The sequence below is a fragment of the Pelobates fuscus genome, chromosome 7, assembly GCF_036172605.1.
Source record: "Pelobates fuscus isolate aPelFus1 chromosome 7, aPelFus1.pri, whole genome shotgun sequence".
Lineage (NCBI taxonomy): Eukaryota > Metazoa > Chordata > Amphibia > Anura > Pelobatidae > Pelobates > Pelobates fuscus.
The window spans coordinates 148,838,770-148,910,858 of record NC_086323.1 but is presented as its reverse complement, the minus strand read 5'-3'; the positions used below and the strand labels follow the sequence as shown (position 1 = coordinate 148,910,858).

Genomic DNA, 72,089 nt, shown 5'->3' with positions numbered 1-72,089 from the left:
AATCTTGCTGATCCCACTCCGGCTCCTCCTCCTTCAGGCACCTTTACTGACTCTTCCCCACCCTCTCCCTCGCCCGCCCCGACCACAGCCCAGTTTCCCACCCCCTCTGCTAATCCCTCCCCAACCTCACTGCCCACTCCAGGTTCCGCCCCAACTCCCACCCAAATGGCCTGGCCATACCCCTTCCCATACCCCTATCCTCACTGGCCATACCCCTTTCCCCAAGTCACTCCCCAGGTTCCGGTCATGCCCAGTCCGGTTCAGTCTGCCCCGGATGTGCCCACATCCAACATGGCCGCCACGTCTTCCCTTAACCCCAATGCAACTTCCTTCCCTGCCTCCAATATGGCGGCCCCCAGCCATTCAGCACCCCTGATGCCGGTGCTTCCCGGTGATTACCGGTCCCAAGGTTATGACCCAATGGCAACTCCCGCCTCCGGAGCTCCCTCCTATCCCCCGGCCCTGTCTCCTCAGGTGCTCCCCTCACGCAGAAGGTCCCAGATAATAGAGCTAGATGAGGAAGAGGATGACAGACTGTCCCAGGGTTCAATGGAGGCTGCGAGAGCCCACCGTTCTATTGAAGATCCCTTCGGCCATCAGGGTCGGGGAGAACAGGCCCCTCCTAAATATGTCGCTTTTAACCCCACACAAGCTAGTGCTTTAATGAAATCTCTCCCTGACCCAGAGAAACAGCCTATGCCTTTTTACCGAGGGATAGTTCAGATACAAAAGACTTATTCCGCCGCCTGGCGTGACCTACTGAGCATTTGTGCTATTAAAGCAGGGGATGCATATTGGCCCAGCATGGCCCGCCACCTCAGTACAGATCTGCTTACAAGTGATGTTGATTATCCCTCCGGAGTAACCTTTTGCAATCAATTGAGAGATTGGGCTAAGGATAAACTTGCAGATCAAGCTGCTGGCCTTACTGATGTTGTGCAAGACAAAGGAGAATCAGTGGAAAGGTTTCATGCAAGATTATATCAAATGTTTACAGATTTGGGGTTTGATCTCACTGACAAAATTCATTCACAAATGCTATCAGGTGCGTTTGTCCAAGGTGTTAAAGATTCCATACGCAAGGGAATCATTGCTGCACGCCCTGAATACAAGGTTGTTCCCCTAGATACGTTACTCCTAGTTGCTAGAGGTTTGGAATCTGCCCAAACCCCCAGAAGACCCAATTCAGCTCCTCTCATGGTGGCCCGTGCCACCCCCATCACCCCTGGCACCAAGGGTGTCAAGTTAGAGGACGTAACATGTTTTAATTGTGGGGCTAAGGGACACTACAGAAGTGACTGTCCAGAGCCCAAAAGGGAGCCGGGGGAGCCCAAAAAGTTTCCTACAGGGGAGCCCAAAAAGTTTCCCAAGCCTGCCCCGGCCCCTAAGACCATGAAAACGGTTCCAATTGTTGAGGAACCAGATGATGATTAGGAAATTGGCAAACCTGTGTCATTAACCCCTGTCATGGCAGTGTTTACAGGGGATAAGGGGGGGGGGGCACTTGCCACAGTGACTTTACCCATTGAAGGCCAACCTACCACATTTCTTATTGACACAGGCGCAGCCCGAAGTGTTCTCAGAGAACAAGACCTGCCAGACCCATCTTTCTTGTCAAGTATTGATGTCTCCTGTGTTGGAGTGGATGGCCAACCGAGACACAGTCCTCTAACAACCCCTCTGCGGGTTGGCACAAGCTTACTTGCTCGTTTTGTAGTTTCCTCCACATGCCCAATTAACCTGTTAGGCGCTGATGTCCTTTCACGCCTGCAGGCGTCTATAACCTTCACTCCAGATGGACAGGTAGAAATGTCTACACCTCTATCTGTTTCTGACACTTCAGCCCTGTGCTCCATACCTTTGATGCTGCAATTAGATATATCCAATGAGCAAGCAGCAGAACCTAGGTCCAATTTCCCAGATGAGTTAAAAACTCAGGTGCCTGCTAAGCTATGGTCCTCAGGCCCAGAGGATATAGGTCATCTAAATGTCCCACCTGTGGTGGTTAAGCTTATCCCAGGAGCTAAGTTACCAAGGAAACCACAATATCCTCTAAAACCAGCACAGGCTGCAGCCATTTCTATTCACATCAAAGCGCTCCTGGAAAAGGGTGCTTTAGTGGAGTGTAAATCAGAATGTAATACTCCATTATTTCCTGTGAAGAAGAAGACTCTAAAAGGTGAGCCAGTAAAGTACAGGATGGTTCAGGATCTCCGTGCAGTCAATGAAGCCACTGTCCTGGACACCCCTCTTGTACCAAACCCCCATACCCTGCTCTCTGGCGTCCCACCTTCTGCAAAGTATTTCACAGTCATTGATCTAGCTAATGCCTTTTTCAGTGTTCCACTAGATCCATCCTGTCAATACCTGTTCGCTTTCACCCATGAAATGCAACAATATACATGGACTGTCATGCCCCAAGGGGCACAAAATTCTCCAAGTCAATTTGCCAAAGCCATGTGTACTATTCTTGACCCATGGCAAGCTGAACACCCAGAAGTTGTTTTACTCCAGTATGTGGATGATTTGTTGCTCTGTGGAGATGATATACCCACTACTGAAAAATGTTCAATTAGTCTGCTTTGCTATTTGGCAGAACAAGGATGTAAAGCTTCGCTTCTCAAGCTGCAATTCTGTCAACCCTCTGTAATTTTCCTTGGACATTGCCTATCTCAAGGTACCAGACATCTCACTCGGGACCGAGTCAGAACAATTCTGGACATTCAACCCCCAAGGACTTCAAAATCTCTTCATGCCTTCTTGGGCCTCATTTCCTACTGCAGAGCATGGATCCCAGAGGCCTCTCTGCTTATGCAACCTCTCTACGATGCACTCAAGTCAGATCCATTCGGCCTGACCAACGAAGCTCTAGACAATTTCAAATCTCTTAAGCGTGCCATTGCTTCTGCTCCTGCCTTGGGCCTACCTGATTACTCCAAACCTTTCAAATTATTTGTCTCTGAAAGACAAGGCCACGCAACAGGAGTTCTCACCCAAACTAATGACTTAAGAGGCCGCCAGAGGCCTATTGGATATTTCTCATGTCAACTGGACATTGTGGCCAGAGGGACCCCTTCCTGTCTCAGGGCTGTTTTTGCTGCAAGAGAGCTCATAGAAAGAACCTCAGACCTGGTCCTTGGCCACCCCCTGGTTGTTTTGGCCCCTCATGACATTTCTGCCATCATCAACCAAGTCCAGCTCAAGCACGTGTCTCCAGCCAGACACCTACGCCTCCAGTGCCATCTTCTTCTACCTGACAACATTTCCATCCAAAGATGTCAAGTTCTTAACCCATCCACTCTTCTTCCACTCCCTGAGGGGGGTATCTATTATGGATTTATCACAGATGAAACCTACATTTACCTGCTTTGTGGATGTATCAAGAAAGTCATGCATCCACATTTGACATTTTATGAAGGTGAAAAGCCTCTCTGTGAAGGCCCAGATCACGCCTTCTGTACCATGTGGTACAAACCAGACATTACTCCCGAGCCTTGCTATGAAGATGAGCTCTACCATTGGACTGATGTTAAGCTCACTGCTCAAGATTTCTATTGTGACTCTGAAGGCAATAGCATGGTCTTGGTCCAACTACCTCAACAACTTAACTACCTTTACCGCCATTGGGATACTGCTATCCCACATATTCCTGTTACCAAATTGAAGACAAAGTCATGGAATGATCTTGGGCCCATGGCAAAGTTATGGGCCACCATGGATGAAGAACAGCTACAGGAAAATGGTATTGTCAAATACCCAACAACTGACCTTCTGGAAGCATGGCCACGCCACTTCCTAGAAAAAGAATTTAAAGACCTAGTTATAACAAATGACTATGACCCAGAAACTCCTCATGACTGTTTCGAACAGATGAAAATGGAAACAGTACACTTACCAACTGTGCATGAGAATCCATTACCGGATCCGGATTTTACTCTGTTTGTGGACGGTTCAAGGTATGCTGATGAAGAAGGAAAATACCATACAGGATATGCCGTAACCACAACAGGGGAAGTTCTCAAGTCATCACCTCTACCGCCAGCAATGTCTGCGCAAGAAGCTGAATTGCAAGCCCTGACTTCAGCATGTAAGATTTCCAAGGGAAAGCGTGCCAACATCTATACAGATTCAAGATATGCTCTGGGTGTGGCACATGACTTCGGCCTCATTTGGAAGACAAGAGGATTTCTTACCACTGCCGGTACACCAGTCAAACACAGCTCTGCAATCAAGGAACTAATGGATGCCCTCCTACTCCCTGAAGAAGTGGCCGTTTTGAAAGTAAAGGCACATGGGAAATTGGATTCAGATGAAGCAAAGGGCAACCATTTGGCCGATCAGGCTGCTAAGCAAGCAGCCAGAGATTTGCAGGAAGTGGATGAAGAAGTGTCCGGTCAAGAAGAAGAAATTCCTATCTTTACCTTACAAACTCTTCCTACTGACCTAAGAATTCTACGAGAACAACAAGCTATAATTACCCCTGAAGAAATCCAGAAATGGAAGAAGAAAGGAGCTGTCCTAAAGGACGGAATTTACTACAACAATTCTAAATTTTGCCTTCCAAGAAGCTTATACCCAGCAGTTGTCCAATGGGCCCATGGGCCTGCACATCTGTCAAAAGACCTAATGGCCGCCCTCATTCAAAAATATTATGAAGCACCTGGAATCACAACCCTGATCAACAGCTTCTGCAGGGCCTGTGTCATTTGTGCAAAATGTAATCCAGGAAGACCAATCAAGGTGCCTGCAAAGCACCTAGCAAAACCCATGTACCCATTCCAGAGAATTCAAATTGATCATATCCAAATGCCCAAGAGTGGGTCTCATGAATATGCACTAGTAATGGTGGATATGTTCTCAGGCTGGCCAGAAGCCTACCCTGTAGCCAATATCACTGCAAAAACAACCGCAAGACGCCTACTTACAGACATTGTATGTAGATTTGGACTTCCAGAAGTCATTGAAAGTGATCAAGGCCCAGCCTTTACAGCAACAGTGACTAAAGAAATTTGGACTGCTCTGGGAGTGACCCTAGCCTTCCACACCCCTTACCACCCACAAAGTAGTGGTAAAGTAGAGCGCATGAATGGCACTCTAAAAGCCAGAATGTTAAAAATGTCACAAGAAACAAAAATGCCCTGGCCAGAAAGTCTGTCAATAGCTTTGTTCAGCGTTAGGCACACACCTAGAGGGAAACACTCGTTATCCCCATATGAAATTCTATTTGGGACAGCACCCAGGCTAGGTTGTTATTATCCACAGCAGTTACAGCTTCAATCAGATGTTTTAGTAGACTATGTAACTGAACTTGCAAGTGCCTTGAACAAAATACATGCCCAAGTTTTCTCTTCAATTCCAGATCCTGATCTGAACACAGGTACCCATAACCTGCTTCCCGGAGATTGGGTTCTGGTTAAGAAGTTCGTGCGGAAAAGCTCCCTGGAACCAAGATTTGACGGGCCATTCCAAGTTCTCCTGATCACCGCAACTTCCGTCAAATTGGCCGGCAGGCCACATTGGATCCACGCTTCCCACTGCAAGAAGTCTCCTGCCCCAGAGGAAGCAGATACCGCACAACCATGTACCTCTGGTACATTGTCTCCTTAATTAGTTTAATTAAGGCCCAGCAAGTAGCCATCACTAAAGATGCTAGTGGGTACACCTTCTGGTATAATTCATCATGTACCCGTGTGGCTACCTATACCTTTGATTATTGTGACATCGTAGAATGCCCATTCACTACAACACAAATCCAGAATATCTATAGAGATATCCCTCATGTAAAAGATCCATATGTTTGTGTAGTTGACAAACAATGGGGGCATGATTGTGGCCATTGGGGGGCGGCGGGATGGAATGCCGGACCTTCCTGGGGCTACAAGCCAAAAAGTGCCTTATCTAAAGTAGATGATCATGGTAGGTCCCTCCTTCAAAGAATGACTCTGAGAAAGCCTGGAGGAGGCACACCAATGAAATTAATTCTTAATGTTGAGCATCCAAGCCCAACAGATGCAGACCAGTATGTATTGGGAATGTACTGGAAAAAGGGTTCCTATACTAAATTAGGGCATTTCTACCTTAAAGATATGTGTAATTCCCCTGAGTGGCAAGGAGCTACTCATATGGTCACAAACCCATTAAAACCACACATCCAGTCCTTTAAGGACATGATGGCCATTCCTAACCCCACCTTTGAAGATACTATGGCCGCTGAAACAGGTTTTAATGATGTTAACCTATGGTTAGAATGGATGAAATATAATGCCAACAAACATAACCGAACCGCATGCTATGTGTGTGGTGGTGCCCGGCCTCATCTGGGCACTGTACCTTTAACCCTGCCAGTAGATGAAGAAAAATGCATTTTAAGTCTTTTTGCCTACCAATATAATTTCAACAGGTCTCAATGTCAAGCATGGACAGCGGAGTATCCTCTTATAGCCAAAAATGTAAGACCTCCTCATGGTGTTACCGTATATAAAGGTAATTACACTTGTTATGTCAAACATGATGGGATTGGTAAATTTGTGGGTAACTTTCCCGCAGGTTATTGTACTACATATAGAACTGTTCCTGTACGCTTGCTGCAGCAGCACACTAGGTCACTGGGAGATATTTACTGGTTGTGTGGGGATTTACAGTTAAGATCCAGAATGGACACAGAGTGGTGGGGGGAGTGTACATTGGCCAAGGCCATTATGCCTATACACATTATTTCTGACACACACACCAACACCCATGAGTCCAGCCACACTAAGGCCAAGCGTGAAGCCCCAGTAAAAGGAAGTTTTGACCCTCACATTTACATTGATGCCATTGGGGTGCCTAGGGGGGTACCCAATGAATTTAAAGCAAGAGATGAAGTTGCTGCAGGATTTGAATCAATTTTTACCATAGTTACTGCAAACAAGAACTTAAATTGGATAAACTACATTTATTACAACCAACAGCGTTTCGTTAATTACACCAGAGATGCCCTCCAGGGATTAGCCGAACAGTTGCAGGCAACATCCCAAATGGCCTTCCAAAATAGAATAGCCCTGGATATGATCCTAGCCGAAAAAGGAGGGGTATGTAAAATTTTGCCCGACACCATGACATGTTGTACCTACATCCCAGAAAACACAGGTCCTAATGGTAAAGTTACATTAGCCATAGCAAAATTAAATGACCTCTCAGAAGAATTAAAAAGGAATTCTGGGATAAAAGATCCCTGGGACAGATGGTTTGGTTGGATGACGGGTTGGAAAAAGGCTTTAATGCATATTGGTATGGCAATACTAATTTCTCTTTTTATCTTTGCTCTTCTCTTTTGTTGTGTCTTCCCCTGCCTGAGGAAAGCTCTCACGAAGACTATTGACCAAGCGGCACCCACTTTCACACTACTTGATGTTGATGACCAAGATTTCCAGGATCTCAACTCACCCTGTTTGCCGCTGCAATCCATCCCTTTTGATGATAAAGTGCGAGAGTTCTAGGAAGGGACCACCTTAGGGACAGCATCTGTCGGTGAATGGTAAAGGCCCCATGTGGAGAAGTGGTGGGTTAGCTGCCATGGGATACCCTTGGGTGTGAAGTGTTCGAGAGCCATACTGACAGATGAGCTAGCCTAGTAGGGTCAGAAAATAGGGACAGACTTGCACTTTGCATTAACACCTAGCTAGCGGCCACGGGGTTTCTGTGCCTTTGGGCTAACACGTCTTCTGGTATTAACAAATAAAGTTTTTATCTCTTAGAATCTAACATTTCATAGGGGGGACTGATGTAGAATTATTAAAAAATCTTATTGTATTTATATTGAATTGCTGCTCTAACTCTGTATTAACCTGATACTGTGACAAATCCTCCATTTTGTCCTCATAACCTGACTTCTTCATATGAAAACTACATTACATGACAGTATTTCTCAGCACATCTAATACAATAGACAAGGACTGTATTCTCCATAAGGATATGACTAACCCAGGAACTGTTGAATTTCCCCTAACTCGCAACATAATATAATTTAAAGGCCATGAGAACACAGTAGTAATGAAATGTTCTATTCATAAGAGACCTTGCACCTAACCACGAGATTTGACATCACCGACCGAGTAAAATGACGCTCAAGACCCCTTGTCCCCCACCCGTGTCCGAAAAAGTACCACCTCTTGGTGGGTGGACACGGAACTAACCACTTAGCTTTTGATCCAATTAATTATATTGATAGGTGGACACTAACCCAGACACTTAACAATTAATCCAATTAATGATGTTTATTCACTGATATCTTGATAATCAATGATGACGAAAATGTCTCTTAAAAGGGCCTGCGCGCCCGCTGATTCTGCACTTGCCAATAAATTTCCTCGAAGTTATTTTAACCTGAACTCCGTGTGTCAGACTGAATTACTTCAGCGTATATACGCAATTCAATTCTCTTTAATTTGGACAGGAACAGATAGACACTTAAACTTTTTGGTTTACTGAAAAAGTACCATAACAACTGTAAGTCACAAAATAGTTGAAATGCAATAATTCTCCAAATCAGGTGTTTTCCCAGCACAGCCTTATTGGCCTAAAATTTTCCAATTCCCTGTTCACAAAGTGTGACATGATATTATAGCCTAATGCCATGACTCTTACAGTACATTTTCCATGGATTGAAACATTACTCCAGAAAGTGACCTAATTAAATTGATATTCATGAAATTCCACTAGCCATAGACACAGTAACACATTCAAGGAAGGATTCATGTGCTAACTCTGTGATAACATGTACGCCTTATCCAGAGACATGCTTCTTTATTTAAAAAAAAAAAAACAACAGCTCAGCAAACGAGCAGTCTGTCTGTTATTATCACTTCTGGTATTTGAGGTAACACCAGTTAAATTTGAATCAAAAACCTAAATATGGTGTATTTCTGCTTGCGCTCTGAACCATGAAGTAAAAAAAAAAAAAAAAAAAATCACAAAAGTCATTCGATACTGGCACTTTTAAATATTTTTCATAAATTAATCCATTGGTTACCAATGTCAACTATTTTGATCTATACTGGGAACTTATAGGTATACGACTCTTGGGCAGGGGAAAATAAAATCTATACATACACACAAACACAGCAGTTAAATGCTACTGAAGAATCGGAGGAGAATTTGAAATTGAATACACTGGAGTGAATTGCATAGCTTCCAACATTGGCAAATATGGGAACAGTACTCGTAAACAAGCCCTTGGGGTTGTCACCACTGATGCAACATGCGTCACTAGTGATGCCCATAAGGTGGGCTTGTCAGTGTGGTGTCAGGCATGCCAAGTTGACTGACAGCATCTCTAGCTGGCCACCAACACAGACGATCATGCAGAAAGCAGCTGAAGCACTCTCTGCATGGTCCTCGCGCCCGCATCACAGCACAAGCGCATGTAATGATGCACTGGAGCTGTGCTGCCTCATATCCAGACTGTTGATAAAATCTGTCGATTCCACCTTACAAACATAGTCCGCATTTGCCCCTTTCTTACGCAAGATGCTGCCAAGGAGCTTGTTCATCCTCTAGTAATTTCTCACATGGATTATTGTAATTCTCTCGTAACTAGTCTCCCAAAAGCCAGACTGCCACCCTACAATCTGTGATGAATGCTGCTGCTAAGATTATTTTTCTCTCCTGTCGCTTCTTACGTACCGCGCCCCTCTGTCAATCTTTACACTGGCTTCCGGTAACCTATTGGTGTCAATTCAAAATACTAGCCCTTATCTATAAAGTTCTAAACAACTCTACATTCAGTTTCTTCACTGATTTGCAGGTATGCCCCTACTTAGCCTCACCACTCTGCTGGTGACCTTCTCCTGTCCGCTGCTCACACCCTTACTGCTAACATGCACTTGCAGGACTTCTAACGGGTGGCTCCTTTTCTTTCGAACAGCCTGCCCACACTGTCAGATTCTCCCGTAGTCTTCAATCGTTTAAAAAGTCCCTCAAGCATCCACCTTTTCATGAATGCTTATGGCCTCCCATATCTATCTCTTGCTCTCTCTATTAAAGGGCCACACTCCACTCTCATCTCAAGTTCTGCTAATTTTCCACCTTGTTGCTTGCTGTTCCCTTGATGCCCTTCCTATTGTGTTTTTGTACCCCACCTCCTCTAGACTGTAAGCGTGTCTGAGCAGGGTCCTCCTCTGCCTATTGTTCCTGTAAAATTTTGTATTTGTCCCATTTATTGTTAGATGTCCCCCTTTCATAATATTGTACAGCGCTGTGGAATAAGTTGGAGCTATATAAATAGCAGTAATAATCATAATAGTGAAAAACTCTGTGAATATGTGTATTAAACAGTCAGTGGTGTAAAATATTAACTTCTCAGAGTTTTAGTGTTTTTTAGAATTCTAAGTAACTGACATTTAAAACAAAATAATAAATGCAATGCGTATGGGTGAAGACCTTATCTGGCTGAGGATAATTAATAGAAAGGCTGACGTTTCTTATCCTTTTACTTTAGGGCTAATAAAGATGGAAAATACATTACCTGAACTCCTGCTGAGAAAACCAGACTTTCTTCTACAGTTTCTTTCCATTTAACGTCTAATGTAACCCTATTTATTGTGATTATTATTTATTTATTTTTTTTCGAACACTTTACTTAATGGGCACTTTAGCAGACACTGGTGGCTGCAAAATATGAAGCAGGGCCATCATTTAGATAGAATTAGTAAAACTTGCTCTAATTATTCCAATTTTATCACATTTGGTGCCATCACAGTGAACAAGACGTACAGAGATACGACCCTTAAAATGGAGGAAACACTTGTAGTTTTATAAACCTTTATAAACCTCTGTAGCCTTTATAAACCTTTTAAACAGTAAATCATAAGAAGCATAATAAAAAAATGCAAAAATACAACATTATAAAATAAGCCTTAATAGATAGAATCTATAACAGTGACGTGTGTATTATTCTTAAAGGGACAGACACTATAGGCACTATAACTGCCTTATCTCCTTGAAGTGGTTATAGTGTCTGCAGTCCCCTGGCACTATCCTTACATTCAATGTTAAACTCTTTTTAATGTTTTAATGCAATACGAGAGTCGCTAGCAATTCATCCCCTCTGTGCTGCTTAGACTAATGAGGAAGCAGCAATGGCTGGCAGTGATTGACTAAGAGAGTCAGCCGACCACTTTCAGCTTATTACAGCCGACCATTGCTGGTATGAATTTCTTCGGTCAAGATAAAGTGTAATCTCTGCCTTTAAACTTATTTGCAGTAGAAGCCAGACTGCAGTTAGCCAGGGACCCTCATTCAGTGTTCAACTTCTCGAAAATCTTTTAACATTGAATATAGGGAAGGCACCAGGGGATTCCAGGCACTGTAACCAATTTAATGTGATGAAATGGTTATAGTGCATACAGTGTCCCTTTTCACCAAAATAACTACAGCTTAATGTATAGTATAGATTAGAGTACAGTCCCTGTAGGCTTTTTGTTGTAAACACTGTCTTTTCAGAGAAAGGGTAGTGTTTACATTAAAGCCTAGGGACATCAGATGGCCACTGGTGGTGCTTCCTGGGGCAGTGCTGCACAGTTTGCAGCACTGACGTTCAACATCTGCATGGAGACGCTGAACTTTCCTCATAGAGATGCATTGATTCAATGTATCTCTATGAAGAGATGCTGATTGCCCTGTGTTTGGCCCCATCCTGCCCCGCCTTCTTTACAATCTCAGCCAATCCAATGCTTATTGGCTTAGATAACCAATTCTGATAATCATAGCCAAAGAGGCTCATCGGGAGCATGGCCAGCACCTGCGAACCCGAGGAGAGCCTTGTCTCTAAGGGGACAAGGTGAGGTCAAGCCACCTAAAAGGTTTTAACACTATAGGGTCAGGAATGCATGTTTGTGTACCTGACACTATAGTGTTCCTTTAACAATAAATGAGATAATTACAAAATGTTGGAGGAAAAATGCGACGCACGAGTGGGGGCTTTTAAACTAAAGGGGGGACCTATTGCCCCTCCCCCTCCCAGCCCCCACCCCTGAGCGGTGGGTAGGGGCCATAAATAAGAATTTGGGGGGGACCTACTGTCCTACCCCCCGGCCCCCACCCCTGCGTGGCGGGTGGGGGCCTTAAATAACAATAAGGGGGGGAGACCTACTGTCCTCCCCCCTGGCCCCCACCACTGAGCGGTGGGTGGGGGCCATAAATAAAAATTGGAGGGGGGAACCCAATGTCCTCCCCCCCGGCCCCCACCCCTGAGCGGTGGGTGGGGGCCATAAATAAGAATTTGGGGGGGACCTACTGTCCTCCCCCCCGGCCCCCACCCCTGCGCGGCGGGTGGGGGCCCTAAATAACAATAAGGGGGGGATCTAAAATTCCAAAATCAGAGTGTTATGAGTCAAATTACACAGCGTGGGAAAATTCAAAAGAACTTTGCCACGCTGTGTAAAATGACACAGAGCACTCTGATGGTGGATTTCAAGCCAACCAATCAGAGTGCTGTGACAGGTAAATGTAGAGACTTACCTGTCAGTCTCTTCATTTACCTGTCAGAGCACTCTAAATGGATGGCTTAAACCCACCAATCAGAGTTCTCTGAGCCTAATTGCAGGGCGGGGCAAGGCTTTATAAGCCTTCCCCCACCCTGCAGAGCTCAGTTTGCGTGGAGCCCTCCATGGGTAAAAATGGATTTATTTATTTTTTGCGCTTGGTTTTTTTTTGTTTGTTTTTTTAAAGTGCGTCGGTTATTATGGATTTTTATTTGGCCTTTTTGGGGCTGAAAAAAGAAGATTTTAGAAGAAAGAAGACATCAAATGGTAAGTCTATTTTTTTTCATTATTTTTAGGATAAGGGGGATAGGTAAGGGTAATATTTTTAGGGGGAGGGGGGTGACTAGGGGTTTGGGGGGGTATATTTTTATTTAGGGCCCCCACCCACCGCTCAGGGGTGGGGGCCAGGGGGAAGACATTAGGTCCCCCCCTATTGTTATTTAGGGCCCCCACCCGCCGCGCATGGGTGGGGGCCGGGGGGAGGACAGTAGGTCCCTCCCCCCTTATTGTTTTTTAGGTCCCCCACCCGTCGCACAGCCACTGGCTGCTCACTGTTTAGACACGCCCCTACTCGCGGTATAGCGAGTAGGGGCTGAATTTACTAATACTTTTACTAAGTAATCTTAGTATTAGTAAAGGTGGCTGAAAGACCAATTTAGGTCTTTCAGCTTTTTGGTAGATAGCTCCCTAATACCGTGTGAATTAGGGAGTTATCTACTAGGTGGCTGCCTATTTTATGTTATTTTAAGTGATTTCCCTATCCACATTTGTTTGCAGGGCACTTGTCCTACTCTTACCCCCATTTTACTTCCTTTTGCAGCCCTCTAGCTCTTTCCAGGAGTTTTTTAGAGCCATTTTTGTGCCCAAAAGTTCGGGTCCCCATTGACTTCAATGGGGTTCGGGTTCGGGGTCAAGTTCGAGCCGGAACTCGGACTTTTTTTCAAAGTTCAGCCGAATCCCCCGGACCCGAACATCCAGGTGTCCGCTCAAGTCTACAAACTAACTTTTGAACACAGTGAGTACCTGAAACCTCTTGTTGGGTGGGCTAAACGTAAGGCAGGTGCTCGCCCTGGCTCAGTTAAGAACACTGTAGTTCTCTGAATGATTGCCATATTCTTTTTGTTTGTGGAAGCTCTTTATGTAAGTCATGAGGCCACAGGCTATTCAATATATATATATATATATATATATGGAAAAAACAAGTCTTATGGCTTGACTGGTGTGCATATTTTTGTTTAGCATTGTATTAAATATATATATATAGTGGGATGGGCAGGGTTCAAAGCTAATAGTTATATAAACTGAACAAACCAAACAAGTAATCAACAGGATATTTTCATAATATCTGCTTGGACAAGTTATTGTACCAAAGAGGCTGCTGGTCAACAAATCTCTGGTATTCAAATATAGGGAATATGATAAACATATTTTGACAAAAAACTGAAGTTGATGTCTTTTTCAAAATACTAAATGGATGGCACTTTCAAATCAGAACCTTGTCAAAGGTATAACTTCCAGACATCCGACAGAAAAAAAAAAACTGCGTGATGATGAGAGAGTGGACCTATTTATACCAACTTCAGAGTTATATTTCCAGTCATTTCTGCTGTGTGTGAGTGGAGGGGGGATGACAAACCCGTTTGTAAATGTTGCCATGTTTGATGAGTAAATGTATATTGCAGGAATAGACCATGTTTTCCTAAAGGGACACTGTAAGATTGAAACTGCTAAATCTCATTAAAGCTGTCATAGTTTCTGAAGTCCCCTTCAACATCATTCCATTCAGTGATTTTTTATATTTTTAGTGCTATACGAGAGTCCCAGTAGCCCATGCCATCTATGCAGCTTGAGCTAATGATGAAGTATTAACCTGAGCAGCACTGGGCAGCTTTGATTGGCTGAGAGTGTCATTTGCTATAGCTAGAAGGAAGTGCCTTGTCTCTGTGTTAGCCATACCTTTTGTAGGGTAGGTCTGACCATTATTTAGTGCTAAACTCAAATTATTTGACAATGAATTAAGGGACAATGTCAGGGGACTCCAGGCACTGTAACCAATTGCATGGCATAACTAACGCAGTCATGGCTGCGACAGGGCCGGTTACTCCAGGGGCTATGGCCGCACTGTCGACCCCTGCAACCAGTGGGCTGGTATAACTAGATAGACCCATGGAGGGCTATGTGAAGAGAATGAGACACATGGAGGGGCTGGGCAGAGAGAAGGAGACACATGGAGGGCTATTGAAGAGAATGAGACACATGGAGGGGCTGGGCAGAGAGAAGGAGACACATGGAGGGGTTGGGGGGAGAGAAGGAGACACATGGATTGGCCGGGGGGGATAATGAGACAAATGGAGGGGCAGTGGGGGAAATGAGACACATGGAGGTGCTAGGGGGAATGAGACACATGGGTGGACCCAGGGTTATTTTTGCATCTGGCTCATTGGTTTCTAGTTACGCCTCTGAACCAATTCAATAAGATGAAATGGCCTTTAGTGCCTACAGTGTTCCTTTAATGCAGCACTGTCACTTTTGGGCTTGAGTTTCCATCACCATATCCTGCCATTTCCCATTAGTCACAATCACTAATGGGAACAAGCATCAATGTTCAGAATATGCAATAGATACCTAAAGCACCTTAAAGCACAATATTATCACAGACACAGTTTTGTACGTTCATGCCTGCGCGGGAGTCTACCGTTGATTAGGCTTCTGACAAGAGAGACTGCCAGTAGCTGTAGATGTATGGTGGAGGTAAGTACAATGCAAAGAACATACAAGAAAATATAATTGTCTGTTTGCAAATTCCGAATTAAATTTTAATTTTAAAAGATTTTATTTTGAACATATTTTGGTTAAAGACAAAAGAGATATTACATTTAAGAAACTTTTCAATCTTCCAACAAAGGTTTAATTTGATCAGATCTCCTTAACCCCTTAAGGACACATGACATGTGTGACATGTCATGATTCCCTTTTATTCCAGAAGTTTGGTCCTTAAGGGGTTAAAGGGATACTATAAGTGCCAGGAATACAAAGCTGTAAATCCTTTTTTTACTAACCTAATGCCAGCGCCATGACAAGTAGGCGCTAATGCACATGCGCTGCAAATGAAAAATTGAATCAATGCTTTCCTCTGGGAAAAAATCTGACGCTAGATGTCCTCATGCAGAGGTCTGTTGGGATCTAAGAAGCCCTCTTGTGGCGGTTTGGTAGACAGCCACTGTAGGCAGATTTAGAGCTGCAATGTAAAAATTGCAGTTTCTCTGGAACTGCAATATATCACATTGCAGTACTAAGGGCAATAGGAACACTGCCCCCAGACCACCTCAATGAGCTGAAGTAGTCTATGTGCCTATAGTGTCTCTTTAAACTTTTAGATCTTCTTAAGACATATTAAATCTTTAAAATATAGTAGAAATGTTAGAGTAATCGAATTTGAAGAAAGAAAAAAACACAATTGTGTTTGGTTTTCTTTCCTTTAATAAAAAAGGAAAAATAGCAATATTTTTTATCTAGGTTTATAATGGATATCTCACAGTAATGAATATCCCAAATCTAATACACAAGCTTGAGAATTGATACATACCTGTGTGTGTGCGCGCAAAACAAAATATGTATGTTTTATGTTTACAATATCATTGCAATGTCTGTACACTTTGCATCTTGTCACTATAGCAACTGGGTGATGTTCTTGCCGTTCGTATGATCGCTCTATACTTCACATAGAAGGTAAACGCTTGCGCTACCTATGATTGATGAAGACACTACGGTTTTGAATTGTTGACGATTCTACCTGTGGAACATCTAGTTGAATACATTTCTTCACTGAGAAGATGGCATGCAGAGTTTCTTCATTTTTATTTTCCAGTACTGGCATGTTGGGAGAGGAGATGGGCAGGCAGTGGGTATCCCCTCTCATCAGCTCCTTTCTTGGCATATCAGTACAGATGTAGAATGAATGGTGATTGATGTACATACTTGATCAACAACAATTGCCCATGCTGCTGCTTAGGATGTTTGTTTGTTTTTTGTTTTTTTTTTTTAATCAGCTATTCTTTTAACGCACTAATGCCAGTACCATTCTGCAAGAACCAACATTCCATGGAAACAATTTAGTTACATATTTTGTTTGTAACGGAGATATTTTATGTATTTTTCATGTTTTCCTTTCTCCTCAAGAAATGTTTTCTCAAATGTATTGGGGACAATACTGGTTGCTACATAAACCCATGCAATGTGTATGTCCATTATTAACAAGTGCCTTCAGGGAACTCCCCAAGACACTGCTTTACATAAAGACGCTAGTGTCTGATTTTCTCTTGATTTGTATCCTGTAAGATTGCACACATAGCTTCCCACAGCACACGGATAATACAATCCTTTTTCACAAGCACGCTATTGCTGTGTATGTATAATTATCCTTTTGTCATGTAAGAATATTATGTGTTATGGGACACTTTATGCACATTGAGAACTAAGCAACTGTGGCTGTTTTGTCAGATGTTATCAACCTCCCCTTCTTTATCTAGGCAACTGGGAATTAATGTTAAAGGAACACTCCTCACGCCTAAAACACTTTAGCTTGCTGGAAAGCTTTATGTGTGAAGTGCGTGTCCTATTTTTCTAATGCAGAATAAAGTGCAGCTCAATGAGACTCAAGAGGCAGCAATTGCTCAGCACACTTGCCTTGCAAAGACTTCTCATTGAGCTGCACTGAAAAATCTGTGATTGGACAGTCACAAAAAGTCATGGCTGAGTAAGAAGGTGAGGGCTTGCAAAGGCAGCAGGCAAGATAACTGCATGTTTTTCAAGCTGTTTTGAAATATATCATAACTGAATAAATTATTATTATTTTATTATTTATATAGCGCCATCAGATTCCGTAGCGTTGTACAATGCATAGTTATATGCATGCATGGTTTCAGTTGGGTAGTTGAGTGTCCCTTTAAGAACATTTAAGGTTATAACTAGTGTTGTTGCGAACCCGCGAACCGCCATTGACTTCAATGGGCAGGCGAATTTTAAAACCAACAGGGACTCTTTCTGGCCACAAAAGTGATGGAAAAGTTGTTTCAAGGGGACTAACACCTGGACTGTGGCATGCCGGAGGGGGATCCATGGCAAAACTCCCATGGAAAATTGCACAGTTGATGCAGAGTCTGCTTTTAATCCATAAAGGGCAGAAATCACTTAACATTGACACCTGTTCTCAAAGCCCTGCCCTGATACACACTGACACAGAGCAGAATAGAGACTGTTCCCCGTCCTCAGAGACCACGATACACACTGACACAGAGCAGAATAGAGACTGTTACCCCTACATAGGGTCACTTGGCAGATATGGCGGGGTCGTGGGAGGGGGAGGATGACTTTCACCTCTTCCCCTGTTACATTCCCGTTGTGCTGTGACATCACCCTTATACGCTGTGTAAAGCATACTATTTAATTTGATCAGCATGGCCACTTGAGTTTTTATAGTTTTCACGCTGCTTGTAGTTTATATATGGTTCACAAAAATCAAACAAACGATAAAGTAAACATGTAAGGATTCAGAATATCCTTTCAAACCCTTACACATTGTGTGTACGTATTTTTTGTCTTAAGTTTGTGGCTTTAAAGAGGTTTACGTTGTTTCTATGATGTGCATAACATGTTCTTGTAAATGTTTGTTAAATTTTTCCTGGAATTGTAATTTTTGAATCTGAATAAAGATAGTCAAATCCCTGATACACACTGACACAGAGCAGAATAGGGACTGTTCCCCCTACATAGGGTCACTTGGCAGATATGGATTGACACTTATCCTAATGATCCCTGATACACACTGACACAGAGCAGAATAGAGACTGTTCCCCCTACATAGGGTCACTTGGCAGATATGGATTGACACCTGTCCTCAAAACCCCTGATACACACTGACACAGAGCAGAATAGGGACTGTTCCCCCTACATAGGGTCACTTGGCAGGTATGGATTGACACCTGTCCTCAAAGCCCCTGATACACACTGACACAGAGCAGAATAGAGACTGTTCCCTGTCCACAGAGTCCATGATACACACTGACACAGAGCAGAATAGAGACTGTTCCCCGTCCACAGAGACCATGATACACACTGACACAGAGCAGAATAGAGACTGTTCCCCGTCCACAGAGACCATGATACACACTGACACAGAGCAGAATAGAGACTGTTCCCTGTCCACAGAGTCCATGATACACACTGACACAGAGCAGAATAGAGACTGATCCCCGTCCACAGAGACCATGATACACACTGACACAGAGCAGAATAGAGACTGTTCCCCGTCCACAGAGACCATGATACACACTGACACAGAGCAGAATAGGGACTGTTACCCCTACATAGGGTCACTTGGCAGGTATGGATTGACACCTGTCCTCAAAGCCCATGATACACACTGGGGGGAGCTACTGTCCTCCCCAACCCCTGCGCGGTGGGTGGGGGCCATAAATCACAATGGGGGACTTACTGTCCTCCCCCCCTCGGCCCCCACCCCTGCGCGGTGGGTGGGGGCCATAAATCACAATGGGGGGGCCTACTTTCCTCCCCCCCGGCCCCCATCCCTGCGCGGTGGGTGGGGGGCATAAATCACAATGGGACGGGCCTACTGATAGGAGTGGAGTATTGTTCATATCAGTTTAATACCTTCCGCGTCTCCTATCAGTGGACGTGTATATGGCAGCCATTTTAGGAACCGCACACCTGGGACCCGAGCAAGGTCACCTCGTTCAAGCTGCTCTGGTTCCTTGATGAGCCAGCTGCCCGTGAGTTAACATGTCCCGTGGAGAAGCACTCTGTCCTGTAAAGCCTCACCACAAAAAAATTAAATAAATAACAGCACTCGGAGTGGTGAGTTTAGTAAATGTTCATATCAGTTTAATACCTTCCGCGTCTCCTATCAGTGGACGTGTATATGGCAGCCATTTTAGGAACCGCACACCTGGGACCCGAGCAAGGTCACCTCTTTCAACAGGCGACATGATTTGGCCCTGTAAAACTATCCTGGATATTCTCTACAATTTCTATGGATATGGCATTGATTTATGTAACAGGGAGATGGAAGAAGATGCTTGGTCGGTCCTCTTACTTGAAATTTGGGGCACTGCGCGGGCAAGCTAATGTGCCACCAGATAGGAGTGGTGAGTTTAGTATTGTTCATATCAGTTTAATACCTTCCGCGTCTCCTATCAGTGGACGTGTAAATGGCAGAGATTTTTAATTGTTGAATCACCTCCCCTTTTTAGGCCAAGGTGGGAAGATGCTTAGACCACTGGTATATTGGTGCCATCTTGGAGGATTTTTTTTTGGTTTGGTTTTTGAAGCCACAGTGCTGCACCAGTGGGCCTAAAAATTAGGCATGTACACATGCCTGAAAAATTTGGTACAATGTAGCAGCGGCCAGAAAAATTGATGTTTGTTTCACAGGCAGAAAGTGCCCTAAAACATGGCGGCTTGAACCCTAGTTGGTGGCGGATAAGTCACGCAAGTCAAACGTCATTCAGAGCTAAAATACAGCAGCGTGTGGACCATTTTTAGCCCAAGGCAGCTCATCTCAACAGGCCTTTTTTAATCGAATGTATCGCCCAGTGTCAGTCCCTTCGGGATCCATCCCTCATTCATCTTAATAAAGGTGAGGTAATCTAGACTTTTTTGACCTAGGCGACTTCTCTTCTCAGTGACAATACCTCCTGCTGCACTGAAGGTCCTTTCTGACAGGACACTTGAAGCGGGGCAGGCCAGAAGTTCTATCGCAAATTGGGATAGATCAGGCCACAGGTCAAGCCTGCACACCCAGTAGTCAAGGGGTTCATCGCTCCTCAGAGTGTCGATATCTGCAGTTAAGGCGAGGTAGTCTGCTACCTGTCGGTCGAGTCGCTCTCTGAGGGTGGATCCCGAAGGGCTGTGGCGATGCATAGGACTTAAAAAGGTCCGCATGTCCTCCATCAACAACACGTCTTTAAAGCGTCCTGTCCTTGCCGGCGTGGTCGTGGGAGGAGGAGGAGGAGGATGACTTCCACCTCTCCCCCTGTTAGATTCCTGTTGTGCTGTGACATCACCCTTATACAGTGTTTAAAGCATATTTTTAAATTTATTTTGCAAATGCTGCATCCTTTCCGACTTGTTGTAATTCGGTAACATTTCCGCCACTTTCTGCTTATACCGGGGGTCTAGTAGCGTGGACACCCAGTACAGGTCGTTCTCCTTCAGCCTTTTTATACGAGGGTCCCTCAACAGGCAGGACAGCATGAAAGACCCCATTTGCACAAGGTTGGATGCCGAGCTACTCATTTCCCGTTCCTCCTCCTCACTGATGTCATTGAAGGTATGTTCTTCCCCCCAGCCACGTACAACACCACGGATACCAGATAGGTGACAACGAGCACCCTGGGATGCTTGTTGTGTTTGGTCTTGCTCCTCCTCCTCCTCCTCAAAGCTACAATCCTCCTCTGACTCCTCTTCCTCACAATCCTCTTCCAGCGTTGCCGCAGGTCCAGCAAGCGATGCTGATAAGGCTGTTTCTGGTGGTGATGGTGACCACAACTCTTCCTCTTCCTCTTCACGCTCTTCTACAGCCTGATCCAGCACTCTTCGCAGGGCACGCTCCAGGAAGAAAACAAATGGTATGATGTCGCTGATGGTGCCTTCGTTGCGACTGACTAGGTTTGTCACCTCCTCAAAAGGACGCATGAGCCTACAGGCATTGCGCATGAGCGTCCAGTAACGTGGCAAAAAAATTCCCAGCTCCCCAGAGGCTGTCCTAGCACCCCGGTCATACAAATATTCATTAACAGCTTTTTCTTGTTGGAGCAGGCGGTCGAACATTAGGAGTGTTGAATTCCAACGTGTAGGGCTGTCGCAAATCAAGCGCCTCACTGGCATGTTGTTTCGCCGCTGGATATCGGCAAAGTGAGCCATGGCCGTGTAGGAACGACTGAAATGGCCACACACCTTCCTGGCCTGCTTCAGGACGTCCTATAAGCCTGTGTACTTATGCACAAAGCGTTGTACGATCAGATTACACACATGTGCCATGCACGCCACATGTGTCAACTTGCCCAACTTCAATGCCGCTATCAAATTTTTTCCGTTGTCACACACCACTTTGCTGATATCCAGTTGCTGCGGAGTCAGCCACTTTTCCACCTGTGCGTTCAGGGCGGACAGGAGTGCTTGTCCGGTGTGACTCTCTGCTTTCAAGCAAGTCAAACCCAAGACGGCGTGACACTGCCGTATCCGGGATGTGGAATAGTACCTGGGGAGCTGGGGGGGTGCCGTTGATGTGGAGCAAGACGCAGCAGCACAAGAGGACTCAGCTGAGGAGGTTATGGAAGAGGATGGAGTAGGAGGAGTAGAGGAGGTGGCAGCAGGACTGCCTGCAATTCGTGGCGGTGTCACCAACTCCTCTGCAATGCCACGCATTCCTTGCTTGTCAGCCGTGTCAGCAGGTTTACCCAATGCGCAGTGTAGGTGATATACCTGCCCTGACCATGCTTTGCAGACCAGGTATCAGTGGTCAGATGGACCCTTGCCCCAACACTGTGTGCCAGACATGCCATGACTTCCTTTTGCACAATCGAGTACAAGTTGGGGATTGCCTTTTGTGAAAAGAAATTCCGGCCGGGTACCTTCCACTGCGGTGTCCCAATAGCTACAAATTTTTTGAACGCCTCAGACTCAACCAGATTGTATGGTAAAAGCTGGCGGGCTAATAGTTCGGACAAGCCAGCTGTCAGACGCTGGGCAAGAGGATGACTTGGTGACATTGGCTTCTTACGCTCAAACATGTCCTTGACAGACACATGACTGTGGGCAGATGAGCGGGAACTGCTCAAGGCGGGAGACGGAGTGGCGGATGGTTGAGAGGGGGCAAGAAGGACAGCAGTGGTTGACGTGGCTGAAGATGCTAGACCAGGAGGAGGATGGCGACTTAGAGTAGGCGTGCTGCTTGTACTCATGTGTTGATCCCATAGGCGTTTGTGATGTGAGATCATGTGCCTACGCAAAGCAGTTGTACCTAGGTGGGTGTTGGACCTCCCACGACTCAGTTTCCTTTGGCACAGGTTGCAAATGGCATCGCTGTTGTCCGAGGCAGACACACAAAAAAAATGCCACACTGCTGAGCTCTGCAATGACTGCATTCTGGTGGTGGACACAGCATGCGTTGATTGGCGTGCTGTCGGGCTGACCCCGGGTGCCAATGCATGCTGTCTGACTGTGCCACTAGCTCCTTGCGACGACCCCCCCCTGCTTCCAACTTGTCTCCTCCTCCTCTCTGTCTCCCCATCTGAACTTTCGCCCTGTTCTTCTTCTTGCCGAGCGGGCACCCACGTGACATCCATGGACGCATCGTCATCATCAACCGCTTCGCTTGTATCTGACAACTCAGAAAAGGAAGCAGCAGCGGGTACAACATCATCATCATCACACCGTACCTCCATGTGTTTAATGCTGCCTGCCTGAGACATATCCCTGTTATCTACATCCTCTAGCAATAATGGTTGCGCATCACTCATTTCTTCAAACGGGTGTGTGAATAACTCCTCTGACATACCAAGTAAAGCGGCTGTGGTGCTAGTTTTGGTGGTGGCGGCAGGCGGGTGAGTGGTATCTTGAGAGGTGCCTGAAGCTAAGCTGGAGGAGGATGGTGCGTCAAGGTTCCGAGCGGAGGCTGTACAAGATTGGGTGTCCTGTGTTAGCCAGTCAACTATGTCCTCAGAACTTTTCAAGTTCAGGGTACGTGGCTTCTGAAAACTGGGCATTATTCTAGGGCAAAAGGGAATCACAGCACCACGACCACGACGGCCCCTGCGGGGTGGCCTGCCTCTGCCTGTAATTTCTTGGGGGATTAGTGGTACTATGCGTGCAAGCTACTGTGAGACCAGATATGATTGGCAATGTGAACTGTAACAGTTCTGCAGAGCACACACTGTAGGCCTGACACACCCGCTTGAAGACAAGTAACTGCTATTCAATCTATAACAGTGAAAAAAACATTTTGGTTTTAAAAGCACGCTATAGAGACACCAGATATGATTGGCAATGTGCACTTGAACAGTTCTGCAGAGCACACACTGTAGGCCTGACACACCCGCTTGAAGACAAGTAACTGCTATTCAATCTATAACAGTGAAAAAAAAAATTTGGTTTTAAAAGCACGCTATAGAGACACCAGATATGATTGGCAATGTGCACTGGAACAGTTCTGGAGAGCACACGCTGAAGGAAGGACTGACAGAGCCGCTTGAAGGACACTGACTGGCTGCTATTAGCTTACACTAGAAACCTTTTTTCTTTGTAAAAGCACGCTATAGAGACACCAGATATGATTGGCAACTGTCAAAGCACGCTGGCACAGGTCTGCAGAGCACACGCTGAAGGAAGGACTGACAGAGCCGCTTGAAGGACACTGACTGGCTGCTATTAGCTTACACTGGAAACTTTTTTTCTTTGTAAAAGCACGCTATAGAGACACCAGATATGAGTGGCAACTGTCAAAGTACGCTGGCAGGGTTGTGCAGGGCACACGCTGAAGGAAGGCCTGACAGAGCCGCTTGAAGGACACTGACTGGCTGCTATTAGCTTACACTGGAAACCTTTTTTCTTTGTAAAAGCACACTAAAGAGACACCAGATATGATTGGCAACTGTCAAAGCACGCTGGCACAGGTCTGCAGAGCACACGCTGAAGTAGGCCTGACACCCAGACGCTTGCAGACAACTAACTGCTCTTCTATTACAGTGAAAAAAAAATATTTCTTTTAAATCTAAAGCTTAACCTATTGTAAAAACAGATATGAGTGGTGGCACTGACTGTGCAAATGGGCAAGGCATCCAACCTGACACAGAAGCTGGCAGGCAGGCAACTGCTCTTCTATTACAGTGAAAAAAAAATATTTATTTTAAATGTAAAGCTTAACCTATTGTTAAAACAGATATGAGTGGTGGCACTGACTGTGCAAATGGGCAAGGCATCCAACCTGACACAGAAGCTGGCAGGCAGGCAACTGCTCTTCTATTACAGTGAAAAAAAAATATTTATTTTAAATGTAAAGCTTAACCTATTGTTAAAACAGATATGAGTGGTGGCACTGACTGTGCAAATGGGCAAGGCATCCAACCTGACACAGAAGCTGTCAGGCAGGCAACTGCTCTTCTATTACAGTGAAAAAAAATTATTTATTTTAAATCTAAAGCTTAACCAATTGTTAAAACAGATATGAGTGGTGGCACTGACTGTGCAAATGGGCAAGGCATCCAACCTGACACAGAAGCTGGCAGGCAGGCAACTGCTCTTCTATTACAGTGAAAAAAAATTATTTCTTTTAAATGTAAAGCTTAACCTATTGTTAAAACAGATATGAGTGGTGGCACTGGGCAAGTAGGCACAGTATCCAATGTGAACCTCACACAGAAGCTGGCAGGCAGGCACCTGCAATTACATTACACGGAAAAAAAAAAAAAAGCAGCCTGATGTTATAGCCCTAAAAAGGGCTTTTTGGGGTGCTGTTCTTACAGCAGAGATCAGATGAGTCCTTCAGGATTGTAGTGGACACTGAATACCCTAGCCTAGCTATCAATTTCCCTATCTAATCAGCAGCAGCTAAACTTTCCCTCCTCTCACTAAGCATGCAGCTTCAGAATGAATCGAAAATGGATGCTGGGAGGGAGGTTGGAGGGTGTGGAAGGGAGGGAGTGCTGCTGATTGGCTGGAATGTGTCTGCTGACCGAGAGGCACAGGGTCAAAGTTTGCCCAATGATGACGAATAGGGGGCGGATCGAACTGCGCATGTGTCCGCCGGCCGCGGCGAACGCGAACACGCTAAGTTCGCCAGGAACTGTTCGCCGGCGGACAGTTCGGTACATCACTAGTTATAACTGATTAGTGACACTACTATGACAAAAATAATAATTAAAATAAATTAAATAAGTGTGTTAAAATGATTCTCTTTTGGCGATTAATAACACATTTTGAATGTAATATATTATCTGTCTTATTTTGCCATATACATAGTACTAAATAAATATGATATGGTTATGGTTAAATATATATATATCTACAAATATAATAATTTCTTTACACACATATTTATATATATATATATACACACACACACACACACATTACCTGGGAACAACTGCAAATCCTTCTATCCTGTCTATGTATATGCACAAATAACTACTGAATGATCTAATCTGTATTATCCATGTACATTTATTTTAATAATTGTGGGTCTGATCATCAGACCCACAATTATTAAAATAAATTTACATGACATGCACAGTAATGGAGACCCCTACTTTTATTATTCTGATTTTAACAGATAAGTATACATGCACGCTGAACATCAGTAGAAAGGTCTAGACAACAACAATTATAAGACGTTTATTCGTAGAAAGACATTTTAAACACAAGCCATACGAAAAGCACTTTACAAAATATATTTTCATTATCTTCTTATAAAATATAAACTAGCAGTGAAATACACACAATATATTTAAATGAATTAAAAAGGAGTAATTTTAAAATGACACACATAATAACTAATAAAAAAAAACACCTTTGAATAAAAGATTGAATGAGAATCACCTATAGTTACTGTCTTTTTCAACGCATGCTTCATATTTTATTACAATTTTAGCAAATGACATCACAATCTAGTTCAGTCTAGGCACAGCCAGGGCACACATTGCAAATGAATAGGAGAAATAAAAAACACATTGTTCCAGGTGTCCTGTATATACCTGATAATATTGATTTACAGGGAGACTAGATAGAGGCACCTAGGTGCAGGATAAAAACGTTTGCTTTTCTCTATTTCATTTTACATTTTATTTTTTAATCTGATGACTGAGTGACTGACTGGTCAAGATGGGTATAGCTGAAGGCTGACGATGTAATGTGTTGGAATTTTTTCCAAAATAAGTCAATTTAAAGGGAGTTTTTTTGTTTTCTTATTACATGGGATTGGCTGTTTTTTACTTATTCGAAATGTATTATTTATAGAAGTTATACACAGTTTCCATAAGATTCTCAAGACTTTTTCACAATGTTATTACAGAGGACAATAATTTGTGACCAGGGATACCATTAATAGTTTGAGTATTTGTGCTATAGATATTATGGGATTAGAATATAAAGGCACACAAATTAAACTTTACAAAATACAGCGGGTGAGACAAAACCAAAATCAGCATATAAATGGCCAAACAACCAAGATATATTACAGAATCAGTGGGATATTTGGAAATGGTGATTGTCATACAACCAACAGAATGCTAACACCAGGCCCCCATATTGTATAATGATGATGTATTGATATTAAGGCTGTACATATACTGCAATTTGTGTTCATAGCCCCACTACATCCACCAATTGCTGTTAAGGAGCCCAGCATACAGAAAATTCTGTACTGTTTGCTAAGGTGTGTGGTCATGTCTTTCAATAGCATGAAGCACAGGAACTGACTGTAGGGGAGGACGACAAATCAAACTTGAAGACCAGAGTTGGAGAAGACGCAAGGACAAGTAGGATTAAATAGAAACTTTAACAATGTTGTGCGTTAATCCTGTGGAATATGGGTTAAAAGTAACTTACTTCAATTAAAACTATTTTAAAGAAAAAACTGTCATTACAGAGATAATAGTAACATTGTACTTGAATTAGCCTCTAAGTAGAAGGGACTGACACAAACCAAATGTGGGTGGATGGATGGATGGAACCAAAGCCTTGCACTCAATGGCATTTAATGATATTACTTGCCCAGGTCACATACGAAAAACAGCAACATTCATGGGTCTTTATAAGAACCATCTTCATGTGCTTTATTGCATTATAACATTCAAACAGATGGATCACTAAGTCCGATGACTGTGATGTCATCATAAAAGCCTTCAGACTGAAATGTTGAGTCATCTGTTTGTATGTGACTATGTAATAAAGCACAAGAAGATTTTTTTTTCCAACAAAAACACATATCTGTTTTCTAAAGGATAAAAAGGATAATTTATTTTTATGTAATAATGCTCTTCTTTGAGGTTAAAAGGCACTTCTGGTCATTCAACCATTAAAAACAATATAACTTGTTATATAACCACAGACTTGCTATAATTGTATATTTGTGCTGATGGCATTGTTTTTTGTAATTTGGCATGCAGCTCCATATATGCCGACTAGGGGCAAGTTAAAGAAGATAATGGTGTTTCTTCTGCTTAATTCTCAATACCCACAGTGCACATTTTTGATACATTTTCCAGTTTCTATGGCTTCATCAGGTTTTATATAATCTTTGCACACCTACAGTAAACAGTGTAGTTTTGTCGTAAATTGGTTAATTTTACACTCATTTACTTAAAAAGAAAGGAAGGTATATTTGTATCATGACAGTTAGAGCACACCACACAGAAATGAAAGTAAATAATTATATGGTACTGTATGTTGTTAATTAATTAAAATCAATTTCTTGTTCGATCAAGACTTCCCTTTAACCCCTTCAGGACCGGCCTGTTTTTGCGATGTTTGTACGTTAAGGACCAGAGCAGTTTTAACACTTTTGTGGTGTTTGTGTTTAGCTGTAATTTTCCGCTCTCTCATTTACGGTTCCCATACAAGTTATATATTGTTTTTTTCAGGACAAAAGGGGCTTTCTTTACATACCATTATTTGTATTATGTCCAATATTGTATTTAAAAAAAATAATAAAATATGGTGAAAAATTAAAAAGTTTTTGGACTTTTACTTGAAAAATCTTTTACTTATCTACAAAAGCTAATGAAAAAAACTGCTAAATAGATTCAAAATTTTGTCCCGAGTTTAAAAACACCCAGTGTTTACATGCTTTATTGCTTTTTTTTTGCAAGTTATAGGCCTATAAATACAAGTAGGAAATTGCTGTTTCAATATATATATATTTTAAATGTATCAATAGTGACATTGTAACACCGTTATCTGTCATAAATCCCCGAAACACACCTAACATGTACATATTTTTTTAAAGTAGACAACCCAGGGTATTCAAAATTGGGTATGTCCAGTTTTTTTTAGTAGCCACTTAGTCACATACACTGGCCAAAGTTAGCATTTATATTTGTTTGTGTGTTAAAAATGCAAGAAACGCTAACTTTGGCCGGTGTTTGTGACTAAGTGGCTACTAAAAAAGGCTGAACATACCCCATTTGCAATACCTTGGGTTGTCTTCTTTTGCAAATGGTATGCCATCATGGGGCTAATTCTCATTCCTTGGCTACCATACGCTCTCAAAGGCAACCTAACCAATCCGACAAATTTCAATAAAAAAAAAAAGTAAAATCAAGCCTTATATTTGACCCTGTAACTTTCACAAACACTATAAAACCTCTACATGTGGGGTACTGTTATACTCAGGAGACTTCGCTGAACACAAATATTAGTGTATCAGAACAGTAAAATGTATCACAGCAATAATATCCTCAGTGAAAGTGCTGTTTGTGTGTGAAAAATGCAAAAAACTTCACTTTCACTGACAATATCTTCGCTGCGATATGTTTTACTGTTTTGAAACACTAATATTTGTGTTCAGCGAAGTCTCCCGAGTAAAACAGTACCCCCATGTACAGGTTTTAGGGTGTCATAGAAAGTTACAGGGTTAAACACAGTGCTAGCAAATTAAATTATCTGGACTTTCGGCCTGGGTTGGCAGGCAGGTCCCTCAAATTGCAATCATTAAAATTACTTAATTAGGTAAAAATATTACATAAATACACATGTAGAATTTTAATATATATACATATTTATATATTTGACGTCTACGTGTATATTTATGAAATTATTTATGTAATTATGTATATGGACATATGTATATTTCGTATTGTTTTTATTTATTTATTTATACATAGATATATATATCATTACATTCTAAGTATATTTTGATATAAATATATATATATATATATCAAAATACTGTTAGAATAAAATTGCATATATAAATATTTTTGTATAATTATTAAAAATTATTTTTATTTTTTGTTATTTATTTTTATTAACATATTATTTGTATTTTATAATAATATATATATACCATATATATAGCAATTATATATATTGTATATATTCGTGTGTAATTTAAATATAAGTGTATTTTTATATTAATATACGTATATATAAATATAAAAATACACTTAATATGACATTATATATATGATACATATACATATATTATATATAGATATAATACATGTATATATATCATATATATATATACACATATTATTATTTTTTTTTTTACACTGATTTTACACTGTTTTTTTTTCACTTTATTTTTTTGATTTTTCACTTGCAGGGAGACTGCCTGTCAGCACAGACAGTCCCCCTGCAGGCAGATACACAGACACCTATTGCGGTCATGTGATCGAGTGATCACATGGCCGTGGGGTCCTGATCTGCCGAGGGGGGACTGCCCGGGCAGACAGGCAACCCCCCTGGACCGGGTGGAGCACTGATCGCCGCCGTGGGACCGACGGCGATCAGGTAAGTAGCCCCAGACCGTTATGACGGTTCAGGACCGTCAGCGGTCCAAACGCACGTTTTACCGCTGACGGTCCTGAACCGTCAGCGGTCCTGAAAGGGTTAAGGGACAAATTAAGAACTAATTTCCTTCCCTAAATATTCTCCTTTTCTTGAGAGTAAGTGTGCAGGGAGCACTAACCACTAAACGCATATAAAGTTGAAAAACCTAATCAGAGACATTTGCTCCAAACCTATTTTTGGGCAATCACAATTCTGGGTGATTAGACTGAATTTGCAATACAGTCTATTGTCCCACTTTGGTCCAAGTTCCAAATTATGTTCAAAAATACATATTTTTATTTTTTGCCCCGCCTACTTACCAATTTTTGTACACCTATCATACACATGCATACATACAATGTTGCATTTTGAGCAGCAAAATACATTTAACTTAATGAAGTGGTTTTGGTGTACAGATCATGTCCCTGCATAATTCTATACCGTTTAAGAGATAAACCACTTTATTACTGTAGCCCTAGCCACAACTCCCCTAATTGTGACTCACACAATCTCCCTTCACACTTCCTGCAAAAAGGCTTCAAACCTATCTGAGCCGAGAGTGTTTACTTTAGAAGTTATTATCTCCTGCTCTGTTTGTCCAAAGAAACCTTCCGAGTGAGATTAGATAAAGTTACATAAAGGAAGAAGAAATTAAAACTTCACAGGAAGAAACAATCACAGAAGCACAATATTAGACCTGTTCCAGCCAAATGCAATTTGTTTATTTATTTTTAAAATATGTAGTGCTTATGTATTGCTATTTTTTTGTAACTAGTATCTATTTTCTTGTATATTTTTACAGCTTCTAGGTGTTCTCACTGTGTCCACAATGCTTCTCTCGGAGAAGCATTTGATTGGATACTGCCACGCATAAAAATGAAAGTTAGTGTACTGAGTAAAAAGGATGTCAATCAGCTTAGCTGCAGAAATTTCAGACAACTTGGGATCTTGAGGAACTTTTAAGGAAAAATCATTTTGAAAAACTAATGCAGTGATTTTTTTATTATTGCCTTGTTAAAGTGGAATAAAATACACATGCGTTTTTTTTTTTTAACCTGGATCATTTTCCCCGTAAGATACACTGTAGAGATAAAAAGTTAAATAACTGAAGTCCATAAATCTTTTATTTCAAATGTTCTTCAAGAACATTGAGAAGTTGAAAATCTGTAATCACCCAGAAAAAGTTCTGCAATCTCTAAACTGAAAATGTAAATTGATGGCTGTTTTTCCTGTTTTAAAACTTTTCAGCTCAGTTCCAACTAAATTTTTGTATTTTGTTAAAGAGACATTATAGCCAACTATTGAAGTGGTTTGGGTGCAGTGCCACCGTTTGTTTAAACCTTCACATTGCACTGTTAACTCCATCTCTAGTGGCTGTCTTCCATGCAGCCACAAGGAGGCGTTTCTGGGCCCAGAGCAGAGTTTTGCTTTGCCATCCGACGTTGGACTTCCTTATGCTTTGCATGAGGATGTCTAAAATCATCTATGTTCCCCATACGAAGGTACTGATTCAATGCTTTCTTATGGGGAAGCTTGAATGTGTGCGCTGCACTCAAAATGCCCAACATTGCAGTGATGTCACAAGAGGAGGAGACCTAGCCTGAAAAAGCGAAAAAGGAATTTTAACCGTTTAGTTATTGAATGGTGGGGGTGAACCTACAAAACAAGGGCCAGGGACACTAGAGCATTAGGAATACAGGTTTGTTCCTTTAAGGCAAATTAGTCATATTGCATAGGGGCATCTATTGCAGTCGCCTTGGATAGCAGCCATATTGAAATGCAGCTTTCACTGAGCATAGCATCTCAACCTCTAAATATACCGGATGTCTTCACAGCAGACATCACAGGGGTTTAATAACATCCTAGTTGTTTCTGTTTTTTTTTTTTTCTGGCTTCAGTCTACCAGACAGAATTTCTAAGGTAAGTTACACATGGCTGCGTGATATCAGAGCAGCACACAGCATGTGGCTGGTTAAAAAGGCAGTAGGTTACTCAAATAGCACCAATGCGGTTAAATAGATCTTATCTGCAGTGCAATTCTGAAATTAGTTAAAATGGTTGCAAGTCAGTGATACTCACCACAGCCCACTGAGAAGATGTTATGTACTCAACAATTATGGCAATATTCTACACAACAAGCGGACTGGATTTGCAAATAAATAAATGTAGAGAAACTTTTAGAGGATGAGAGGTGATACATTTAAAAAAGAAAAATCTTATTATTATGGATGTAGTCAACGCCATTTTACATCAATAAACAGAAGAATACTTTTAACTGTGAGAACCTGAGCCGTTTTACTTACTTTAGTTTTAACAGTGAACAATAAACAAACATACATTATGTAATCCATTCTCACAAATACTTTACAAATTCTCAAGTATACTTCAGTAACAAAATTAGTAATACAATCATTTCATAAAAAGGCTACATTTGTGATAAGAAAGTTGCTGGTAGAAATGTATTATGGGTAAGAAAGAAATGTATACCAATGATCGCACGTGTATTTCTTAAGAAGCTGCCGGTGAAGTTATTGGTGCTGTTCCAAGAGAGGTATTAAAAAGTGTTCAGACAATTAGTAAAATTTGTTCTTGTTTAAAAAAAAAAAAAAAACACATCCAATGATCTGTAGATATTGTGACAGCCAACCAGTTCCTTAGGGACACCAAGCTATAGCTCGTCTCGAGGTTTCCAGAACGGCCACTTCTCATGAAGGGTCACTAATTTTGCCGCTAAGTGCACCAGTCTCATAAATTCTTCCACGTCAAAGGCGTAATTGGTGAATTTAGGGTGCTCTCCCAAAGATGGATGGTGTCCCTTAATCAGAGAGAATAACAAGCTTTGTGAGGCAGAGGTAAGGTTTGCTTTTTATTGAGAGACAAGTTAATTAAGTCATTCTGGGTACAGAAACAACTTTCATTTAAAACCCCCAGGATCTATTGATCTTTAGCGCAGGACACAAACTGAATTATTGCCAAGATCATCTAATGGCCAATTAATTTCCTTTAGCTTCCTTTGCAGCCATCAATGCATGACAAATCAATTGGGAGAGGGCTGTTAATAGGATTAGATGATGAGGCAACAATATGTAAAGGTTCTTAAATGTAAACTTTCACGATTTTTCAAGCCAAATCCAGATGTGCTAAAAGCTACCTACCTATGGCGATAGAGCTGTAAAACAAATAGAAATAATAATGATAGATAAATTACTGGGTTTAAACTTTAAAAAACTATGCATGGTTAATCTGACAATTGGTTTATGTTCCCAATCTGACATAAAAAGTGTTTGCAGCCATATTTTCTTAGCACTAGGAATGTATAACACAAAATTTTACTTTTATCCCTCTGCCGTTTGTTTGGGTTTTGTTGTTTGTTAGGTTTTTTTTTTACAGATATAGGTAGCACTATAAACATTATAGTGAAAATACTAATAATCCTTATGTGCAATTCTTCCATCGAGTGCTTTATAAAAAATGTTTTGACAAATGCAGACGGGATAGCACCCAAAAAAACTATTCCTATAAAATAAATATGAGAAAACATTTAGAGGGGCAAAGGTTTAAAAATAATATCAGGAAGTATTACTTTACTGAGAGGGTAGTGGATGCGCGGAATAGCCTTCCAGCTGAAGTGGTAGAGGTTAACACAGTAAAGGAGTTTAAGCATGCGTGGGATAGGCATAAGGCTTATCCTAACTATAAGATAATGCCAGGGACTAATGAAAGTATTTAGAAAATTGGGCAGACTAGATGGGCCGAATGGTTCTTATCTGCCGTCACATTCTATGTTTCTATGTTTGTTATGGTACTTTAGGTGTCCATTTCAATTTAATAGCTTTACACATTATGCACGTTTTCCTTTAAGATATTACATGCATTTCAAAAGGGACCTAACAGTACTTTTCTCTGTATGATCTTTCTGTCCTTGGAGAGGATTAAATTTACCAGTACCTTATCTTGGGGAAAGACTTTGTCCTGTTTCTCCCACGTGATGTAATGAACGCCTCGGAGTCGCGCCAAATCTAAATAGCAGTGTTGGTCTTCACAATTATACCTGGAAGGATTCGTTATCAATGAACACATCCCATCACATTAATGATTGATTTGAAACATTTATTTAGATCTTTACAATGAATAGTTTTTTCTATAAATACAAAAGCCCAGCTTGATGGTTAGAGCATTTTCATCACAATAAAAGTTATGCTTTTAAAAGCGTAGATCAGAAAGCAAGGTTCTCTAAGCGGAGCCCAGCAGGAATATTCATTTGGTCGCCATGGAGATTACTCTACATTTAGAATAGTGTCCCCAGAATTGCTATTTATGCCACCTTGAGAATGGCTTCTTAAAGCGATAAAGGGTATAATAAAGAAGGATGGGAGAGAACAGACTTAAAGTACAAACATACAGAGATTGACATATCGATTTATGTAAATAGTAAAATGAGTAATTTAATGATAAAGATAGAATTAGATGGTTACATAGGCTGTGAAGAGACTTGCGTCCATCAAGTTCAGCCTCTCTCACATTTGTTTTTGCTGTTGATCTAAAATAAGGCAAAACGAAAAAAAAACTGTTTAAAGCGCTAACCAATTTTGCAACAACCCAGGAAAAAAATATTTCTCAACCCCAGAATGGCAATCAGAACTATTCTTTGATCAAGAAGCTGTTACCCCACAAATTAAAAATGATATCTCTGAATATTATGTTTTTGCAATTATTCATCCAGTTGCTGTTTAAACATATGTATAGACTCTAATAAAATCACCTCTTCAGGCAGAGAATTCCACATCCTTATTATTCTTATCGTAAGAAAGCCTATAATTTGCCTTAGACTAAATCTGCTTTCTTCCAGTCTAAATCTGTGACCTTGTGTAATATGAATAGTTCTGTTTACGAATAGATTTCCAGACAATGGTTTGTATTGGCCCTAAATAGATTTGTATAATGCTTTCATATCCCCTGTGAGAAACAGATTTACATTTGCTAACTTTCCTTAATAACTAAAATGCTCCATTCCTTTTATTAATTTTGTAGCCCATCTCTGCAATTTTTCTTGTGCCATATCCTTCTTTAGAACAGGTGTCCAAAATTGTACAGCATATTCAAGGTATGGTCTTACCAGTGATTTATGAAAAGGGAAGATTCTATTTTATCCCAAGAATTAATGCTCCTATTTATATATGACAATACCTTACTGGTCTTAGCAACTCCTGATTGGCATTGCACATTGTTGCCTAGTTTATGGTCTATAACAATTCCCAAATCCTTCTCATGTGTTGTTATCCCTAATTTACCATTGTTCGGTCCTTAAGGGGTTAAAGATGTCTCTCTAAAAATCCCCATACATTTTTGTTACCACTTTTAAAACTGGAATGACCTTCCAGAAGTCACTCGTGGGAACCACATTTTCTGTTTCCTTTCAAGAGACTAAAAATAATGACTGAAAATTCCATTCTTAGAAGTCATTTTCATATATATATATATATATGTGAGAGCAAAGGGAGTCTAGCCGTCATAGCAGTCTGCCGCACTAGCTTTGATTAAAGGGCCAATAAACACGGTGCTAAAACACTCATTCTAGTTCTAAACTGGAAGGTGTGGGTTTCCTTGCAGTCAAAACAAATCAAGGAATGTCGAAGTAGACAAGCAGGGTATGCTCCTGCACTTTATTTGATTAAATAAAAGTACACGTTGGAATTGGGTAAACTATGCTACTATAGTTTTCTTGTGAAAGAACATTTGATTACATGGCTTAGTACAAAGCAAAATGTGTCTCTTATATCAAGATTACCAATATCTTCTGCCTTGGGGGGGAAAAAAAAGAGACTTTTAAAAGGGTTAAACATAATCTAGTCAATGTGAGTTCCTTATTTACTGAAGGTGCGTTCACGGCAACTGTGACATTCTTGTATTAAAATATTAAGACAGTTCATCATTACACAGAGAAAGGGTTTAACTGCCTGAACTTTTAGTGTGTCCCCTTAGTGTCTACTTCTCTTTTGAGAATATTTCTCAACCCTTCCATCTTTTATGTGTCCCTCCAAAATACTTCCTCCCAACTTTTATGTATTTTCCCAAAAACACTTTCCTCCCCTTTTTGGCATTTACTTACCGGCCTTCCTCCCCTCTTAAATTTCTCTCTACATTTTCCCTTAGTAGTGCCTGCGACCCTGCTTCCATGTCTCTCCCCCATCTCCACACTTTGATTTCTAACTACCCATATTCTTTAATGTGTTTCAAAAATACACTCTCTTCCTCCTTCCTGCATTTCTCCCTAATACCTCTAGTTTCTTTTTAAATATCTTTTTTCGGGGGCGGGGCCGGGCCGCCAAGATGGACGGTCGCAGGAGAGCTCGGCTCCTGCAACATACCAAGGATTAAGCCAGTAATTTAAGCTTTACAGCGACTCAAAATACTCACCACTGCGACCCACGACCCACTAAGGCTACCGGATCCGAGGAGAGGCTGGCTTCTGTAGCTTCAGTCCCTCGGAGGTAAGATCTCCGCAATCCACAGCGGGAACTTAGCCGGCGGTGAGTGGGGTGGACGGCCGCCACCCCACTATCCTGCCTAACGAAGCCTGAAAGGCACTTTGACTCACCGCGGACCCGGCCCTGTTTCCTCCCCCCTCTGGACCGGGGGGGTGATCCCGGTCCTCGCCCCATAGCCGCACTCACAGCGTGGCGGCAGAGATCCGGCAACGACATCTCACAAGCTCAGGGCCCAAACCAAAGATGGCGGAGACCATGTGCGGCATAACTGCTGAAAACGGAGATGGAGGAGGGGAAACCCAGAGTAAGCGGCGGCGCCACAGCACCCGCCACCAGAGACCAACCTGAAGTTATCTGCCCGCATAAGCTGACACCCGGAATGACCAGGCACTCTCCCCTCACTCACCGTAAGGAGCCTCCTGCCCAGCAATCCTGGAACCACGAACACCGACACCCAGAGGCGTTGCACACGCTGTGCCCTCTTTGCAGCACCATAGACCCGACGGACTCTTCAGCACACTGTGTGCGGCAGCATACATAAGGCCAGGACTGCCAACGATCAACTCACTCACTGCTATTAGCTACAACATCGCTATACTAATTAGCACAGAAGAAATCCAAGTTCCGACGCTGCGGCCCACATCAAGCTTCCAAACTGCAATAAGACACCGGGCCCTACCAAGACACCCCAGACAGCACGCTGAACAGCCCTTTGCAGCACCCCAGTGGCATGGGTTGAAACCGGGAGACCAGCCTCCAAATACCTGCTGCCAAGGCCAGTGCGGGACTTTGTACACCCCCTGTCTAATCTACTTCAGTTGTAGAGATGCAAATTCAGCTCACCGTGGTGCCTCATAAGCCCCTAGCCTCAGTGGTTAATATCCCTGTTAATAACTCTGTTGACAATCTATTATAATATTGTTTGTTTGCTTTTGATTATCAAAGTGTGCCTGTATACACAATTCTTTACTACTACTCATCCAGCTCATGGCATACATAGATAGCATTATCCTGTTTACTCATGAGACAAATTGTGTTGTTCACTCCTGTCACAAAACTGCATTATGTGTAGATACAACCACAAAGCATACTAATGTCACAGACGAGTAGAACAGCCTGTAACCAACCTAAGCGAGAACCTAATCTACTGCAATATACATAACCAAATTAACACAAATTCTGCTTAGCTCATTAGACATACCCATGCAACTAATATAACCTTAAAAAATTTGCAAGTTCTCAGAGCCACTGCTATACATGTCTTTGTTTTCATATTATTCTACGCTGTTGTGGCGCATGACTATGTTTGTACTCACCTGCACGACAAAAATAAAGAATTAAAAAAAAAAAAAATATATCTTTTTTCATACCCCCTTTTTACTGTTGTAGCATGGGAAGGCTGTAAGTACATCATTTAAATCTCTGTTCAGGCCTAAAATTCCAATCTCACATAACTGGTGGCAATTCTTGGTGTGGAGGAGTGGGACATGATTCATTGTTATATACAATGATTCCCCAAACCATAGTGTTTAGATCATGATCTCAGTGCTAAGGCTGGACAGAGTGCTTACACAGTTCGTCCACTGAACAACACCTAGGATTAAGCTGCTGTATTCACAGAAGCCCCTTAGGCGGCTGGCGACCTAACTTGTGGCAGAAACGTCATGGAGTTCTCTGAAGCAAGGCAAATCCACAGAGACTAAGGCCCCAATACTCTATGCATCCCTGTAGATATACATATATGCATTTTTCCAACATGTCACGCTGAACACGCAATATGCACAGACAGTCACGTTTTTCAGATTTCCAACACGCAACCTTATAGCGTCCTTTAGCAATTGTATGCTGCTTCAAAACACAGTTTTTTATATCACTGCATGTGCATGCTCAGCATTTTGCAAACACAATCTAGCAATGCTGTGTGCCTAAAAGTATGCTGCAGAATTTTCTTAACTCTGTGAGTTTCTCCAAATACTAAGTGTTTAATAACAATTGTAACTGCAGCGACACAAAAAAGGTTTTACAAAATTCTCATCTGGTTTCAGAATGCTAAGTGGCCTTACTTGATTGGCAACTTCACGGATGACCAGCCGGCAATCAAGTTACACAGATCATTTTCCAAAAAAGCATGGAGGTTTCAACAATGAAAGGTTCTTAACATGTTAACTGTGCCATACATGGACCTTGTGGAAACAACAAAGTAATGTAGTCCTTCCGTAGAAACGTTAAAAAAGTAATCGTTTTGAAGAACCAATGAAAAGAAAGCAAACAGTACTATAATAAAAGTTGTCCATTGTAGGAAAGATGGTTAATACTTACAACTCAAATATTACAGCCCAGTCAGGCAAGAAAAGTAAGTGCGTCAGACCAGCTCCATGCATCCCAATAAAAATATCAGAGTTATATGTGATAGAAAGTTGCTCAAGGAATCCAAGATCTCTGTATGAAATAAAAATGGCACGCTGGAATGATCAGTTCACAAGACTGTATTTAGCAGGCTTTAATTATGACTGTGTGGTTTGCAAAGGTTGTGCAATCACAGATAACAATAAAAGGTAATTAGTATCAGGCTATAAGTCTAACACCATCAGATGACAAGAAGTTGAGCTTCTTAATGAATGTTAATGATGTCAGATGACAGTACCAATAAAAGGCATATTATCTGGTACTGGGACAGCGGAGACAGATGTCAGAGGTGGTGGAAGACATCTTGGTCTTAAGATCATTTGATATTTTAATGGATGAATTATTATGTTCTATTGCAGAAAACGTTTCATTCTTGGTTAAACAAAGTGGGGGTACGGAGCGAAAATTTTGGACTCATAAATTTAAAGTGATACCCCAAGCAGCATAAACACCAGTGCTCTGGTGCACACACCCAATACAAGGGGTCAAACTGTTTTTGAAAGCTTTGACTTTTTCCTTGGGGTCCGCCAAGTACTGGTCCCTGATTTCTCTAGAGCTTAAAGCTTTTGGCAGGGCAGGACTTAGCCTGGCTGAGAGTGATCAGCTAATTCTCTTAGCCAAATTAACTAACCCTGCATAACTAGGCTTAAGCTTATGGAAACCTCTACCTGCACGGAGGTGGGGAGCCGTGCCCAATGGATTGTTGTAAAATGATTTGAATTCTTACAATAGGAGTGCTTCGGGGCACTGCTGGCACCATAAACACTACAACACACTGTAGTGGTTATGGAGCTTGGGGGGATTGTTTAAGTGTATGAGTCGCACATTCTTGTCTCAGTATGCCCACTTTGTTCAACAATCATACACACAATGATTTCCCACACCATGACACAGAGACCTACTGTGAAATCCAAAGGTGCAATCTAATAAAAAAAATAAAACATTCCATTCATTTATCAATAGATCTAGTGAATTTAAATATTTACAATTAATACACTTACTTGTACTTGTAGTCCACGACCTGAACTTTAAACATTGGTACTTTCTCCAATGCGTGGACCAGCTAGGAAAAAAATATGCAACATTAAAACGTGTTCATTTTTTGCCAGAATGCCTACAAGAAAATGTGCAGTAAGTAATAGCAACAGTATAGAGAAAGGGGGGGGGGGGGCAATAGGCAGATCTCCAGCTGTTCTTAAACTGCAATGCCCATGATGCTTAGCAAGCCTTATTGCTGGAAAGGCATTTTGGGATTTGCAGTTCTACAAAAGCTGGTGGGAGGGTGACCATCTCTGGTACAGAATCTGCTATGAATGTTTAATTTTTTTTTTTCCTTTTGATACGCTTCAACAACCTTTTCTTGAGAAAAGCTAGCGAGGGCTCTGTCTAGATGAAATTATGGAAATGTTGTTTCTGGTTATAACCAATGGGGTTTGCAAGTTTCTCAGCTGTGTTCCTGGCAACATACCAGCAAAATAAATACATAAAGCTCTTCTTCCAATTTTAGTGACATAGGGCTGAGAGATTTTATTGCTCCAAGCTGCTGATTGAAATACCATTCTGTATCTTGGCATAGGCCTGTGAATAGCACATATTTGCAGCTCGACCATCTGCAAGTAAGTAAATAAATAAACAAATAATGTAGCTTTAATTCCATTTGCTGCTTGCCATCCAGTGCTGGGATTTCCTGGATAAACAACTCATATAGAAGGTTTACTGACACACTGAAAAATGTCACACCCATTCATTTTATCCAGGATTAGTTCATTTTTTTCCCAGTGACTCATGGAAATAAGGACGTGAAAGGAAAAGCTACTCTGAGGGTTTTAAACTAAAATAAAAATGGAGAAATGCTGTTTGTTACTGTACTGCCTGTGCATCTAAGCACCTTTAACCCCTTAAGGACACATGACATGTGTGACACGTCATGATTCCTTTTTGTTCCAGAAGTTTGGTCCTTAAGGGGTTAAAGGACCACTATAGTGCCAGGAAAACATACTCGTTTTCCTGGCACTATAGTGCCCTGAAGGTGCCCCCACCCTCAGGGTCCCCCTCCCGCCAGGCTGGATGGAGAGGAAGGGGTTAAATCTTACCTTTTTTCCAGCGCCGGGCTCACTCGGCACGGGGAACTCTCCTCCTACTTTCCCCGTCATCGGCTGAATGCGCGGCAAGAGCTGCGCGCGCATTCAGCCAGTCCATAGGAAAGCATTCTCAATGCTTTCCTATGGACGCTGGCATCTTCTCACTGTGAAAACCACAGTGAGAAGCGCGGAAGCGCCTCTAGCGGCTGTCAATGAGACAGCCACTAGAGGCTGGATTAACCCTAATGTAAACATAGCAGTTTCTCTGAAACTGCTATGTTTACAGCAGAAAGTGTTAATCCTAGATGGACCTGGCACCCAGACCACTTCATTAAGCTGAAGTGGTCTGGGTGCCTATAGTGGTCCTTTAACTGCAAGCGATTGAGAACAAAGATATGACCACAGCAGAGAGGACTGTAATGGTGAACTTTCACTTCTCTGGAAATTGCACCACCGAATTAACATTTTAGAATCACCTATAAATCATGTAAAATTGCCTTCTTGCGATGCACCATTTTTTTTATTTTTTTAACGAGTATATTAAAGAATTGGTAATTTACATCACAGTCTGGTTTAATCCTGGCACAGCCAAGGCACACAATGCATTAGAGCAGGAGAAAGAGAAACATTGGTGGAAATTTGTGAAAGTAACAAGTTATTAACAAGTAAAAGACACTGGGTGAAATGTATCAAAGTATCAAAATGGTCTGAAAATTATTTTTTTTGTATCTGTTTGTATTTATTCGTTTACTCTAAAATGGTCTCAGAAGTAGACTTATTCTAGCTAAGTTTTGCCATTTTTAAAACATATATCCATTTCAGATAATAACGCCAATTTAGAGTGGTGGAAAAAAGAGAGAGGTACAAAACACTCTTCAGGCAGAAAAAGTAATACAGCAATTGATTAATCTATAATGGAAAAAATAAAAAAGCACCAAAAAAAGCAGCATATAAAAAAATAAAAATAAACAAACAAACATTTAATAAACTGCTCCAAAAAAAGGAGCAAAACTATCTGAAACACTTTAATAAATATCTTCCTCTGTGTTTCCTCAGGAAACATACTACACATAAAACAATATATGTAAAACAAGAAATAGAACCTCATTCAAGTTTAGTATTTTCCGAAATTCCGTGCTCCGTGTCAGTATGGTGACTCGAATTGTTTCCTCCTAAATCCAACATAAAGAGACCAGTCAGCCAATGTTACAGAATACACAATGTACAGTCATGTCGGTCACTTTAATAAACCAACTGTTATGCAAGCAAGAGAATGCTTGGAAAAGCAAGCAATTATAATTGACAAAGTTTAAAGGGACACTATAGTCACCAAAACAACTTTAGCTTAATGAAGCAGTTTTGGTGTATAGATCATGCTCCATGCAGTCTTACTGCTCAATTTTCTGCCATTTAGGAGTTAAATCACTTTGTTTATAAACCCTAGTCACACCTCCCTGCATGTGACTTGCACAACCTTCCTAAACACTTCCTGTAAAGAATCATCTAATGTTTATCCTTCCTTTATTGCAAGTTCTGTTCAACTTAGATTTTCTTATCCCCTGCTATGTTAATAGCTTGCTAGACCCTGCAATAGACTACTGTATGTAATCAAAGTTCAATTTACAGAGAAAGATATCTAATTGTTTAAGGTAAATTACATCTGATTGAACTGCTTCATTAAGCTAGAGTTGTTTAGGTCACTAGAGTTTCCCTTTAACCATTCCCAGAAAAAAAGCTGTAGAGAATATGTGATGTAAGAAGCCAATTAGAGTCTACTAGTTGCAAAGTGGCACCCATCATTCCACTGTGCAGAAAACGGAGAATGGTTCTTTGAATTGAATTTAATCATCCATATATGATTTCTGATGACAGGAAGTCTTTAATAGACAAAGCAAAGAGTGATATCACTCATAAACAACTACGGGTGAGAGGAATGAGTCAGCCATGTTTTTATTAAGTATATGTTTGAGATGTTGGGATTTATTTATACATAGGATTTTTACATTTTTCACTGCAATTTCAAGATACAGGTCCCAAACAGAGAATTCTACTAGAATCAGGATGTTTGGGATTCAGATGTGACAAAAAATGTGTTTATCATCTGATGTTTCTTTAGCATTTTAACATCCCCCTTGTGACTAGGAATGGGTTGGGGTATAAAAAGAAAAAAAAAGTATGCATTTTTTTTTACCTTTAAAACATTCTGGTTGATATTCAGGCGGTGAAGCACATGCTGCGAGAACGCTCTGAATAATCCTGTGCCACGACAGTTTGAGATCTTTAAAAAAAAAAAATGTAAAGCAATACATTGATCTACTGAAATGAATATCTTCTACGATCAAAAGTATAAAGTTACCAACTTGCTTCACTTACCAATGGTGTGTTGTAAAACAAGCCATATCTCATACGTGGCAGTAAAGCAAATACAGCATCTTTAACACATAGCTAAAATAAATAAATTAATTAAAATTAGCATTTTTGTTTCATTTTGTCTCAGAAGAACAGTCTATATACATACACATTCATCAAAGAACGGTAAATGTACTGCAGCCTATTCAATTCATGGCTAGCATACTTGAGCATACACTGCTTAAAATGTATCCTTTACCAACTGGGCAATGGCATTCAACTAGGACACGTCTGCAGCTCAAAATGTGCCCCTTTAATTGAAATACAGTCCTTAGCTGTGTTCTGGGGAGCACCACAGGTGTCAGCAACAAGATTTAGCAGCTGTCACAATCACATCTTTGGGTGCTATACAGAGCGTTAATTACTGGCTGCCCAGTACCCAGAAACTCATGGTTTAAAGAGAGGTGCAGTTACGGTCATTCAGTCTGTCTGCTATATATTATTATTTTTGTTTTGTAACATTGAAAGAAATCACTGTTAAGTGATGTCACCAGAATCTAGCGCTCGTGTTGGCCACGAGAAAATCGGACGTATCGCAAGATCTGAGACAGGAGTATCAACTAAAAATTTAGGAAGACATCACTTTGTTTCTCAAGATTGTGCACAAACAGGACTTTGGGGTATCTTGTTAGCAATAAAACAGATAAAAGGGCACCAATATGACATTTAATTTTGCAGGTTTCTACACCGAAAACATTAACACAATTTAAGTATCAGGCAATTTCTTTTCTCCTACCCGTTTAGAATCGTATGCCTTCAAATGTATGATTTCATAGTCTGTAAACGCCTTCCACGTTTCGCTAAATAAGTCACCGTAGCCGTAAAAACTCTGCAAATCAAAAAAATAATGTAGATTGCCAAAAAGAGAGAAATTATAAATACAGATCGCCAGAAGAGGAATTAAAATCTGTAACTTTCTAGGGAAAAAAACTGTATTTAAAATGAAGCCTATTTTCTTCTTTTATTTTAATTATTTACATATAATTTGCAATTATTTTCATAAGCAGCACTTTTTGGCACACAGGATAAAAATAAACTTTTCTAAAACATTTCATGCAAAATGGTTCAGTTATCAGATATTTTCTTTTTACCAGTATGTTAAAACGGTTTTAAACTTTTTGTTGTGGTTGTTAATGTTAGCTGATTTCTAACTTAATGTGTTATAGTTGTTATTGGGCGCAGGAAGCATATTACACTGGCAAGTGTAATATGGCAACTCAAATGTGCAATGAAATGTTGAGAGCTAATTGGTTATCATTATACCCGGGTTCTGATTGGCTGCTTCATGGATATGCCTGATTTCTATTAGTAGCTGCCTCTGAAGAGCTCAACTCATGAAAGTAAATTTGAGAGCCTCTTTAACCCCTTAAGGACACATGACATGTGTGACATGTCATGATTCCCTTTTATTCCAGAAGTTTGGTCCTTAAGGGGTTAAAAAGTGTTATACATTTCCAAGATGGCTGACAATACATTTCAATGTTTAGTTGTTTTTTTTACAACTTACTATGATTTGCTTATATAACAATAAAAAAGAGAAGACAACAAGGATAGCTTACTCCAAATTTGTGTTTGTGTGTCAGAGTTTGTATTTTTCTGTTTAAAATCTGAATTGTAGTGTAAAGGGTTTTATAGAATCTTCAGTAATAGATTTTGATTTCCTTAGAATCTCTTTGAAATTGTGGTGCATTGTCTATTTATTTCATTTCTGGAAACTGATCCACTTTAATACAGTTTCGGCACCTTATATTTTAATTACATATGCGGAGCCTATCCCACCTCTTTAATTAGTAAAGTTAATTAAACATCTGCCAAGTATTGGAGCACTGTTCTTAATGTAAGCATTTTCTGCATGTTTCTGTACATAAAGGTGCAATATAGTTGCTCTAATTATAGGTTCACCTTTTCGAGAATATAAGAGCAGTAAAACCTACTTCCTTTCACCACAATGTTAACAGAACTGCCAATAGGACACTAAATACTCCACTTTATGTGTGCTCAATACATATCATAAGGATGAGCACTGAGAATCTATTTATTCATTTTAGGAAATGTGAACATTTATTAAATGCGTTTTAGTGATTAGTCACACAGGCATTGTATTATTAATACCAAATTTAAACTGACTAAACTAAATCATTACTTTAAAAAGACAGATTAATTAAAATCCCAGTGTTATTCACTAAACTGTGATTTGTCAAGGAATTCAACGTGAGTTTGAAAATGTAGGCCAAAATCGAAACTGGAAAATTTCTCTTTTTTTCAGATTCCCAACAATTCATAGATTAAAGAATAACTCTTAATTATAAATGGTCACACGTCGCATACCTCTTGTAAATTACTAACTCTACATGTGTATATTAAGGCTGTCGAACACAACACTGAAATCACAAGACCACCTTACCCCCACCCTAAGAACAGAATTATACGCCAGAAATGTAAGCATTACAATGCCACATTTAAAAAGGTAAGTATGATAAATTACAATCCACGGTTGGTAAACGATCAATAATGTTTTCTGACTTGTCCTACCAAAAGCACTAACAAATGTCAAGATCAGGGGTCCTCAAAATCCGTCCCCCCAGATGTTGCTGAACTACAACTCCCATGATTCTTTGAATTACATAGATAGTCAGAGAATCACGGGGGTTGTAGGAACATCTGGGGGGCCAGAGTTTGAGGACCCCTGGTCAAGATTAAAGGGACAGTTTAAGCACCATAACCACTACAGTGTTCTATAGTGGTTATGGTGTCTGGAGTTCTTGGTTCACTTCCTCAGTTCCCTTTGGCGGGGTCTTCTCTTCAGATATACCTCAAGTAGAACTTTCCCTCCTGCACTAAATATATATACATTGCACCCCTTTTTAGAGAGAATTCCTGGCTGAGAGCAGCAACTGATGCTCACAGCCCATGAATTAATTCTAAAGACAGGTGGAACTGATATCACTAACGTGAAAGTAATTATTTTGACTTTAGTGATATCTGAAGAAGAGGTTGGACCTGGAGCACCAGAAGCACCCAGGTAGGTGTCAAACTCTTCAAAAAGGCTTTTACTACTTATGTGGGAAGGCAAAAGTGGTGCTCCTGGCACTATATCCACTAAAGCATGAGGTCATGATGAGGTTATGATGCCCTTTCAAAATTATCTTGTCTTTCTGGTCAGTAGCGTTACAGCATGCTGCATACATAGCTCAAATCTCTAGAAGCAATGTGTATAGTGTACATTATACACTGCTTTGTGGTATTAGACACTATAAATTACTATACAATGCAAGATAACCAATACATTGCCTAGCAGCTGGACTAAGGAAATCTGGAATTAAAGCGGTGTGATCTTAAAAGTGCACCAAGTAATTTATTTCATTGTAGGGGCACTACAAGACTTCATGATATACTGGCAGATGTCCATCTATAAACCCTGCTTTCTAGAGGAGCAGTGTGAACTTGGCATTTGACCAGCTGGTTTCTAACTTGGCAGGCAATAGCCTCAAGTATGTAGCAAAGTGGAGACTTCCTGTTCTCACACTTAAGAAAATAATTAAAAGACAACACATGTAAATAAGGTATGATTACCATTTTTTGTTTTACCACAATCAGGTATCTGGTGCTAAAACTGCTTTATTTCTTAGATATTAATATATTTTTATTTCTTAGATATTAATTACAGATATAAAGCTCTGATTATGTGTTCCAGTAGTAAGTGTTACACATGTGACCTAAATTACATGGCAGAAATCATAGGTTCTCCACAAAGTCAACTCATGATTTCATTCTACCAATGTCGATACAATGATCTCCATTAACAACAACATATTCTCGGCCCTGGAAGGTACTAGTAAACTACCGGTAAATGTTTTTTTCTCAAATAAAGAATACATTACAATTTATATTATTATTAATATTGCTATTTATAAATGTGATAAATAGGTAAAGCTATAGAATACAGTATACAACAAAATTATTTCTAGCATCTGTCTACATCGAGCATGTCTAACTCGCGGCCCACAATGAATATCTTGATATAATGAGTACATGCTAACTGTTAAGGCAGAGTAGGAATCCTGCTCTCTACACATTAAGGTGCCTACTCTGCTTTAACAGTGGGCGGCAGCGAGCACAGTCTGTTCTTCCTGCTCTTCATTGGTCCTACGCACCCTCTGTGGTGATGCTGAGTGCCGTAGTATGACATAATTCCGGCACGGCATCGCTAAACTGCAAGCGTGAGGGAGCATTGAGTAGCAGGAAGGGAGACCTCCAGAGAGAAGATCCACACTGGACCCAAGGGACTGTGTGTGTGTGTCTGTCAGTGAGTGTGTCGGTCAGTGAGAGTGTCGGTCAGTGAGAGTGACGGCCAGTGAGAGTGACGGCCAGTGAGAGTGACGGCCAGTGAGAGTGTCGGCAAGTGAGAGTGTCGGCCAGTGAGAGTGTCGGCCAGTGAGAGTGTCGGCCAGTGTTGCGATGGCCGCGGCTGGACAGAGGGGGACCCGGAGGTACACGGAGGCATGGAACGCCACGTCACATTCTGACCATCTTCACAGGGTTTCAAGGAGTAGCGGGAGAAGCCTTTGAGTTTGACATGCTTGGTCTACATGTAGGAGTGAGGGTAAGGTCTGTTTGATGGGAGATGGAGAATTTTGGGGAAAATTTTGCTTTTCGATATGATCTAAACCAGAAGAGTCAAAACTTGTAATCCAAAATGGAAATTATAGAATTCTAAGAAACTTGGGGTCATTTACTAAAGTGAAAATTGCCAGGAATACAAAGTGAATTTAAACTTTTAGGCCAAAATGGCCAACTAAAAAGCATTTGGGATGATGTGCAGGTAATTTTCTTTGGAGGAAGGTGGAGGATTATTCTATCTATTGGAGCTGATGATCAATAGTCGCTGCTGCTGCCCAAGAGTAGTGGGAGTTTGAACACAGAGCTTAATTTGTAAATTACGTGTCTGAATTCTGTAAAAAATAAATACATTTTTAAATAAAAATTATTTAAGCATGCAAAAAAATTTTTTTTTACCTAAACAAATGCACTGAAAGTGTCCCTTTAATATAAAGTAATCATAATGAATACTATCTTGTAATACAAGCTTTTTTGTTTTGCACTTACCGTATCCCACATGATTATCTGGACATCTGTACTGAATGAATTGTTGACATGTTGAGTTATGTAAAGATTGATGAAATCACAAAAATGATGATACATGCTTACTCCTGAAAATTAACAACACATTATTTATGTAAAGTCACATTTGCATGCAGGTTTCAGATTTATTTATTTATTTTTATTTTTATTGAGGTATAAGTATTGCACAAATGGCAACTGTCGACAGCGACCACAATTAACAATAGAGTAGAGCGCCATGACATGGTTACAAGGGTATGGTAAATACAGTATGTCAGGAATTATGGTACATAGTAAAATAACATTGTGAAGGTACGACATAGTTGTGAGGAATACGTGGTCACTAGTTGAGGGCCCCTTTTTCATATGTGGGTGCATAGGTTGTATGGTGTGTCCGTGCTGGGAAAACCCATGACCTGGTAGGCCGCACCCTACCCTTTCTATCCCCCGCAATGTCTGAGGCCTGCTGGTCCTGAAGCTAGAGTTTTGCTGAACGGCCTTTGTCAGTTACTGCCCGTGTAGGGCTGAAAGGGAACTAAGAGGGCAAAGATGTTATGCTATGCGGGTTATTAGTATACCCGGTGTGACGTTCAGGCATGGTGCGTGGTTTGTCATAAGCATGGTGGAGTGTGATGTTAATAAGCTCCTTAACCCCTGAACTCAGAGGGGTGTGGGGGGTTATGCGTTAAAGTCTAAAAGTGGGTCAAGATGGCTTCCCTTCGGTCCTCCCTTTGACAGGAAAGGCCCATAGAGTGAGTTTAACAATGGTTCCCTTTTAAGACCCAGGATTGTGTAAACTAAGGAAAAGAAAAACTTAACATTTCTAGCAATCATATGTATTTAACCAGACAAACAGTGGATTAGGCAAGTATCTTGTCGGCACTGGCTAGCTTCAGCCCGGGGCCGAAGACCCACCAGGAGTGAATACTGCGACATTGGCAATGTCCCAGTGGTGAGTGGACCTGGCTGTGGTGCTTGAGGTGTTGGTGGCTTCCAGTCTCATCGATCGCAGAAACTGCTTCTGTTGCCGATGTGAGCCTGAATCGTTGCCCGTTGTGTTCGGCTATCAGAGCCAGTGGGTAACCCCATTTATAGGGTATTGCTGCTGCCTGTAGCTTTGTCGTCACTCCCTTTAAGGCAGGCCGCCAATGCAGAGTGGGGCGGCTTACGTCCTGGAAGAAACTTAGAGAGTGTTCCTCAAAAATAAAAGGCATTTGGCCACTGGTTGCTTTTTGGAATGCTTCCTTGTCTCCTCTGGACCTGAATCTCATGATGATATCCCTAGATATGGGGCATTTTTTGTAAGGTTGGCCCAGCAGATGGTACATTCCATCTAGGATTAGGCTTTTGGCTAAACTGTGAACTGTGGCAATTCCGCTGGGTCAATGGTGTCAGGGACCCCGCTCACCTTCAGGTTGCGTTGTCTCGCTGAATCTTCAAGGTGCGCCATCTTGGCACTTACTTGTGCACTTGTGAGCTGTACCTCTTGTAGTAGCGCCATGGTTGAGTCTTGCTTGACCCTCATGTCGTGTACAACTTCTTCCGTGGCCCTGATGCGTCCTGTCAGAGCTTTCAGATCCTCTTTCAGGACCGCCATTTTGGATGCAAAGAAGGTCTTGAGCTCCATTACCATAGAGCTCAGGTCTACTTTCGTGGTCGGGGGTGGTTCTGGCCATCGTGCGGGCAGGACTTTGCTCCGCCGTGGTGGAGGTATAGCCTCCTCCAGCTCTCAGTTCTCCTCTTCCGAAGCGCATAGTGAGTCGAGGGTGGATTTTGGGCCTACTCGGCTGGGATAGGAGCCTTCCGATATCCCGGGTCTGCCCCTCGCTGAGCCCCTGAGATTTCTTGTGGTGTTTCCCTATTGTAGCCCAGTGCAGTAGGAGGCCTTTGGTAAGTCGGTGCACCGCCAGACCGCTGTAGTATGCGTGGTTACAGTGTGTATGAGCGGGAGCTCAGGCGTCATGCGACTTCCCTGCTCGCTGGTGCGCTCTGCCCCCCCAGTCTTAATTTTTACTTGTTAGGAAGTAAGCTTGTTTGAGCAGATACCTATAGCACGGCAGTATAGGTTTTAACCCCTTAAGGACACAGCTTCAGAAGTAAAAGTCCAGCATGACAGGATAATTTCCGTCATGTGTCCTTAAGGGGTTAAACGCCGTCATATTGTCTAAACGAAGTGTATCAATTTTTAAGGAGTACAACAGGACAGGGAGAGAAAGCCTGAGGCTTGTTGTTACTTTTTATGCAACATGTCCTACGTATCGTAGCACAATTAACACAACTTGCGATATAAAGAACAATCACACATAAATACTTATCAGATTGCTAATATTACCTGCATCTAATTTCATGAAAAATGTTGGCTTTTTAATAATAATATCACACTGCCCATCTTCAAAAGGTTTAAAATCTAACGAGCTGTATTTTTGCAGTTCAGCAAACCTAAAATGACACAAATAACAAAATTATATTGTGAGAAATCTGGCCTTGATACAATAAAGATGAGAACAGACTATGTATTTTAAAGTATCACTATAGGGTCAGGAACACAAACATGTATCCCGGACCCTTTGGTGTTAAAACCACCATCTAGCTGCCCTGGGCCCTTCATGCCTCCATAAATATAGTAAAAATCTTGCTGTATTCAAGCCTGAAGCTGTAACTCTGCATGCTGTTAGACTCAGAAAAACAAGCAGTCTGCTGACATCATCAGAAGTAGTAGCCTGATCCAATCACAGTGCCTCCCCATAGGATTGGCTGAGACTGACAAGGAGGCAGATCAGGGGCAGAGCCAGCATGATTCAAACACAGCCTTGGCCAATCAGCATCTCCTCATAGAGATGGATTGAATCAATGAATCTCTATGAGGAAAGTTCAGTGTCTGCATGCAGAGGGAGGAGATACTGAATGTTTGGATGCATTTTAGGCAGCCATGACCCAGGAAGGATCTCTAACAGCCATCTGAGGAGTGGCCAGTGAACTTATCACTAGGCTGTAATGTAAACACTGCATTTTCTCTGAAACGACTCTGAAGGCAATGATTCTACTCACCAGAACAAACTCAATAAGCTGTAGTTGTTCTGGTGACTATAGTGTCCCTTTAACAGTATTCCTGGAGCACCTTAAAGGGATCCTATAGTGCCAGGAAAACAAAGCCGTTTTCCTGGCACTATAGGGTTAATAGGTCCCCCCCACGCCTCCTCCCCTGCCACGAGGCTAAAGGGATTAAAAGAGGAAGAGGACTTAACCCTGCAAGGTAATTATTGCAGTTTATAAAAACTGCAATAATTACACTTGCAGGATTAGGGGTGATGGGAGTTGGCACCCACACCACTCCAATTGGCAGGTGTGGTCTGGGTGTCTGGAGTGTCCCTTTAAAGGGGAAATGCCACTTCTCTGGAATTTAAAGCGGCACTGTCATGCCGAATTCCGTTTTTTTTTAACCCCCCTCCCGCCTCAACTACATCCAATCGACCCCCTAGTCATCCCCAAATGCCCCTATGCCCCCCACATTACCTATTTTTTATTCTTTATTTTCTGCCCCGATCTATATTCAGGGCGCCGGCATCTTTGTGTGGGTAGGTGAAGTCCCTGTGGGACACGTCATCTACCCACACTACACAGACTGTGAGATTCCCGCACATGCCCAGTGAAACACCTGGACATGCGAACGGGAATTTCACCTATTCATTCATTCATCAGACAGACGAATGAATGAATAGAAAAAATCAGACGAACAAACTAACACTGTGTATCAGTGTTAGTTTGTTCGTTCGGTTTATTACAAGGAGGGAGCTACCGGCGTGCAGCTCCCTCCTTGCATTATGTAAAGACAGAAGCGGCAGGGAGCAGTGCTCCCCACCACTTCATTAGCCCCCCAGGTCCTCCCCTCACTCTATGGGGGTCAATATGACCCCCATAATAGCACAAGGGAGATTCAAATCTCCCCAATGCCCCTACTCGCTATATCGCGAGTAGGGGCATGTCCACTAAACAGTGAGCAGCCTGTGGCTGCTCACTGTAAAAAAAAAAAAAGGGTAATAAGGGGGGGACGGGGGACCTACTGTCCTCCCCCGCCGGCCCCCACCCCTGGACGGCGGGTGGGGGCCATAATGGGAATGAGGGGGGACCTACTGTCCTCCCCTCAGGCCCCCACCCCTGGGCGGCGGGTGGGGGCCATAATAGTAATAAGGGGGGGGGGGACCTACTGTCCTCCCCTCAGGCCCCCACCCCTGGGCGGCGGGTGGGGGCCATAATAGTAATAAGGGGGGGGGGGGACCTACTGTCCTCCACCCCCCGGCCCCCACCCCTGGGCGGCGGGTGGGGGCCATAATAGTAATAAGGGGGGGGGGACCTACTGTCCTCCACCCCCCGGCCCCCACCCCTGGGCGGCGGGTGGGGGCCATAATAGTAATAGGGGGGGGGGACCTACTGTCCCCCCCCCCGGCCCCCACCCCTGGGCGGCGGGTGGGGGCCATAATAGTAATAAGGGGGGGGGACGGGACCTACTGTCCTCCCCCCCCCGGCCCCCACCCCTGGGCGGCGGGTGGGGGCCATAACAGTAACAAGGGGGGGGGGACCTACTGTCCTCCCCCCCGGCCCCCACCCCTGGCCGGCGGGTGGGGGCCATAATAGTAATAAGGGGGGGGGGATCTACTGTCCTCCCCCCCCCCCCGGCCCCCACCCCTGGGCGGCGGGTGGGGGCCATAACGATAATGGGGGGGGACCTACTGTCCTCCCCCCGCCCCCACCCCTGGGCGGCGGGTGGGGGCACTAAGTAAATTCCCCCCCCCCCCCCATCAAGGTGACTAGGGGTGCCCAAGCCCCTAGTCACCCACCCCCCAACCAAATAAAAAATGCCCCTACCTACCCCCCTCACCCTAAAAAATAGTGAGGGGGGAATAAAATTGCTAACCTGTAAAGTAAAATTAAACTTACCATTCGACGTCTTCTTTTTTCTAAAATCTTCATTTTTCAGCCCCAAAAAAGGCCAAATAAAAAACCATCATAGCCGTCGAACTAAAAATAAAATAAAAAACCCGAGCGCAAAAAAAAAACCCGACGAAAAAGAAAAAACCCGAGCGCACAAAAAAAATAATCCATCTTCACCCATGGAGGGCTCCGCGCAGACTGAGCTCCGCAGGGCTGGGCAAGGCTTATAAAGCCTTGCCCCGCCATGCAATTAGCCTAAGAACACTCTGATTGGTGGGTTTAAGCCAATCAGAGTGCTCTTTGTCATTTTACAAGCGTGGGAAAGTTCTTTGGAACTTTCCCACGCTTGTAAAATGACACAGAGCACTGTGATTGGATGGCTTGAAATCCATCCAATCACAGTGCTCTGTGTCATTTTACAAGCGTGGGAAAGTTCTTTGGAACTTTCCCACGCTTGTAAAATGACACAGAGCACTGTGATTGGATGGATTTCAAGCCATCCAATCACAGTGCTCTGTGTCATTTTACAAGCGTGGGAAAATTCTTTGGAACTTTCCCACGCTTGTAAAATGACACAGAGCACTGTGATTGGATGGATTTCAAGCCATCCAATCACAGTGCTCTGTGTCATTTTACAAGCGTGGGAAAATTCTTTGGAACTTTCCCACGCTTGTAAAATGACACAGAGCACTGTGATTGGATGGATTTCAAGCCATCCAATCACAGTGCTCTGTGTCATTTTACAAGCGTGGGAAAATTCCAAAGAACTTTCCCACGCTTGTAAAATGACACAGAGCACTGTGATTGGATGGATTTCAAGCCATCCAATCACAGTGCTCTGTGTCATTTTACAAGCGTGGGAAAATTCTTTGGAACTTTCCCACGCTTGTAAAATGACACAGAGCACTGTGATTGGATGGATTTCAAGCCATCCAATCACAGTGCTCTGTGTCATTTTACAAGCGTGGGAAAATTCTTTGGAACTTTCCCACGCTTGTAAAATGACACAGAGCACTGTGATTGGATGGATTTCAAGCCATCCAATCACAGTGCTCTGTGTCATTTTACAAGCGTGGGAAAATTCCAAAGAACTTTCCCACGCTTGTAAAATGACACAGAGCACTGTGATTGGATGGATTTCAAGCCATCCAATCACAGTGCTCTGTGTCATTTTACAAGCGTGGGAAAATTCCAAAGAACTTTCCCACGCTTGTAAAATGACACAGAGCACTGTGATTGGATGGATTTCAAGCCATCCAATCACAGTGCTCTGTGTCATTTTACAAGCGTGGGAAAGTTCCAAAGAATTTTCCCACGCTTGTAAAATGACACAGAGCACTGTGATTGGATGGATTTCAAGCCATCCAATCACAGTGCTCTGTGTCATTTTACAAGCGTGGGAAAATTCCAAAGAACTTTCCCACGCTTGTAAAATGACAAAGAGCACTCTGATTGGCTTAAACCCACCAATCAGAGTGTTCTTAGGCTAATTGCAGGGCGGGGCAAGGCTTTATAAGCCTTGCCCCGCCCTGCGGAGCTCAGTCTGCGCGGAGCCCTCCATGGGTGAAGATGGATTATTTTTTTGTGCGCTCGGGTTTTTTCTTTTTCGTCGGGTTTTTTTTTTGCGCTCGGGTTTTTTATTTTATTTTTAGTTCGACGGCTATGATGGTTTTTTATTTGGCCTTTTTTGGGGCTGAAAAATGAAGATTTTAGAAAAAAGAAGACGTCGAATGGTAAGTTTAATTTTACTTTACAGGTTAGCAATTTTATTCCCCCCTCACTATTTTTTAGGGTGAGGGGGGTAGGTAGGGGCATTTTTTATTTGGGTGGGGGGTGGGTGACTAGGGGCTTGGGCACCCCTAGTCACCTTGATGGGGGGGGGGGGGGGGGATTTACTTAGTGCCCCCACCCGCCGCCCAGGGGGGGGGGCCGGGGGGGGGGCAGTAGGTCCCCCCCCCCTTATTACTATGATGGCCCCCACCCGCCGCCCAGGGGTGGGGGCCGGGGGGGGGAGGACAGTAGGTCCCCCCCCCCTATTACTATTATGGCCCCCACCCGCCGGCCAGGGGTGGGGGCCGGGGGGGAGGACAGTAGGTCCCCCCCCTTGTTACGGTTATGGCCCCCACCCGCCGCCCAGGGGTGGGGGCCTGGGGGGGGGGAGGACAGTAGGTCCCCCCCCCCCTATTACTACTATGGCTCCCACCCGCCGGCCAGGGGTGGGGGCCGGGGGGGAGGACAGTAGGTCCCCCCCCCCTACTACTATTATGGCCCCCACCCGCCGCCCAGGGGTGGGGGCCGGGGGGGGGAGGACAGTAGGTCCCCCCCCCTCTTATTACCATTATGGCCCCCACCCGCCGGCCAGGGGTGGGGGCCGGGGGGGAGGACAGTAGGTCCCCCCCCCCCTACTACGATTATGGCCCCCACCCGCCGCCCAGGGGTGGGGGCCGGGGGGGAGGACAGTAGGTCCCCCCCCCCCTTTATTAACATTATGGCCCCCACCCGCCGCCCAGGGGTGGGGGCCGGGGGGGGAAGACAGTAGGTCCCCCCCCCTCATTATCTTTATGGCCCCCACCCACCGCTCAGGGGTGGGGGCCGGGGGGGGGGGGGGGGACAATAGGTCTCCCTCCCTTATTTTACTTAACGGCCCCCACCCGTCATTTAGGGGTGGGGGGCAATATTTTTTTATTTTTTTTTCTACAGTGAGCAGCCACAGGCTGCTCACTGCTTACTAGACATGCCCCTACTCGCGGTATAGCGAGTAGGGGCATATTATTTACTAATACCAAGTCATTTTTACTTGGTGTTAGTAAATTTGGCTGAAAGACCAGTTTAGGTCTTTCAGCCTTTTAGTAGATAGCTCCCTGATACCGTGGGAATTAGGGAGTTATCTACTAAGCGGCTGCAAGATGCAGCCACAGCAATGAATAGGATCGGAGTTTCATTCATTTGAATGAAATTCCGATCCAAACAAAGTACCGAATTGCATCCTAACACCAATGGAGAAACAGTGCTCATTCTGTTAGGATGCAATTCGGCAGTTTTGCCGGCGTTCTGTCTAAGTGACAGGACTTTCGGCAATACTGACAGGAAGCATTGTGGGAACAGGGAGGAAAGCTAGGGATCATGGGAAAATTGCTCTGACCAGCGGAAATGAAGCACACTTTGCTCCTCCGCTGGTCAGAGCTGGTCAAGCGGAGGAATCCCATAAGACAAAGAGTCCCTACTTTGTCTTATGGTTTTAAAGAAAACTAAAGAAGAATGGAAGAAAAGAATAACAGATCCCGAGAGAGGGTGAGAAGAGGAAGAGATTGAGGAAAGGTAAGTTCGGCATGACAGTGCCGCTTTAAACCGCTGAATAAAACACTGAAAATAATATATAAAATGTGAACGTTTTCCATCAGATGCTTAGCTTTATTTAACATTTATATCAAAGACTTAGCATTGCATCACAATGCAGATTTTGCTTTCAACGCATTTTTTTTGCTTTCCTAAAAGGGACATCATAGTCACCAGATCAATTACAGCTTATTGTATTTGTTCTGGTGAGTAGAATCATTCAGAGAAAATGCAGTGTTTACATGAAATCCTAGGGATACCTCCACTGGCCATTCCTCAGATGGCTACTAGAGGTGCTTCCTGGGGCAGTACTGCACAGTGTGACTGACATTCAGTGTCTCCACCCTTTTCTCCACGTTTTTGTTTTACAAAAACCTTCAGAACCTCAGGAAAGGGCTGAAATAGGATGCTGGGCTGGGCTTATTTGCATATCCCACAGGACATTCTAAGAGGATATTACACACACACTCTAACAGGTCCACCTTAACAGCTATTGGAGCGAATGGAAACTTCTACTCTGCAGCTTGTTTATGCCATTTCATTTCCAAAGGAAAAAAAGAATAATAATAATTTTACCCAACATAATAATAAACAGGAAATCAATATTTACATATATATTGCTTTTCTAAGACAGAAACACAAACCACTTTAAAATCGTAAACTAGAAGTAGAGACAATTAAAAAAAGAAAATTAGAAGAAAAAAAAAAAAAAATCAAACCAAACACCTCAGGATTAAAACAAAACATGAATGGAATAGTGAATAGGAAAATAGGAGTTGTAAATTAAAGGAACATTAAATTATTATGAAGGCCTAATGTTTGAAGGAGCATTTTAATCATGAATATTTCACACAATTCACAAAATGTTAAATTAGTCTAACCAGGGTAAATATAAGTCACCTTACTGACCTACTGCCACCCGGGTTACATGATTGGTTAAGGTTTGCATATGGTCTCTGCCCTATTGAGATCACTCATGATGTTAGGGGTTAAAAGGACAATAGTCAAATATTCACTTCTCGTCTTTTAAAAGTTTATCACATTTAATTAATGATGCCGATTTTACTGCTGCTGCTATAAAGTGCACACAGAATATGGTTTTGATCGCTCTGTTTGAACCTGTAACAGCAAGCAAGTTAGGGTGAGCAGCACTTGGTTTGATAACTGACATGGCTGCTCAGCCAGATTTAAAAAAAAATAATGAATTTTTCTCAATTTTTTTATTTTTATTTTTTTTTTAATTCTTTATTTTTGTAGTGCGTAAGTTAGTTACATGCATACACATGGTACCCCAACGGCATTCCATATGCAGGTTTCAATACATTAGTTACAGTAGAGGGTAGATAAACAATGCACTTTTTTTTTTTAATACAGATATTACTAAACGCAGTACTGGAATCAAGCTTATATAAACATGTCTGAAGTACATATCTAAGCCATGCTTCCGACCTAAATTTGCAAAAGATGAGCGAACTAGACATGTAAACAAGCAAGTTAAGTTGAGTGTTTAAATAATTATAGCAGGTCTAACGAATCTGACGTAAGTTAGGTTATATTAGCTGAGTCGCAGCAGGATAGGAAAGCTAGGCATGAGTAGTAGGCCAATTTAAAGGCCGTGTGTCTGATTAAGCCATACATTGCAACTTCAACGTTTATTATGCTGAAGGCCGCTTAAATTATGCTTAAAACACGCTTGGAGGTTTGTCTGGCATATAATGATATAGTAACGATCGCGTGCCAACGCTGATGATGCTTAATGTTGCTTAAAATATGCTGAAAATACGCTTGGTGTTTGCCTGGCATGTAGTAATACGTTCTGTTAGTTGTACTGTAAGGGCCTAGCTGCATTATAACAATCATTAACTTAAACTGACAATGCAAAACTTTAAATAAACATGTTTGTTACGTAGCATAAGTTGCAGACTGTAAAGGCACAGATTGGTTGCATCTCCCTAGTATCTAAGTTAGTCTGGACATAGTTATTTACACGTTGAGTCTGTTTGGCTAAAAAATTAAGCATAGCTCGTGGAGCCTAACTGCTAAGTAGCATGTTATTATGACTGCAGCAGAGTAAGGAAAATGAAGGTAAATAAAAATAAACAGTAACATAAGAGTATAGCGTTCGGTTAAAACTGGGCTAGGCTATGTACAGGTAGACTTAGTATGCAATCTATGGACTGCAGATATTACCCCGCTGTGATCCCCGGTGTGAGCAGTCCAGAGAATAAAGTCAGGCACAGAGTATAGATGCCAGCCGGCATACGTGGGCGTTCAATTAGGGCATATGTAGCTGGGTGACAATGGGCTGTTTGCCCGATGTTGAGTCCAGGTCACGTTGGGGTCAGCCGATGCCTTGTTGTGGCCGGATGGATGCCCCCCATGTTGGCATGTGCGGAGCTCCAGAGCCATGTGGGGGGGTGTCGACTGATGGGTATAGTGCCTCCCGGTCTGTGCGTCGGGCAGGGTGTACCTGACTTGGGCTGGATGTCTGGGGTATCTGCCAGGCGCTTTGCCGATGCAGGGTTGAGAGAGTCACTGAGCAGGAGGTTGGTCGGGAGCGCCGGTGGGTCCTCTTCTGAAGCTCGAGGTCGTGAGTGCTGCTATTCGAGGGTCCCGGCGCCGATTCCCGCCATGGTGAGTGTCGTCTTTGTCTCCGTCGCGAGTTCGCTCGGGAAGTGCAGGGTGGGGTTCCCCGCACGTGGCGTCGGGTAGCCGGGCGGATCCACGCCATTACCTCCCTCAGCGCTAGCCTGTAGATCCGTTGTCGGGCTTTATGCTTCGCCCAGAGGTAGGTGCTTAGCCGCTCAACAAACTCCCATATGTGTTTGGGTGGCTGAGTGGGCAGTCGCGTGGACATGGGCCGCGGCTGAGCCGCCATCTTGGTTAGGCCCTGGTCGTCCCGTTTGGTAAAGGGTTTTGTTGCTTGGTCAGGCGTTGGTATGGGGGTAATCGTCCCCAGCGAGGACCGGGATGTCCCCCGCCGGTCCAGAGGGGGGGGGTAGCAGGGCTGCAGCGCTCTCTTGTGTTTGAGCTCTTCCCGGGCCGGGAGATCGGCCGCCTCCCCCGGGTTTCAGGCGTTGCTCAGGTTCAGGCCGCATGGCTGGTACAGGTTTGTCGGCGGTGTACCGGGGCCAGACTGGTATCAATTTGTTCGGTATGTTGCCCAGCATCTGTTCCCGGTCCCCCTGTGCCGCTAACTTGGGTGTAGCCGTCGGTTTTAGCTCATTCACGTCTATCGTTGCAGGAGCTCTTAAAATGTGCAACCAGCCATCTTGGCTGTCAGGCCCCGCCCCCCCAAATTTTTTTTATATATAGCATTATAATAATTATTATCTATAAAAATAATACTTTTATTAAATGTAATAAACTTTTAAAACACAATATGTACATTTTTATAACAGTTGTCTTTTAAGAACAGTCACTGACTGGCCTTTTAAAGAAATTGGGGGGGGGGGGGGGGAGGGGGAAACCAGGCTATGTTCAGAAATAAATGTTAAACACTTTTAGTGCAAACGTTAGTAATCTTAAATGTATCTCAGCAAAACCTTACCGCACTACCCAAAGGACAACTCTGTAGTAAATAAGTGCATTGCTAAAACGGTGTCAGACCGACATCACAGAACAAAGCCCATTAACTAATGCCAAAGGGTTAAACATCACACTGCCACAGTTTGTTTTCCTTTCTCTCTGGGAAACCTTTAGCCTTTGGAGGATTCATTATGCATTGTTAATTTTAGGAAATAACAAGCCTTCATCACAAATCTAACTCCCACAGGTCAATAGGAAGTGGATTTATCAGCCTGGGTTGCACATTATCGTTTCCTATTGGATGACCCTAACAGTTACAATGGATTCATATATTTTTCTGAATATCTTGCATTTTGTATAATGTGGCTGTAGAAAGATCCCACGCTTTCTTGATGTAAATACTCAGAATAATGATTTGTGTTGTTCAACCTCTTCAACAGTTTTACCTTAACCCCTTAAGGACCAAACTTCTGGAATAAAAGGGAATCATGACGTGTCAGACATGTCATGTGTCCTTAAGGGGTTAAAGTCTACACCCGGTACCTTTTTTGTTTTATGATTCTTATGCCACCTCACTCTATAGGAAAAAATATATTATCCCAAAGTCTCACAAACATAGCTTTCTAACTAAATACACTGATCAGCCACAACATAATTGTGTAAGTCACCCACATGCAGCCAAAATAGCTCTGATGCGTTGAGCCAGGGACTTCACAAGACCTCTGAACGTGACATTAGCAGCAGATCCTTTAAGTCTTGCATGTTGTGGGGTGGGGCCTCCATGGATAGGATTTGTTGTTCCAGTACATCCCACAGATGCTCAATCGGATTGGGATCTGGGGAACTTGGAGGCCAAGGCAACACCTTTTTGTCATGTTCCTCAAACCATTCCTGAACATTTATTTTTTTTTGAGTATTGTAGGATGCATTATCCTGCCATGAAGCGGTTTACGTGGTCTGCAACAATCTCTAGGTAAGGGATAAGTGTCAAAGTAACATCCACATAAATACCAGTACACAAAGTTTCCCAGCAGAACATTGCCCAGAGCATAACACTGCCTCCGTCGAGCTGAAGTCATCCCATAGTTCATCTCTTTCACAGGTAAACAATGCACATGCACCCAGCCATCCGCCTGATTTAATAGAAAACATGATTCATCAGGCCAAGCAACTTCCTTCCATTGCTTCATGATCCAGTTCTGACTATCATGTCCCTATTGAAGGTGCTTTCGGTGGTGCATTGTGTGTTCTGACACTTTTCTATCATGGTCAGCATTAAGTTTTTCAGCAATTTGAGCCACAGTACCCTAGCAGTAAAAACCCATGATCCTGACGCCGGTTCACTGGTTGTTCCTCCTTGACCACTTTTGGTAGGTACTGTAGCGAACCACGGGTAACAGACTGGTTACCCTCGCTATTTCCTTCCCTCCACTGCTCTGGAACCACTTAAAGTACAAGGACACCCATGCCCCCCAGGAACTGGACGAGACACAGCTCTGGGAGTACAACATGATTTTATTATGCCACACACGGCTTTTATGCATAGCCCCTTGCAAGTGGTCTTGCACACGAACACACAGGGGGTTTCCCAGGATCCCCTTTACCTGGGAGCCCGGACACGGCAAAAGGGACCTAGTCTCTTTGTCTCCCAGGCACAGAAAGCCTGCCAAACTAGCCAGTGCCCCAACAGCAGGAACCCCCACACTGTGCATTTCTCCGACTGGTCTCCGTTCGTGAGGCTCCTGTGCGAACCCTGGGCAAGGGAAGCGTCTCTTTTCGGGATATGAATGCTCCCCCTGGTTGGAGTTCGTCTATACGAAATGGCGGCCACCCACGGGAGCACTCATTAATTACTTCCCTTGTGGTTTCGCACTTATGTTGCTAGTGTGAATGTTCTAATTAATTGTAGTGAACATTTTAATGGGCACCGGGTGGTCCCCGTTCGCGAGACGAATGGGTTCCGTTCGTATGATCGCTCCCGAACGGGGGAAAAGGGCACAGTACACAAAATACAAAGGGAAACACACAAATAGCAGTGGTTCTGCCAAATGTACTAACCACTGCATACCAGGAACACCCCACAAGATTTGCAGTTTTGGAGATGCACAGACCCAGTTGTCTAACCATCACTATTAGGCCCTTGTCAAAGTCACTCAGATCTTTTCGCTCGCCCATCTTTCCTGCTTCCAACACATGAAATTGAAGAACGGACTATTCACTTGCTGCCTGATATATCCCACTCCTTGACAGGTGCCAATGTAAAGATATAATCAACGTTATTCGCTTCACCTGTCAGTGGTTTTAATGTTGTGGCTGATCAGTGTTACACCCAATCACAAGCAAAAGGGTCATGAGATCAGTATTTCTACCAGCAGATATTCAGGAGTGTATATTCCACTCCAACCAATACCTACAAGTGGCATGATGCCTTGGAATTCTACAATGCGCAACATTTGAGCACAGAATAATTAGGTGACAACCTAGAATGATCAAACAAAAGGAAGACCTGGAACGAAACTGCAAACAAAATTCCAGGCAGATTTATTCAAGCATACAATGTGACGTTTTGGCTACACATAGCCTTTCTCAGGCTTGAGAAAGGCTCTATGTAACCAAAACATTGTATTGTATGTATGTCAGGCCAGCATTTTGTTTATTTGCTACTCTGGATTGGTGACACTTAGAATTCTCTATTTTCTAATGTGTGCCTTCTTTTCTTTGATCCTCAAAATATCACACAGGCCAGGTTAGTTTTCCAACTTAAAATCACCCAGGTTAAGGCAACAGAGATAAAGTAGTTGCAGTTGCAGAGATTTTAGGTTTTTGCTGACTCAACAATATTAAAATGCCTGAGTGGCTATAGAATTTCAATGAAAAACATTCAGTTGTACTACAGGCACACAAATAATAAATCACTTGAGATTTTAAAATGTGTTGCATGTAAATCAAAAGGAAATATTTTGATAGAACCAAGATTTTGAAATAAAAAAAATAAAAAATATTCACACCATCAGCTTCTTACCTTCCACCCACACAAATCGATAACTGCTAAAGCTAAACATCAAAGACTTATATTGATTTTTGTCTTTAGAACTTGTAAGGAAATTAATTAGTACCTCTCGTTTCTGACTTTGATTTATATCACTGGTGTTTAATTACAAGTGTCCCTTTTTTAGGGAAAACAACCTATTGCAAAAATGTAAATTACAATTAGGTCAAAGACTAAAAGTGTAAACGACAAGTAAATGAGGAGATGGAAATAATTGATACTGAAGCATACCAAGACTGCAAGGGACTTTTACGTTGACCTTGGGACAGGAGCTTACTGGTGTCAAGGTGACAATGTCCTCCAATCTCTCCTTCTTCGAAAAAGTATTCCTTAAATCTAAAACACAGAAGACAGTTATCACAGCCTGTGGTTATAATTTTAATGTATAATTTCCACATTCTTCTTGCTAGATTTCTAAAGAATGTATACAGAGGGTGGATATGTTGATAGATTACCACATATTACAGACTAAGGTCACATAATTTTCAGTTTTGTGTACTATAATTCTAAAGCCAGCATGTTATAGAATTAAATGTATAATATTCATACATTATAACAACTAAAAACACAATTTTCTTAACAGTCAAGACAGTAGGATCTTGGCCTCAAATGACAGTTGGCTTTTCTGGCCAAAATCTTGTTAGAAGTGTTCTTGCACATGAATGGTGGTGAAATTGGAACAGTTCTATGGAAGACAGTTGAGCAAATTCGAAAAACTGTCACAATAATTTCTGCTGTGGAAATAAAATTACATAAGATGATATCTGGACCTGTTGGAGAAGCATTGGAGGGCATCACACACCAGCCACATGTTCCTAAATGGTGAAATATGCTGCCTATGCAGCTGCTATGATCAGTAACTGGTTAAAAGCATTCCTACAAACCTATCTGGGCCTCTCCGGGGTTTTCTCAAATCCATGTAAAGGTTGGAGGCCCTACAGTGTTGAAGATGGCTTGAACAGGCCAACAATGAGTCTCCCTGGGGAAATAAACAAGTTAGTGTTGTTAGAATGTGCAAACCTATTCACACAGCAGAAAACCAGAAAGCCAACATACCTGCTGACGTGGACGACACAATATCTGTGTTTCAGCCACTTTCTCTTTGACATAACCAAAGTCCGCTTGTTTCCAAAATATCTCCTGAGCATCTTCCACATTCTTTGCCCTGAAGGAACATCAACAAATTCCACTGTTCTGAACCCCGCTATAAGGCCTCTAGCAGTAAAAACTTGTAGTATCAAAAGCAAGGTTCAATCTCAAAGTTCACTCTAAGTATTACTATTACAACACACTGTAAAGGTTATGGGGCTTAGTGCGTTCTGGTAATGCCATGTTTCCGTATAATGCCATATTGTACAGGAATAGAATTGGCATTAAATCTTGTATAAGTTTTCAATTGATGAAATGTTTTTTGGATAAACTTTTCAAATGAAAATCTGCAAATTACTTTACGAGAACTAGGGATGCACCGAAATGAAAATTCTGGGCTGAAACCGAAACCAAAAATTCAGGATGCCCTTGGCCGAAAACCAACCTGAAAATGACTTTTCCCCAAATGATTTTAAAATATTTTTTTTCTATAATTTTATTATTAGACTTTTTAATTCATTTAACGAATCTAATATGAAAAACTTCCCTTCTCTTTTGATGGTCCCCTAACCCAGTGTTCCTTTTCCCTTTCCCTGTACCTTAGTTCCCCCCCCCCCCCTTAATGTTCCTCTCCCCTCCCTCCCTTCCTCTTTTTTAGTGTTCTTTCCCCCCTCCCACAGTGTTCTTTCCCCCCTCCCCCGTCCCACAGTGTTCTTCCCCCCTCCCCGTCCCACAGTGTTCTTCCCCCCCTCCCCGTCCCACAGTGTTCTTCCCCCCCTCCCCGTCCCACAGTGTTCTTCCCCCCTCCCCCCTCCCAGTGTTCTTTCCCCCCCTCCCATACTGTTCTTTCCCCCCGTCCCACAGTGTTCTTTCCCCCCCTCCCATAGTGTTCTTTCCCCCCTCCCATAGTGTTCTTTCCCCCCTCCCATAGTGTTCTTTCCCCCCTCCCATAGTGTTCTTTCCCCCCCCCCATAGTGTTCTTTCCCCCCCCTCCCCTGTCACATAGTGTTCTTTCCACCCCCCGTCCCAAGTGCAGTATTCTTGATGATTATATATCTTTCATTGTGATATATAATCATCTGAACTGTCAATGCAAGCATGTCTGTTAAACTATGCACTACAAAAATTCAAATATGAAAAAATAAATTAAAATTTTTTTTACAAAAAAACATTCAGCAAATTTGACCCGTTTTCGGCCGACATTTCGGTGCATCCCTAACAAGAACAGTCATTTGATTCCAAATGTAACATTTCCATCACAGAAAAGAGTTAGAAATAATTTTGCCTGAAAACTTGAATAAAACTTCAAAATAATAAAAAAATACTACCATTTTGCAAATGTAAATCTCAATGACAAACTTACCAACCAAAGTCGACATGATCACATGTAGGATAACTAAACCGCTGGTCCTTATCACAGGACTTCTCGTAGCCCCAACATGAATTGAGTTTTATCAGGTGTTCCTAAAACAAATGAATGTTACTTTACACATAAGGTGAGTCAAAAGGCAAGCAAATCCAAATAAATTGAAATATTAGTAATGTGATTATTTTAAAAAGATATACCGTATATACTCGAGTATAAGCCGAGTTTTTACATTGCCATAATACAGACTGGGGGCTGCAGAGCGTTTACTTACCTCTCCTGCAGCTCCTGTCAGCTCCCTTCTCCTCCGCGCCGGTCCGTTCAGCACCTCTGTCAGCTCCCAGTGTAAGTCTCGCGAGAGCCACGGGGTCATAGTGCGGCCGCAAGACTTACACTGTGAGCTGACAGAGGTGCTGAACGGACCAGAGCTGACAGGAGCTGCAGGAGAGGTAAGTGCTTCCTGACAGCCCCCCTCCTACACAGTGCCCATCCACTGGACCACCAGGGAGTGAGCGCCCCCCTCCCTGCCATGTATCAAGCAGGGAGGGGGGACAAAAAAAATTAAATAATAATAATAAAATAAAATAAAAAATAATATTTCAAAAAATTATTAAAATAATAATAAAATTGCCCACCCCCCCACCAAGGCTCTGCAACACACACACTGCACTCATACACACACACACACACACACACACACACTGCACTCATACGCACGCTGCACTCATAGACACGCTGCACTCATAGACACGCTGCACTCATAGACACGCTGCACTCATAGACACGCTGCACTCATACACACACACTGCATTCATACATACACACTGCATTCATACATACACACACTGCATTCATTATAAACACACACTGTAAATAAATATTCAATTAATATAATTTTTATAAGATCTAATTTTATTTAGAAATTTACCAGTAGCTGCTGCATTTCCCACCCTAGTCTTCTACTAGAGTCAATACGGTTTCCCAGTTTTTTGGGGTAAAATTAGGGGCCTCGGCTTATATTCGGGTCGGCTTATACTCAAGTATATACAGTAGTTTTGTTTTTCTAAAACACATTCCAGCATGAATGTACATTATAGGGTTTCTCATTTATACATTTTATATTTGAAAAACATGCAAAAAAGTAAAAAAAAAAAAATAGAATCAAAATGGACTAAGGCTGCTTCATATACTTCAAACCATGCTATGGCAGTAACCTCGAACCTCAATCTCAATCTAGAATTCTCCATTGTTCATTAAACTCATCTGTGTACTCCTTATCCTGCCCTAATATAATCACAAATTCAACTGCCCTGGAAATGGTAGCATTAACCAAATCTCCAATCCTGGCCTTCAAAATAAAGCCAATACCTGCATAAAGTGTTTCCACGGAGTATAGTCAGAACAATCCATTACTACAGCTTCTCCTACACTGTGTTAAAGCTTCATACTGTGCTCCTACAATTCAGCCTCTTTCAAGCAAACATACTTAAAGTTCTCTTGATAAAGTCTGAATGAATAAGAATAGACGAAACGCGTCGAGCAGCTACTAGCCCGAAGATCTGAAGCAGCGGATGGTGAATCAACTGGTCGATATTGGTTGCAGAGTTTTGCACAGATCTCCACAGACTGCCAGACCGGGAGTTTTAGCCTATTTAAGGCAACAGCATCTTTGCACATATTGATTTTTTCAATTGTGCCACATCGTTTGTGAGTGTTTTAATTTATGTGTTTTTTATCATTTATATATTAAATAGTTTGCACTATGATGTTCTCTTTTATATTTTCCATGTGTACATTCTCCACATGAATATTCCTACCCATTTGCTGGAGGGTAATTATATCCAGTTTTTTTCGTATATGGTGATAAGTGGCGCCCTATCCTCTGTATTGTATATACAGTTTTTTCTTAAACATACTTAAAGGACCGCAATAGAACTCTAGCGCGCGCATTCAGCCAGTCCATAGGAAAGCATTCGCAATGCTTTCCTATGGATGCTGGCGTCTTCTCACTGTGAAAATCACAGTGAGAAGCGCGGAAGCGCCTCTAGCGGCTGTCAATGATAAAGCCACTAGAGGCTGGATTAACCCCATTATAAACATAGCAGTTTCTCTGCTCTGTTTATAGAAAAAACGGTTAATCCTAGCTGGACCTGGCACCCAGACCACTTCATTAAGCTGAAGTGGTCTGGGTTCCTATAGTGGTCCTTTAACTTATTCATTACCAACTTCCATCCCCTGTAACCCCAATCAAGTATGTATCATCTAAAAACGAGGGAGATCCTGTGAGGGAGAATGTTAACAAATTGCAACTTTACTGAAAAGATTAATCAAATACAGGAATCTTCAAACTCTCTTCCTCCTGTGCCAAGCCTATCCAATAACAGTGGGGCTTCTCAATTTTTGACCTTTGATACTATCACTTCTACTCTTGTTCCTTCCTTAAAAGGTAGACTCTGGGTACCATAACCACTACAAAAATAAAATTGTAATGAAAGAAAAAAAAGAAAGACAGGCTTTTTAAGTTTAAGCATTTTAGTCACTGTATCCCTTCAATTACTGCACTTACTCTAAACGGACAGAATGGGTCTTCTTTGCAGACCGTAGCAACATGCCTGTTGTTGTGCAGGTAATACGGTATGTGATCAGCTGGCAAATGAATCTTCCCATAATCATAGAGAGGAGCAGAGGCATTTGTAGCAACCAAACCAATTTTACTTGATGTGATGAAATGGATTATCAGTAGAAAGAGCCTCGACTCTATATACAGCATGACAAACCCTCTTGTTCTGAAATAAATACAGACAAACACAAATAAAAATACAAAATCAGTCCTATGCTTAGCGATATACTACATATTTTGGTATCAAAGAATCTCTCTTTTGGGTGGTGTAGTAAGACTTCTTCAAGTGATTAACAATTGTATTTTAATGTTCTTTACAGTTAGCAGGGTTGGCTAGGGAGTTACCGTAGCAACCACAGCGCATGCTTTGTAGTTGCTAAGTGTGAAGAGCAGATTGATTGACAGGTGGGAGAAAAAACTATTTTTAAATTGGTTATCCTACCAATCTACACATTTGCTAGCAAACCCGTCAACACCATGTATAGATAGAATGTACTGCTCTTTAAGGAAAAGAGAATAAGATGTACCTGGCAAGACAGGTACCATTTTAGTTACTATAACCACTACAACATGTCTGTATTTAGACGTTATAGTGAAAAGAGTCATTTGACATTGTACCACGGAAAGTTTGACAGTTAACTGTCTCTCTTCGGTGCCTGCAGTCCTTTCAGTCAGTGAAGTTATGCTAATGTGGAAATATGAAGTTCTGCTTTGGCATACCATCTTTGGAAATTAGTAAGCAACTGAAAGTATCGGCATGAAATTGATACAGCAAATGCAGAAGTGTGGACTGCAGACTGGAAGGACTGTGGGTACATGACAGGGGAAAGTATGTGTCAAACTGTTGCTACATTTTGACAGCTTTTAAGTGACTTCTGGTACCATAACTAGTACGGTGAACTTTAGTGATGATTGAACCTGGAATAATAATAATAATAAAAAAGATACTGATCTGTGCTTTTTTTTTGGTAAATTTATATATTTTGCAAATTCTGCAGTGAGCTCTCACCAAGTCTCCAAGTGACTTAGCCAGTCCCAACATTCCTATAATGGGACCATGGTAAGTGTAAAAGTAGCCCACCAACACCTATTGAGAGCTATAGGGCAAAGGCGCCATGAGACCCTTCCTGGTCATGTTCAGACCACTGCTAGTTCCCACTGCGTAAGGGGATATTATAGGCACTCAGACCTAAATTAAGTGGTTTGGGTAAAACATGCAAAACGGCAATGTTTTCGTTGCAGGGTTTAAAAGCTTTTAGTGGCTGGTTTGAGAATGGTTTATGATTGAGCATCAGCTGACAAATACTATACAGGAAAAGTCGGGATGGGTAATTCCCTCCTTAGCACTGTACAGTCAAATTCTTATGGTCTGCTCTGGCAAGGTGTAAATGACATAAATATTCACTATTTAAAAGAAATAAATTGTGCAACACAAACAGCTTTTAAAGAAGCGAGAATGAAAAAAAAGCTGAATTTGATCATTTTTCTGATTCACCTATTTTGTTATGTCAGTTGAAATTCACACTAAATAACCCTGCCTGTAAGCTATGGCTTTGTGCAAAACTTTCATATGTTGTGACAAAGTTTTTCAATTTTCTTTTCAAAAACCAAAACATAGATGAGGTGGACATTATGGACTTGTATCTTTTTTACAGGCTGCTATGCTAAACTATGTAACTTTATTTAATGACAGTGCCCCTCTGGTGAAAGGGTTTCCCTCCTAGAGATGCTATAGGTCAGTAACCTGTCAAGTCCTATCCATCACCTTGTAGTATACTGGAAAAAAAAAAGAAAACATATATATATATATATATATATATATATATATATATATAAATATATATTCCCTATATATACATTCTGAAAAAAGAACTTCCATTCAAAGGGTTAAAAAGCACATGGAATTCTACATTCATGGGGGGCGGATACATTGTGTTATAGCTTGTAACAGAAACGTTACAGTCATCTGTGACAGGCTACCCCCTCCCCCCGTACTGCGTTACCCCATGTGTTTGCGCTATGGCAGAAAGTGTCACTGTGTACAGTAAGGGAAGCAGAGGATGGATGGAGATGGCTCATACACCCCACAGCCAGCCAGTCACACACACCCTCCCTCCCGCTGCCCGGGTACCTGATCCCCTGCCCGGATCCCGCTGCTGATCGGCCGCATTATCTGCTCCGGGCTGCAGGAGGAGGAGAAGTCCCAGCCGGCAGCTTACCGGAAACCATGGGCGGCCCATGTACAAATGGAGAGGGGGGTAGCGAGCTGGGAGGGGAGGCCAGCAGGGGGCGCTGCACGCTGAGACTATTGGAGCAGGCTGAGTGTTGGGAGCCAAGAGAAGGGGAGTGAATGGAAGGTGTCGGGGTAGACAGGTGTAGGGGAGCAGGGTGTACATTATAAGCAGGAGGGAAAGCTGCCGAGGGAATAGGCTAGAGCAGGAATGGATGGCGAGACAAAGAGGTTTGGGGCTTGGATGTTGGGGGAAAAGAGGGGAGGGATGCATTAAAGGGAAATTGGAGAGAAGGAAGTGCAAGGATAGGAAGTGGGATGGAAGAGAGATGCATGGGTAGGATGGTGGGAGCAGGAAAAAGCGCAGGAAAGTAATAATAGACATGATTGTGGTACACAGGGAGAGAATGGAAAGGGTGATGCATGCTGGGGGGGGGATGGTTAGAGAAGATGGGAGATGCAAGAGGAGAGGGGTGCAGGGAAGGAAGATGGTGGGTGGCAGAGGCAGCAGGGGCAAAAATGAATGTTGGCACCCCCAGGGCCAGATTAAGAGCCCAGTGGGCCTGGTGCTGACAATTATGAGGGGCCTAATTACAGAATCTTATCGGCCAAAAACACTAAAACAGTCATACCTCTCAGCAGAGGCGGCTCTCTAATTAGGCGGTTTAGGCGGCCGCCTAAGGCCTCGCGCTGGTGGGGGCCTCCGGCCGCCTAAACCGCCTGTTGGCAGAGTGTGTCAGGTCCTCGGTCACTGACCGAGGACCTGACACCAGGAGGGGGCCCGGCGGCTTGCCTGGTATGCCGCCGGGTGCGAGGCCCCTCCTGGCTGCCCGGCCACCATCGCAGACACTGGTCTGCAGCTCCGCAGTGTGCAGAGCTGCAGACCATGTGACTCGCGAGAATTGGCCAATCAATTGGATTACCGCGGCAACGCTCTGAAATCTCTCAAGACTACACGGTCTGCAGCTCTGCGGAGCTGCAGACCGGGAGCAGTGGCCACCGGACCACCAGGGAAAGGTAGGCTCTCCCTCCCCATCACCCCCACCACACTCATCCTCACCCCCCACCACCACCCCCAGCCTCACCCCCCTCAGCCTCACCCCCTCACCATCACCACCCTCAGCCTCACCATCACCCCCCACCCCCTCAGCCTCACCACCCACCACCATCACCACCCTCAGCCTCACCATCACCCCCTCAGCCTCACCATCACCCCCACCACCCTCAGCCTCACCATCACCCTCCACCACCCTCAGCCTCACCCTCCACCACTCTCAGCCTCACCCCCCACCACCCTCAGCCTCACCCCCCACCATCCTCAGCCTCACCCCACCACCCTCACCATCACCCC

At 42.6% G+C, this 72,089-nt stretch overlaps 1 protein-coding gene across 1 annotated transcript; it reads right to left on the bottom strand.

Moving 5' to 3' along the window:
* Positions 1–32,356: 32,356 nt before the first annotated feature.
* Positions 32,357–70,731, bottom strand: EOGT (EGF domain specific O-linked N-acetylglucosamine transferase). The gene is made up of 16 exons (XM_063426802.1): positions 70,640–70,731; positions 68,455–68,674; positions 65,886–65,986; positions 64,490–64,598; positions 64,318–64,412; positions 63,665–63,769; positions 50,924–51,030; positions 48,577–48,680; positions 44,207–44,299; positions 43,435–43,506; positions 43,253–43,339; positions 42,165–42,233; positions 39,982–40,043; positions 38,894–39,013; positions 34,035–34,137; positions 32,357–32,901 (listed from the first exon to the last, which is right to left on the bottom strand). Exons 2-16 carry the CDS (start codon positions 68,656–68,658, stop codon positions 32,755–32,757), a joined length of 1,578 nt encoding a protein of 525 aa, XP_063282872.1. The 5' UTR covers positions 68,659–68,674; positions 70,640–70,731; the 3' UTR covers positions 32,357–32,754.
* Positions 70,732–72,089: the final 1,358 nt, after the last annotated feature.

Bases quoted from the DNA above. Each gene is read 5' to 3' on its own strand.
- EOGT (XM_063426802.1), bottom strand. From the start codon at position 68,658: ATGCTGTATATAGAGTCGAGGCTCTTTCTACTGATAATCCATTTCATC. The intron at 64,599-65,885 runs GTAAGTTTGTCA...ATGTTCCTTCAG, and splicing joins GATCATGTCGACTTTGGTTG to GGCAAAGAATGTGGAAGATG. The intron at 64,413-64,489 runs GTATGTTGGCTT...TTATTTCCCCAG, and splicing joins TGTGTCGTCCACGTCAGCAG to GGAGACTCATTGTTGGCCTG.